Source organism: Eschrichtius robustus, chromosome 11, assembly GCF_028021215.1.
Source record: "Eschrichtius robustus isolate mEscRob2 chromosome 11, mEscRob2.pri, whole genome shotgun sequence".
NCBI classification, from domain to species: Eukaryota; Metazoa; Chordata; class Mammalia; order Artiodactyla; family Eschrichtiidae; genus Eschrichtius; species Eschrichtius robustus.
Genome location: NC_090834.1, coordinates 46,475,750 through 46,547,838, shown reverse-complemented (window position 1 = coordinate 46,547,838; position 72,089 = coordinate 46,475,750). Strand labels below are relative to the sequence as shown.

At 39.4% G+C, this 72,089-nt stretch overlaps 3 protein-coding genes, 1 long non-coding RNA gene and 1 pseudogene across 4 annotated transcripts; all 5 read left to right on the top strand.

The window, feature by feature from the left end:
* Positions 1 to 17,493: 17,493 nt before the first annotated feature.
* Positions 17,494 to 18,741, top strand: UBTFL1 (upstream binding transcription factor like 1). The gene has a single exon (XM_068556076.1). The coding sequence runs from the start codon at positions 17,506 to 17,508 to the stop codon at positions 18,739 to 18,741; it is 1,236 nt and encodes a 411-aa protein (XP_068412177.1). The 5' UTR covers positions 17,494 to 17,505.
* An 11,247-nt stretch (positions 18,742 to 29,988) lies between these two features.
* Positions 29,989 to 36,169, top strand: LOC137772192 (tripartite motif-containing protein 64-like). The gene is made up of 6 exons (XM_068556075.1): positions 29,989 to 30,402; positions 30,914 to 31,009; positions 31,718 to 31,948; positions 32,713 to 32,735; positions 34,547 to 34,644; positions 35,676 to 36,169. Exons 1-6 carry the CDS (start codon positions 29,989 to 29,991, stop codon positions 36,167 to 36,169), a joined length of 1,356 nt encoding a protein of 451 aa, XP_068412176.1.
* Positions 36,170 to 46,770: 10,601 nt separating this feature from the next.
* LOC137772191 (tripartite motif-containing protein 43-like) lies at positions 46,771 to 53,009 on the top strand. Its single transcript, XM_068556074.1, has 6 exons — positions 46,771 to 47,181; positions 48,401 to 48,496; positions 49,776 to 50,006; positions 50,737 to 50,759; positions 51,288 to 51,385; positions 52,510 to 53,009. The coding sequence occupies exons 1-6, from the start codon at positions 46,771 to 46,773 to the stop codon at positions 53,007 to 53,009; spliced, it is 1,359 nt and encodes a 452-aa protein (XP_068412175.1).
* A 3,387-nt stretch (positions 53,010 to 56,396) lies between these two features.
* LOC137772190 (tripartite motif-containing protein 43-like) lies at positions 56,397 to 71,641 on the top strand (annotated as a pseudogene).
* LOC137772628 (uncharacterized) lies at positions 68,970 to 70,448 on the top strand. The gene is made up of 2 exons (XR_011075506.1): positions 68,970 to 69,362; positions 69,515 to 70,448. It is a non-coding gene; the product is annotated as an uncharacterized lncRNA (long non-coding RNA).
* Positions 71,642 to 72,089: the final 448 nt, after the last annotated feature.

Genomic DNA, 72,089 nt, shown 5'->3' with positions numbered 1-72,089 from the left:
CCAGTAAACGCTAATTTTACACTATGGACTTTGGTGATGACGTGCAATGTAGTTTCATCAACGGTAACAAACATTGCTTGTGAGGGAGGCTGTGCATATGTGGGAGCGCAGGGCGTATATGGGGATCCCCTTGCTCTGCTCAATTTTGTGGTGAACTTACACTGCTCTAAAATATAACATCTATTTAAAAACAAAACAGAAGGTGGCCTTAAGGAATAAAGAGTGTCAATGGCCTCAAAATTCTGGCCCATTTACCGTAAAACATTCAAGATAATTATTTCTTCAAAGAGACAATGGGATTGTATATGGTCAGTAAAAAAATCACCTTATTTTTCCACATGTTTTTAAAAATGCATAACTACACATTTGTTTGTAAAAATATCACCCAGATTGAAGCCATGGATAACAACCACAATATTTTCCAGTCTCCCACTGGTGCATCTTAATTTAATATTTCCTTAAGAATGTATGCCCCAAATAAGCAATCTAAGATATTTTCATTCTCACTAGCAATCCAGAAACAGTTAACTTTTTAAATACTAAAACAATAGTACTAATAATAAAATTAGTAGAAAATCCATTTTCTTTTAATTAAAAAATTATTTTAATACTACTTACAAAAGGCAGATAAGGGGAGACTTCTACTTCTTAAGGTAGAGTAATAGAGACTGGGTTTTCCTTCCTGAATGATCCCAAAGCTGCAAGAATTCATGTCTTATAGATGTACACCCATGTTACAAAGGATATACACACGCACAAAAATGAGGAACACCAGAAATTGTAATTACATGGGTAAATATATAAGACTTTTTCTTGTTATTAGAAACTTTTAAAGTAATGGATTATTTAAACAAAATCATAACAATGTTATGAAGCTTTTATAATCTATGTAAATATAAAATGTATGACAAACATATTACAAAATTTGGGAGGAGAAAAATAAACATATGTTTATCTATTTATACATAAAATATGGTTATTATACTATGTGTGAAGCGGTAAAATATCACATACAAGTAGAGTATGGTAAGTTAAAGATATATATTATAAACCCTTTAGAAACACCTAAAATAACTTTAAATAGGAGGTTACAAATAATAAGCCAAAAAAGGTCACAAAATGGAATCATAAACAATATTTTTTAAAGACAGGAACAGAGAAAAAAGGGGGTAAAACAGTTGGGAAAAGAGTAAACAGGTAGCAGTATGATAGACTTACTGATAACCATATCAATAATCATATTTAATATCATTGGTGGAAACATCCCAATTAAAGGCAGATGTTTTCAGATGGTTAAGAAAGCAAGATACAACTATATGTTGCCTATACACTTGAAATATAGAGTCACAACTTGGCTAAAGTAAAGTGATTAAAAAGTTATACCATGCGAACACTATTCTAAGAAGAACAGGAGTGCCTATATTAATATTAGAAACAATAGATTTCAGAACGAAGAATATTATTACCACGGATATAAGAGGTCATTTCATAGTGATAAAGGGATCACATCTGAAAAGGACATAAGAATCCTAAATGTTTATGCACCTAATAACAGAGCTTCACATTACATGGGGCAAAAACTGACAGAACTGCCAGAGAAATGGAAATTATATTCAGAGATTTCAATATCTCTTTGAATATTGAAATCCATAGATTAACGGAGCCATAGATCAAATAGATCCATACATCAAATTGAAAATCATAAAGGACAGGACAACACTATAAGCCAGCTTGCCCTAATGGACATTTATAGAACCTGACTCCCGACATTATAGTCATGTAACATTGTAGCATTATATTACTACAAAGAGCAAAGTTGGAGTAACACTACCTAATGTCAAGACTTTCTTAAAGCCACAGTGATCACAACTGTGTGGTATTGGTGTTCAAATAGATAAGTAGGTAAATGGCACAAATTAGAGAGCTCAGAAGAGTCTGTCATACAGAGTGAAGTAAGTCAGAAAGAGAAAAACAAATACCATATGCTAACACATATATATGGAATCTAAGAAAAAAAAAAAAAAAGGTCATGAAGAACCTAAGGGTAAGACGGAAATAAAGACACAGACCTACTAGAGAATGGACTTGAGGATATGGGGAGGGGGAAGGGTAAGCTGTGACAAAGTGAGAGAGTGGCATGGACATATATACACTACCAAACGTGGAATAGATAGCTAGTGGGAAGCAGCCGCATAGCACAGGGAGATCAGCTCGGTGCTTTGTGACCAGCTAGAAGGGTAGGATAGGGAGGGTGGGAGGAAGGGAGACGCAAGAGGGAAGAGATATGGGAACATATGTATATGTATAACTGATTCACTTTGTTATAAAGCAGAAACTAACACACCATTGTAAAGCAATTATACTCCAATAAAGATGTTAAAAAAAAAAAAAGAAAGAAAGAAATAGACCTACATATATGTGGACAAAGGATTTTTCTAACAAAAGTGCAAAGGCAATTCCGTGGAGAAAGGATACTCTTTTCAACAAACTGTGCTGAAACACTAACTGCAAAAAAAAAAAAAAACTCCAGTATGTAACACAAATCATCCACAAAAGTCAGCTCAAATGGGTTATAGGCCTAAAGATAAAACCTAAGCCCATCAGACTTCTACTTGAAAATCTTTGTAATATTGCGTCCAGCAAAATCTTCATTTTTTTGGAGATACGTGGTTGTGAGGAGGAGAATAAAACAACAAAAGCATGACCAATTGATAAATTGGACTTTATCATTATTTTTAAAAATCTGCCCTCAAAAGACTCTTTTCAAAGAAAGGAAAGGCAGAAGAATACATTTGTGAATCATATATCAGATAGAGAACTTGTCCATAAGAACTGGCAAAACTCATGAATAATAAAACAATACAATAAAATATGGGTATGATATCTGAACAGATTATTCACCAGACAAGATATATAGATGGCAAATACATCGAATGATATTCAGCATCATTAATCATTAAAGAAATATAAATTAAAATCAAAATAATATACCACTTTTAAAATGTAAAAGACTGTACATACTAAGTATTGGCAAAACTATGAAGGAACAGGAATGCTCATATGCTGCTACTGGAAATATGAAATGGTGCAGCCACGTTGTCATTTATTAAAAAGTTAGACATATAAATCCCATATGATCTATTCATTTGAGTCCTACGTATTTACCTAAGAGAAATGAAAGCATATGTCTATGCAAATACTCATACATAAATGTTCATAGCATCTTTTATTTATTTATTTTTTTTGGTTGTATGCCAGAGGGGAGGATGTCTGAATTTTATTGAATTTCAACTCTCCCATGGAGGAGGGGCACTGGGAAACAGGCAGAAAGGGGAGTGACTTTCCCTAAATCCCAGAGGAGACCCAGGCCTGTTTCAGTTGTATTCTGTGCTATGCCAGCCCTTTACGTAATCCTTCCTTTGCTAAGTCTGCGCATGAGCTCCATGTGATACCAGGCCATGGGTTTTACAGGCACTCTGGGTGTTTAAAGGTGGTAACCTGACGGCTTCCGGAAGAAGTAGATGCCAAAGTGATGCCCGGTGGGCAGATGGGGGATTGGGGAAACCCTGAGAGGCACATAGCTTGTCCAGGGTCGCATCCCTGATGAGGAGGAGGAGCCAGGTCTGAACCCAGCTGTGTCCTCAGAGCTGGAACCCTGGCTGCCCCCAGGCTTCCCAGGGGCTGTGGGCTGGGAAGTGGGCTGTGTGGTGCCACTGTGCATGGACAAGGCATAGGGTGGGGGGTGAGAAGTCAGCAGCCCACAAATGCCTTTGGGGAGTTTTGTGTAAGGAGGAAACCCAGGTAAGCAGACCACAGAAAGTGACCTCACTTCCCTGGCGAGAGCGCCCAGAAGAACTTGGAACTTGGGTAACCAGGCACCCACTTCTAGAGAAGCCCCTTACCCAGCTCACTGGGTTGGAGAGGAGGAAGGGACTTATATTGCGTCACAATATTCCCAAAGCCATGGCATCAGGAAAGGTCACAGTGAGAATGCTTTCTGACACTGCAGACCCTGGGACAGATCTCATGCCAGACACCTTTGGCCATTTGACCAGAGGGACAGAAATGTAACACAGGGAAGTGCAGGGCAAGCCAGCTCAGGCCAGACCAGCACTCCGATCCCACCTGGGCAGCGCTCTGTTGCCTCCCTGTACATGTGCAGGTGGGGGCTTTATGTGGGGCGGGGCTGCCTCAAGCAAAAGCAGGCTGATGAGGGGTCAGAAGCCTGGTGGGCCGGTCACGTCCACACCCCAGGTCAAAGCTGGCTGGGTGGGATGTGGAAAGCCAGGACAGCACCCTTCTGCCCAATGTTTATCCCAAACCCTCTAGATGTACCTCTTTTCTCCTCGATGGATATCTGAGCAGACACAGGTCTGGGCATGATGTGGCAGCAGAAGCTCAAGTGGGCAGAAGAAGCAGCGATAAGATAATGGCCGCATGGTGCTCTGATACCTCTGGGCCAGGCCGACTGCTGGTGACTGTCATTGCAGAACCCCACCCTGGAGATTGGTGAGGAGCTGATCGATGGGGACACCCAATCCATCTCCCCGAGTGAGTGGCGGGGACACCACACTGCCAACGAGGGCCAACCTGGGCTCCTGGTGAGTGTGGCCACAGGGGGTTCTCCAGAACCAGGGCTCAGAGGTGAATGGGGCAGGCCTCCTGCCCAGACACCACCTGGGTCACTTCTCAGGATCCGATCCTGGGCTCATGTGCAACTCAGCACACCTGGCTCACACCTGGAACACCGTGTCAACATTCCCCTCAGTCAGCTGGAGGACCAGAGCCCACCAAGGCAGAGTCCAAAGGTGAGAAGGCCTGGGTGGGTACAAGTGATTATGTGTGTGGAGGGGTGAGTGCTGGGCCACACAGGCAGGAGACCCCAGAGGCTGGTGTGGGACCAGGAGCAAAGACAGACCTCAGACCACCCAGCTGGTAGACTGCCATGTGAGAAGACACTCTGTTGTGAATTCCTAGGCTGGGACTTCTCTGAAAAGCTCTGGGAAGATTTCTCTCCTTGGACACCCACGGAAAGGCAGACACGTGAGTCATTTTGTCTTCTCTCACAGCTCCTGCACTTACACAAGATTTCACGCTGACTCCATGTCTAACATCTATACATTTGGAGAATTTAGGTGCAGGTGGTATCTAAGTCCACAGGCAGACAGCTTCCGGCAGGGCTGTACCTGGAGCTCAATGGCATCAGCAGTAATCATCTTGTCCGACCTCTTGGCTCTGCTTACGGTGTCATCCTCACTCAGGTGGCTCTGCCTTTATGACAGCAAGATGGCCACCAACTGCCACAGGCTGACATCACGTCCCCTCCACTCCCAACAGAAATAGAGCTTCTCTTCTCCAGGATTCCAGCACGAGGTCCTTAGCAGCTTTATTTGAAACATCAGTAATGTATAGAAAGACAGCAATAAAAAGAGAAATAACCCAAATATCTACTAAACAGGTGAAAGAATACACTAATTGTGTTATAGCCATAAACTGAAACACTGCTTAGCAATACATGAAATGACCTATTAAAATACACTACAACAGGATGAATCTCAAAGTAATCATTCTGAGTAAGAGAAAGCCAGACCAAAAAAAAAGAGTACATAGGGTGTGATTCCGTTTATATAATACTCCAGAAAATGTGTCTAATCTATAACAACAGAATACAGATCAGTGATTGCCTGGGGATGGAAGTGAAGGGGCTGGGGGTGTGTTGTGTGGGAAAAGTTGGGCGAAAAAGATTATGAAAGGGCAGGAGAAACTTTTGGGGTGGTGGATATGTTCATTATCTTAATCATGGTGATGGTTCTATGGCTGTATACATATGGGAAAACTTTTGATAGTATGCACTCTAAATATGTGCAGTTTACTGTATGTCAATTATCTCTCAATAAAACTGTTTTCAAAAAATGAAAGGCAAAAACCAACCAAACAAAAAAGACAGGATCTAAAGTCTTGATGAATATGCTCCTAATTACATTGTTTATATCAGACATGCCTTGTCTGATATGCCGTGTCTCTGTCTCTGCCGGGAGGAAGCCCAACATCCTCCTCGCTACCTTGTGTGCAGGGAAACATCCCATTAAATGAACTTGACCACCAATATCGTTTTGAAGACACAGGTATTCCTTGCCAGATGGGCAGGAACCTATGACTTACCAAGCTCTGAAGAACAGATATGTGAGATACACATGAAAACAAAGACCTTCTTTTGTGAGGTCACCAAGGATGTGCTTTGTTTACCCTGCTGTAAGTCTGAGAAGCGTGGGGCTCACAGGCATTGTTCCACTTTGTGGATGGCTGAGGAATACCGGGTAAGCCGTGGCTGAGAGAAAAGCTTGAATCAAGGAAACTCTCTACCTGAGAGAGAATGAAAATTAGATGAAGATAATTATTCTTCATTCATGTCTAATATAACGCAGATACTAACTAGTATTATGTACCAGGTTCTAGGATAGACAATTGAAGAAAGGATGCTCTCAATCTTAAGCAGTTCAGTTTTTATATTTTAAAATCTTATGCAATAAAGATGTTAAAAAAAAAAAAAAATCTTATGACCTTAGTTGATGGTGATGATGAGGTTGATCATATTTGGAACTGTGATAAATCAATGTGAGACCAAGATGAACAACTATACTTCAATAACATTTTTTAAATAAATAAATAAATATTCCTGTCTAGTACCCTTCCCTGAGTGAAGCACAATGGCCCGTGATTGATTAAATAGGAAAAAATTTTCAGAATAAAATGCAAACACAGTCAAAATAAAGAAAACCTTAAGAGAAAGTTGCTCAAACTTAACAGACAATATATTTCTTTTTTTTTTTTAACATCTTTATTGGAGTATAATTGCTTTACAATGGTGTGTTACTTTCTGCTTTATAACAAAGTGAATCAGTTATACATATACATATGTTCCCATATCTCTTCCCTCTTGCATCTCCCTCCCTCCCACCCTCCCTATCCCACCCCTCTAGGTGGTCACAAAGCACAGAGCTGATCTCCCTGTGCTATGCGGTTGCTTCCCACTAGCTATCTATTTTACGTTTGGTAGTGTATATATGTCCATGCCACCCTCTCACTTTGTCACAGCTTACCCTTCCCCCTCCCCATATCCTCAAGTCCATTCTCTAGTAGGTCTGTGTCTTTATTCCCGTCTTGCCACTAGGTTCTTCGTGACCTTTTTTTTTTTTTTCCTTAGATTCCATATATATGTGTTAACATGCTGTATTTGTTTTTCTCTTTCTGACTTACTTCACTCTGTATGACAGACTCTAGGTCCATCCACCTCACTACAAATAACTCAATTTCGTTTCTTTTTATGGCTGAGTAATATTCCATTGTATATATGTGCCACATCTTCTTTATCCATTCATCCGATGATGGACACTTAGGTTGCTTCCATGTCCTGGCTATTGTAAATGGAGCTGCAATGAACATTTTGGTACATGACTCTTTTTTTTTTTTTTTTTTTAAACATCTTTATTGAAGTATAATTGCTTCACAATGGTGTGTTAGTTTCTGCTTTATAACAAAGTGAATCAGCTACAGATATACACACGTTCCCATCTCTCCTCCCTCCCGCATCTCCCTCCCTCCCACCCTCCCCATCCCACCCCCCCAGGTGGTCACAAAGCACCATGCTGAACTCCCTGTGCTATGCGGCTGCTTCCCACTAGCTATCTATTTTACATTTAGTAGTGTATATATGTCCATGACACTCTCTCATCCAGTCACATCTCACCCCTCCCCCTCCCCATATCCTCAAGTCCATTCTTTAGTAGGTCTGTGTCTTTATTCCCATCTTGCCACTAGGTTCTTCATGACCTTTTTTTTTTTTTTCCTTAGATTCCATATATATGTGTTAGCATACTGTATTTGTTTTTCTCTTTCTGACTTACTTCACTCTGTATGACAGACTCTAACTCCATCCACCTCATTACAAATACCTCCATTTCATTTCTTTTTATGGCTGAGTAATATTCCATTGTATATATGTGCCACATCTTCTTTATCCATTCATCCGATGATGGACACTTAGGTTGCTTCCATGTCCTGGCTATTGTAAATAGAGCTGCAATGAGCATTTTGGTACATGACTCTTTTTGAATTATGGTTTTCTCAGGGTATATGCCCAGTAGTGGGATTGCTATCAAATCTTAGAGGAAAACACAGGCAGAACACTCTATGACATAAATCACAGCAAGATCCTTTTTGACCCACCTCCTAGAGAAATGGAAATAAAAACAAAAATAAACAAATTGGACCTAATGAAACTTAAAACTTTTGCACAGCAAAGGAAACCATAAACAAGACCAAAAGACAACCCTCAGAATGGGAGAAAATATTTGCAAATGAAGCAACTGACACAGGATTAATCTCCAAGATTTACAAGCAGCTCATGCAGCTCAATAACAAAAAAACAAACAACCCAATCCAAAAATGGGCAGAAGACCTAAATAGACATTTCTACAAAGAAGATATACAGATTGCCAACAAACACATGAAAGAATGCTCAACATCATTAATCATTAGAGAAATGCAAATCAAAACTACAGTGAGATATCATCTCACACCGGTCAGAATGGCCATCATCAAAAAATCTGGAAACAATAAATGCTGGAGAGGGTGTGGAGAAAAGGGAACACTCTTGCACTGTTAGTGCGAATGTAAATTGATACAGCCACTATGGAGAACAGTATGGATGTTCCTTAAGAAACTAAAAATAGAACTACCATACGATCCAATATCATATTCCTTAAAGAAAATGTCTAAGATTCCTTTTAGTCAATCGTGTATATACAACTATGAGTTAATCACTAAATACACAACACAGCATAAATATTTCAATTGTGCATATATATTGAATATTAGAATGAGAGGATATGAAATAATATGCAAGGAATGAGAAAAAGGGACAGAGTCATAGAGAAAAATAACCAACAGCTATTTTGTGTGCAGTTATAGAGGGAAAGAAAAAAAACAACAGTGTGTTACCAAAAAGAAAAACAAAGCAAACAATCAAAAAAACCTTAGAAAGAAGAATTTCATGGAGATATCAATGAAAAGTATAAAATTTCAGAGAATTTTAGTTCAGATGAGGTTGACAAGATCCATCAAACAGTAGTGGGCTATCTCTGCCAGAGCAGTAAGTGGTATTACTACGGAGCTTGACTGCATTGGGATGAAAAATGGAATGTGAAAGACTCATCTTTCTGAAGAAATATCACGTATCACAGAAGTAATGCAGGCAGATTCAGACAGGCAATCAAATATAGTGGGTAGTAATGGGTCACTTCAATTAGGACTAAAATATAGTTCATTAAGTGGAGATATTGAAATTCATATTTGGGGAGATCATTTATTTTCCAAACAGCAACTTCTTGGATTACAAGTGTAAACTCAAGGTGTGACTTTTTTTTTTTTTGTTTTTCACCAGAGATTGGATTGTGGCAATTGGATTAAGTAGGTTTCAAAATGTTTGATGTTAACCATTGGTGTCAGTGTGTTTTCAACTCTGCAAAAATCTAATCATTGCGCCTATACATTTTCTAAGGTTTGATAACTTTATCACTTGGAGGAAATGGGCGTGGTCTTCGGAGAATATATAAAACATCCAGCAAAGAGCTCATTCTTCTCCAGAGCCCAGAGCTGTCCTGTTTGGACTCGGCTGGGCTGTGGAGAATTTTGAAAGTTACTGCCACCAGGAAGGGATCACCAATCACTGAACTGAATTTAACAGAGTTACTTACTGAACAAGAGTGGAACATTTCATTAACTGTACCCAAAGGTGAGTTCTGAACAAGGTACAATGAATTTCTACAATGTTCACTTAAAAATGAAACATTAATGGTAATCATGGACACTAAATCTACATTGTCATTTTTTCTATCAGTAATACCTATGTGTGAGTACTGCATGAAGCATTTATTCAATCTGTTATTCATAGACAAGTGACTTATTTTATCCACACTATGTCAGGTAACCTCATAAAATGGAGGCAAAAATAGAAAATTTGTTAATATTGTTGAAGAGTAAAATAGTTAATCCGTGTAAGAGGAGTTAATTGAATGCCTAGAAATAGTAAACACATTAACTTTTACTATTATCATTTTAATATTATCATTATCATTAATGTTATCAGTCTAGAAATGATTATATTCATAATGAATTCTTGGCCAGTTTCTAGCCCAGTCTACACAGGGCTTATCTATACTTTCTCCCCGTTCATCAAACTATCTCCTCATTTGAGGCAGGTTTGAGTCAATGGCTTTATGTTCTATACACTAAAAATTTTGTGGTCATTGATCAGAAGCCTATAACCCCCCTCTCAAGAATTTTTACTTATAAATAGATCTGTTCACCATCGCTTCACTGCTCATCATTTTTCAAAAGGCATCTTAAAGCTGACTTTACAGTTGTTCAGTTAAGCAATTGTTTACTTTATATCTCTGCCTCTTCACATGACCTTTTTTGCTACATCTAAAATATCCCTCTTCTTTCCCGTATCAGGACATCAGTCAGTAGATTTAGGACCCAATCTACGCAGGATGACCTCATCTTGACGTCTTCAACTTGATTCCATCTGCAAAGACTCTATTTCTAAAATAGGTCACATTCAGAGGTACTGGGTGTTGGGATTTGGACATAATTTGGGGGAGGTGTAAGTGGGCACATTTAATCCACTACTCCATCCAACAGAATGAAAGATTGTTGCCCTAAAATCTTGAGGTCTCAGATTTTGCTGGGGAAGTAAAAACTTCAAATTTTTTTTTTTGCTGTGTATGTAGATTATATATAGTAGGGAGAGAAATTGTTAAAGAAAGGTTTCAGATTTGCCAGGTTTTGTCCAATGAATTTCTTAGAATTTTTTTCTAGGACTAGAATCACTGGGTCAGAGGCAAACATTTTTTAAGAATTTTAATGCATATTATCAAAACATTCTCTATTAACTTCATACAAACATACCAATATGTGAGGGTATACATTTTTTTACTATCATTAATACTGGATATTATCCTTTTTAAATATTTGCCAACTTAATAGTTTAATAATGTTTAACAGTTCATAATAATAGTTTGTTAATTTATTTGCTTTCTAAAGGAACTGTATAACCTTCATTAATATATTAGAAGTTCTTTATTTTCAGTAATAGTGAATCTGCTAAAATTTAATCTGAATTTGGTATTATAAACATAAAAATGTAACATTTATTGATTCCCTTAATTAATTTTTATGGGTAATAAAATAGCATGCTAAAAGTAATTAGAACTAGAGACCTCTACAAACTATTTATGTGAGTTATGTGAAGGATATGTATGTGATAGTATATTCTAATAAAAATGGTCGTTCTTTTTCAGGAGCAGTTCATTCTCATTACCAAAAGATTATAAAATATATATAGAGAGATGAAACATTTATTTTTTAAAAATCCCAACAAGTTATTACCATGGAAATCTCCAAGAATTATAACATTCCCCCCCCATCCTATATATTTCTGTATATGATTTCAGCTTTGTCTGTGTATATCCATAAGTAAAAATATATATCAAAAATTAAGCCATATTGGGCTTCCCTGGTGGTGCAGTGGTTGAGAATCTGCCTGCTAATGCAGGGGACACGGGTTCGAGCCCTGGTCTGGGAAGATCCCACATGCCGCGGAGCAACTAGGCCCATGAGCCACAACTACTGAGCCTGCGCGTCTGGAGCCTGTGATCCACAACAAGAGAGGCCGCGATAGTGAGAGGCCCGCGCACCGCGATGAAGAGTGGCCCCCGCTTGCCACAACTAGAGGAAGCCCTCCCACAGAAACGAAGACCCAACACAGCCAAAATAAATAAATAATAATTAAAAAATAAATAAAAGAAAATAAAGGGCCATCTCCAACCTAGATAGAAAGACCCTTACCAGGTACACTTGACTAGCTCATACACAGTAAAACTAAAGGAAATTGACTTTAAAAAAAAAACAACATTAAGCCATATTTATTTAGTGTTTTTTTAAAGGTAGATATTTCACTGATTTAGTTTGTCCAATAATATCTTATTTTTAGATATAGTCACTTAATCACTTGTTGGAAAGTATATTTATATATACATTTTGAAATAGAGGAAGCCAATTTCAAAATAATTATGAAGTCTGATATTGTCAAACATTCTTTGGTCTAATAAGTAATCATTTCAAGCCAGGTATACTTTTGACCACATTGGGTTTAATCAAATTGCTTTTAACAAAAATATCGTGATTTTTAAAAATGTAATGCTCATGTTTAATCATCCTAACATCAGAATTAAATCAGCCATGGCTGCCAGAATTTGGAGCCTCTATTTCTCAAGTTCCCAAAATATCCACAATAATCATTCATATTTCGATTTATTCCATACAGTAGTAAAAACTGATCAGAACTGAAGGAATTTGAATGGGCATTCTAAACACGACATGTTATTAGATCCTAGATCATAGTGAAAAAAGGGCAGAAATTATCAAGACATGGAATGATGCATATTCAAATACCTTACTGAAGTGTAATCAAATATGGAGGGAACTGGAATAGAATTTGGGACCTTCTAAATCAAACATGAATGGGTGTTTATTATAAAACTCAAAGATGAGGATAAGCCAGCCCTAGGAGACTTTGGCAGTGGGTTGTTTATAGAGATTAGGAAGGGTGTTAATCCAGTCAGTGTTGATTGGGTGTATCTAAGGGAACTTCAGTAACCAATCAGGGAGGGACTTCAAGGATCCTGATAGTCAGGCATCTCAAAAGCAATGTTTCTTCTGTTCAGAGTCATTTGGAGTTGGCTGGACTGTGGAAAACTCTGAAAGCTACAGCTGCTGACCCACCCAGAGAACATAGAACCCCTGACCTGATTGGATGGAATTTCCTACCAGCATTGATGAGACCCATTCTACAATCTTCTGGTAAGTACAATGTCCTGAGTAGAGGAATTCATATTTCTTTCCCTTAAAAAAAAATTTTTAATTTAACAGTCAGCAGACTTAAGAATTTCTCAAGCAGATGAAATACTCCTAGTTAATAAAAACTATGTAATTATGTTCAGTTTACTCTGGAGCCATAGAATTATAATATCTACAAATGTTTGAAATTTATAAATGAATATGAATGTTTCTGCTAATTTATGATTTTTATGGTGTAAAAGTAAAATGTGAGTTTCTGGATGGGAAATCCTAGACAGGTAGTTTTTCCATTTGGCATGATTCCTAAAACCTGGTTGGGAACCTGCGTTGTAGAAGGTGAAGAGCAATGTTTCTTCAGGAAACGTTGCAGCTTCGGTCTTTAAAGTGCCCCATGACAATCCAGCAACTGGTGATGGCTGTGAAAATGTAACACTGGTGACACACAATACCAGAAGGCTGAGGAACTTCTGCACTCACTCTGATATAGAAGTGGGAATTTTGATTAATTTCTGTCATGTATTTGAAAGCACAATATATTAGATGGCTCTGGTTTTTATTTTAACTTGGAATTTTCATATTTCCAAATGTGAAAACACTTGTGATACGATAGTCAATCTGATATGATTGGGAATATATTGATCTGCTCGTCTAAGAAATGGATTCTCTTTACATTAAGGTCACTTAAATTCAAGGGTGCCAATGTCAACATGAAGAGAAAATTCAATTGTTTGAATTCTCAAAACTGAAGCTTGTAGTTAAACAGAGATTAATATATTGCTAATGAATTATTTTTATTAGGGATAGATGGGAGTGAGTTTTTAATAGAATAGAATACTGAACAATAATTCTGTTTAATGTAGGTATACTATGTGTGTAATGTCATTTTTTTTCTCAAGTTGCTCTATCAATGGGTGGTAAGAAGACTATTTTTGTGTATAAGTGCAGGAGACAAAATGCAAAGAAGTGTTTCCCCTGCCAGCTCCTAAAGTATCTGCACATTTCTCCATAATGGCAGTTTTCTATTGATATCTTATTTGTTCATATCCATGAGCTTCTGATGAGAGATGTTTTCTTCTTCTTTATATCTCTAACAAAATGAAGAGTCCCTGTCTTTATTGTATATTGTAGTTAATATACATTAATATAAATAATGTCTATTGACATTACCAGAAATGAAATATTTAGCCCTTCAACCCTTTGACCCTTACATACACGTTTACACTTCTCTCCCCTTCATCTTCCTATCTTACTTCCATTATATGATTGCTAGATGGATTATATCAATTATTATCTTTTGATTAAAAAAAAGACGTAGCTCAGCCAAGAGCTTTACTGTGAGTACACCTTTTTCTTATAACATCTTCATTCTGCAGTTTACAATATTCTCTTCTCTGGCTTTCTCTAAAACTATCACACACTCAATCTCACACTCTCTGAACCAAAAGCCTCTTCTCAAGATATACAAACACATTAATAATCCCTGAATGTCATCCAGAAGTTGTTTGCCCCCTTCAGGTTCAGTTTCCCACTATTGCAACACTTTGGGAACCTCAACTCCTTGTAGGTTCCATTCACCAGAGTGATAATACTGTTAGTATTACCTTCATTAAACTCTTGAGCCATCTGTGATAAACTGTTTCCTGCTTTCCCAACGAATGGCATCTATTTTAAAACATATAAAACTGTCATCCTACCTTTCACTTGATTTCCCTCATCTTCCATTGAGTTTTAATTTCTCCTATGTTACACCTAATAAAACATATTAATGTATCTTATAGTATATAATTTCTCTTTTGTTTTCTAAACAGTTCTTCTTAAAACCTTTTAGTATTGTTTTAATAATACTAAAATATTAGTAATAAATCTAAATCTCTGTAATTTAGGTAAGGAACATTAACTCTCTTAATGTTTTTAGTTTCTTCATCTAAGTTCTGAGGTAATAATAAGTGTAAGATATTTGGAAAAATGCCTGGCTCCTGAAAATGCCACACAACAAAAACAACAGCACAACAGTATTTCAGCCTTCACTGCTTTAAATATGCATCTTATCTTTTAGAATAATTGGAAAGGAAGCAATTCTTCCTCTCTAGCTTCAGATATCAAATACAGTAAGTCTCCTACATACGAACCTTCAAGTTTCAAACTTTCAAAGATGCGAGCATGCTTTCTCATTTCCAATCACGTAAGTTAGTTCACGTGGGCGAACATTGTCATGTGCGTGCATCCTTTACAAGTGGCTGTGCTTTTGTGTACTTTACTGTACAGTACTGTATAGAGTACAGTAGTACAGAACCTTTATTTCAAGCCCAGGATGTCCAGAAGCAGGCATAAAACATCGGTGATGTACCTGGTACTACTGTACTTTTCACGGTACTGTACTGTAAGATTTTAAATGTTTTCTTTATTTTCTGTTTGTTTTTTTATGTATTATTTGTGTGAAAAGTATTATAAACCTATTACAGTACAGTACTATATAGCCGATTGTGTTAGCTGTGTACCTAGGTTAACTTTGTTGGACTTTCGAACAAATTGGATTTACAAATGTGCTCTTGGAATGGGACTCGTTCGTACATAGGGGACTTACTGTATTCCACTTCTCATTTGTAAAGGCGATTTTATCTAATTTTCCACTTTCTTCTTAGTTAGCATATGTCTGAGTAGCCTTAGTCTTAGAATAGAGGAATATCCTAAGAGGCTGTTCAAGGGGCTATCATGAGTATTTGGGGCATGATCTAGATATTAAGTTAGAAAAGACTGCCTTTTCTATCCAACTTATTGGATAAATAGATATGAGGAAATTATATGCTGTTATCAGCTCTTACACTTGTTTAAGGTCTAGTAAATACCAGGTGTTTTGTGGGGAGTTTTCTGAAGGAGGTAATACTGTCACTGTGGCTTAAAGACTGGTAAAGTTAACCAAATAAGTACTCTAAATATTCTATAATTCTCATTAAATCCTTGCCATTTAAAGACAGAAAAATTATGGTTCAGTAGAATGCATTTAGTCTAATGGACAGAGTCCAGCAAAATCTATAAATCAGTCATTTACTTAAGGTTCAAGTGTTCATGACTAACCCATAAAGTGCTCACAGCTGGATGCAAGTCTAGACAAGCTCCTAGGCTTGTCTCATTTCTATTTCTAGCTCCTCAACTGCACATTCAGTCCATGGTCATCTGGACTCTTAGAAGGCAGCTATGCTCTGGAATACTGTGGAGAGTTACTGTTTTAGAGAAGATTAGATTCACAGTAAAATTTAATAGAACGTATAGAGAGTTCCCATATACCTCCTGCTTCCCCTGAGTAAACACACACACAGTATCCCCCATTATCACATACTGCATCAGAATGGTGTATTTATTACAATTGAAGAACTTACACTGACACTTCATTATGACCCAAAGTCTATGGTTTTACATTAGTGTTCACCTTGGTGTTGTATATTCTGTAAGTTTTGACTGATGTATAGTGACATGTATCCACCTTTATAATGTACAGAAGAGTTACACTGCCCTAAAAATCTTTTGTGACAACCTATTCATCAGTTCCCCCCCCCCCACCCTAGACTGCTGGAAACCAAGGATTATTTTTCTGTCTCCATAATTCTCTTTTTCTAGAATGTCTTACAGTTGGACTCATGCAGTTCGTATCCTTTTCAGATTAGCTTCTTTCCTTTAGTGATATGCATTCAAATATACTCCGTGTCTCTTGCTGGCTTGATCGCTCATTTCTTTTTAGCACTGAATACTATTACATTGTCAGGATGTACGAGAGTTTCTTTATCCATTCACCTACCTAAGGACATCTTGGTTGCTATCAAGTTTTGACAATTATGAACAAAGCTGCTATAAATTACCCTTTGTAGGTTTTTTTAATGGATACATGTTTTCAACTGATTTGGGCAAATTCAAAGGAGCATGGTTACTGAATTATATGGTAAGAGGATATTTAGTTTTGTAACAAACTGCCATATTGTCTTTCAGAATGCCTGTATCATTTTGTATTCCCATCAGCAATGAATCAAAGTTCCTGATTCTCCACATCCTCTCAGGGTTTGCTGATGTTCCCGTCTGTGATTTTTGACCATTCTTACACATGTGCTGTAGTATCACATTGCTATTTTAAAGCCCTTTCTTTTTCAGGCATTTCTCTTTCATTTTAATTATTTACTTTCTCATCTTTTTCTCATATCCTTTGCTTTTTGAGCTAGTAGCCAGTCAATTATTTTGTTCACTTGTAGATAAAAGAAGTGGTGAGATTGATTGGAAAACATGTTGGGATGGGGCCTGAGGATTTTTAACTGTGCAAAAGAAGCTGCTTAATGCTCAACATTAATCTCAACTCAGAAATTGGGCCAGTTTTCATTTACTTTCTTAAGGGGAAATTAAATGATAGAAGGGACATATCCGTAGTGGGGTGTGCTTCTCTCATGTATCTCATAGGAGAGTAACTTTCCTTTTCTTTCTCCTCAGGAACATAGAATCTCACAAACTACAGGATTCCAGAAATAACTCACCTTCTGAATCTTGAGAGTGAAGAAGTTGAAGATTTTGCTGGGATCATATAGGTGCCCCAAAGACCTAGAAATGGTGTTGCCTAAAGGTCAAGATGACTGGTCCAAAGAAGACATTGTGAAGTTATTGGAATGTATGGAGAATAACATTCCATCCAATGACAGGCACACGTTCAAAACAACCCAGTCGCTGATGGACTGGGAAAAAGTAGCTTTTAAAGATTTTTCTGGGGAAATGTGCAAACTCAAATGGTTAGAGGTTTCTTATAACTTGAGAAAATTTCGCACTTTGAAAGAATTAGTCCTGGAAGCAAAGGAAAATGTTAACAATCCTTACAAATGCAGAAAATGCAAGAAGCATCCTGATTTACCCAAGAAGCCCTTGACAGCTTACCTCCGCTTTTTCAAAGAGATGCGACCCCAGTACAGCCAAAAACACCCTAAGATGAGCAACCAGGAGCTGACCAAGGTTCTGTCTGAGGAATACAAGAAGCTTCCAGAGCAGCTGAAGCTGAAATATAGTCAAGATTTCCAGAAGGAGAAACTGGAGTTTGAGGAGAAAATGGCACTATTCAGAAAACAGCACCCTGATCTAGTCCAGAACTCCACGAAATCTGATGTCCCCAAAGGAAGCCAAATCAAAGCACCAAAGAAGTTTCAGGGAAATGTGCAAAAAGTGGAGTCTTCCCCAGAAAACAATTTATCCATGAAGAGAAAATTCCATGGAGAGCCCAAGAAGCCACCTATGAATGGATATCACAAGTTCCACCAGGATTTGTGGTCGAGTAGGGAGCTTCAAGTGGTTCCCCTGAGGGAGCGCATGGTGGAGATTAGTAGATGCTGGCAGCGTGTCCCACAGAACCAGAAGGAGCGTTATAAGAAGGAGGCTGAGGAACTGCAGAAACAGTACAAGGTTGACCTTGATCTCTGGCTCAAGAGTTTGTCTCCTGAAGAATATGCTGCTTACAGAGAGGCAACCTATACTAAGCGTAAGAACATGAGCATGACAAGGGGCCCAAACCCCAAGGTTAGAAGGATGGATCTGCAGTTCCCATCATCAGGGAATCTTCAAGGAGGGCCTGGACTGGAGCAGGGGCTTCAGTCTCCAGAGGTAGAATCATCAAACACTATTGGAGAACATTCTCCTGCCTCAGGGAGATCAGAAGAAAACGAGAAAGATGAGGAAGAGGAGGAAGGCAGCAACTCCTCAGACCACAGCAGTGGGAATGAAGATGAAAATTGTGAGTCTGAGGACAGTGGCTCCAGCTCATCTACCTCAGGGAACTCTTCTGACTCAGATTCCAACTGAGCTTTGTTCACCATCTGAGTGATGGGATAGAGAACTTCCTAGCAAATGGACATGGCATCTGCATCAAATTAAAGCATTCTTCTCCCTGTGCCCTTTCATTGCCTTCCTTCTTTCCTTCCCTCTTCAATATAAAGTAGGAGGGACCTGTTGGATAGAAGGCATCTTGTACAGTAATTTCTTTCTCCTCCCTGTAGCCCAAGTCCACCCCCAGAGACAGTCAATGCAATGAAGACTCTTGGAATAAACAATGAGCTGGTTGGGCTGCAGTGCACACTGGGCTAGACTGAGTTTCCTGAACAGAGAAATTTTGCTCTCCTCATCTTCTGCTGCCAGAGCTGTGAGGGACCCCCGAGGAGTCTGTGACGTCTCCCTTCTCTGTGGTCCTGTCTCTCAGGACTCTTGCACGGGAAGTGGGGAGGGGGAGATTTGACAGACTGGAGCTAGGAGAGTTGCCTTTAAGAAAATTGTCAAGCTCCTGATGTCTTTCATCCTGCTCTCTGAAGTGAGGAGTTGGCCCTTCCTTAATTTGTGAGTGGGCAGGGGTATGTCGGCAGCAGCATTTCTACATGTATATTTATCTCTTAGCTATCACTGAGATTTTTCTTACTGGTTTCAAAAATTAGAAATTAAATTCTTAGAACCACACCATTTCCATCTGAATGAAATGCTTCTCAAAATCAGTGCCCTTTGACTCTTGGCACTAATTTTCCAGGCCATGTCTAAATGTATTCTGGTTTCTGGTCCAGCTCCTTCCAAATGCTTCAGGTTGTAAGTGAACCACGTTTTTACCATACACTTAATTTATAGGTATTATGTTATGACTTTGTACCTGTTGTGTGTATAAGTATTTTAGTCCACAGACTAGTGTTTGGGAATTCATGTACCAGTTTGACACTGCTTTTATTGTGATTTACTGATATATTTGAAAATGTGTTTAAAGACCGTGCCATCTCATTAAACTTTTCTTTTCTAAACATTCCTGGCTATTTTCATTTTTTCATTCTCATGGACATTAGCATCACACAAGTAGTTGTGTTCTTATATATGAAAACTGTTGACTTTTGAGAGTTCATCTTACTCCTTGATGTCTTAGTGAAATATTTTATTCTTTATAAGTGTTTTTATAAGTATAAAATAACGATCTCAGAAAATGATGGCAATATTTACAATATTGCCTCTGGTTGTGAATCATGGTTTTAAATCATACATGTTCCAATTCAGATTCTACTGTTTTCTAAGCCTTGTCCCACTTACAGGGGATACAGTGATGAAAGTACCAAATGTCAATTTTCTCATAGGTAAATTCAAATCCATCTGGGGAGAGAGGTCAATTTTCTATGCCAAAAAAACCAGTCTGAAGTATTAACCTTCTCAGTATATATCTAAAAAAATACCGTTAACTTTATTCTGCAAGACCTAATTAATAATAATAAATTAGTATAGATTAACATCCTTTTTAACTGAATGATAATTTACGTACTCTCTGCAAATGCTCCTGACAGACATCAAAACTCCAGCCACAGTCTGTGCCAGCCTCCTAACAGATTTCAGTAAACTTCAGGTGCTCTGTCTGTCCTCAGGTTAGGGTGGTGGGACCCTTAGATAGCAGACAATTAGCAGATGATAATACTGAAAAGTCCAGCCACAAAATAGGTCACAAGAATTTTCTGTGGCTCCTTCGACCTCAGAAGCCAAGACCCTGAAGGTTCACTTACCACATGGTTCCATGCTTCTGCTGCAACCAGGACAGGAATCTAGAATCACATCCATAAGAGTGCTGTGTGTGTGTGCGTGTGTGTGTTTGGGGGGATCGGACACACTGGGGAAAACTGATTGGAATCACTGCCCTCTCTGCCATGCCCACCACACCCAAGGCTCTAGTTCCTTTGCTAAACCTGCTTCCAGTCTTCCCCACCACACTCTGGTTCCTATACTCCCTAATGTCTGGGTATGCCTCTTCCAGCGGGTTTGATGAACCTCCGGTCCTATAATTACATTCTCCATACCCACCCCCTGCAACCCTCATTCAAGGCATGGGTTAGGACACAGGATCAGAGAAGCCTGCGACCTCTCCTGCCAGAGCGGGACCATCTCACTCTGTAACTACACTATACTGTGTTTCCTATCAAAATCTTATATTCATAAAAATAAGCCACCAATAACATCTCATAATCTTTCACATAGACTTTCTCAACAAAATGATATACACAGAAAGATATATTTAGTAGCATTGTTTATAATAGCTAAATAAATGAAGAGGATGGTTGAAAATTCTACAACAGAGAATAATTGAATAAAAATACTAAATTCAATTCAGCACATTATAGAAATGAAAATATTTTAAAATAATGATTTAGTCTGTGATATCTCCTGTGTGTGTGTTAACTGACTCATGAATATTTTGAAACCAATGCAACTAATTGACAACAACAATTGCCACAAAACAAATCATACACTGAAGAATATAGAATTAAAGATTAAAAGGCACTGATTTCAGTCAAGCTCACATAAGGTGATTTCAGATCCCCAAATTTCAGTATTATCATTATAAGCATTACCATATTATTAGCACTGCAATAAGAAATGTTTACTAAAATGATGCATTTATTGAGAAACAGAGTGTATCTTCAGGTCATCCTCTGGTTAGGCAATTCTGTGTAGTAGGCCTAAAATGAGAGAATTTTAACGTTTTTTAGACTTTTTTATGCTAAATGAGATATGGCCTTGTAATGGATTTCTGGTGTGTCAACTTAGCTAGGCTGAACTACAGGGATTTAAGGGAGCGCACCATCCACTTTGTAGCACACTCACATCTCTTGCAGCTATTCAAGCAAATGCTAATCTAGGTGCTGCTGTGAAGAGGTTTTGAGGATGTAAAGTTCCTGATATTGACTCTAAACTAGGGACATTATCCAGGTGCACCAGATTTAATCAACAGGAGGCCTTTAAAGGAAAGTTTGAGACTCCCTGAATAAAATCCCAAACAGCAAGTGGATCTACATTACTCCCATTGCCCCTGACTGCCTGTGGAGAACAACTTTGTCCTGAACAAGTTCAGCTCCAGCCTGCTTGTGTTTTCCCTCCCCGAGTAACTCCCTTACTGTCCTCAGACTTGCTTAGCCAGTTTCCATAACCATCACATGAAGCAATTCCTTACAAATGACAATTCTCTCTCTCTCTTTCTCTCCTCCTCTCTCTCCTTCTCTCTCTCTTTCTTACTGGTTCTCCTTTTCTAGTTGAACACTGACTGATACAAATCTGATAAATTTACCATAACTATTAGGATAATTTGACTATAAATCTTATAATCCATTGGCTGACAACTCCTCTCCTGGAAATATTAAGATAGACACTCGTAAAATTTTCTTCTTCATTACGAATTTTCTTATAAAAACACAAACCTTTGTTATACAAAGAAAAATAAGGTTGATTTATATAGAAAATGTATATATTCAACATGAAATATATATGTATTCATATATACAAGAGGAATTTGTATGCAAATGACACTCAGGAGATTTGAAATCATGATAGATTCTCTACTTTTTTCCTCCAACAATCCCACTATCTCATTCAGTTTCCTGTCTGTCACATTCCTAACCCCGAACTGGGCAAATGGTCCAGAAAGTTATAGCTCTTTAATGGAAAGATTTAAGAGATATTTTTTCTTGATTCCCGAATTTTATTTCACTTAATATCTTTCCATTTTACCACAAACGCTTCAGAGTGAGAGCTTTGCAAGTTAATAGGATATATTGAGATTAAAAGCTTATTGCCTTGGAAGAGCTTAGGAAATTTTAGCACGTTTCTTAAAAACTGAGTTTCTAGTTGGAGTAAAGCTTGTAATGATAAACAAAAGCCTCAATTACATAGAGTTGGGAGACCAGGACAGGTGGGGTCTCTCATGTCCTGGGAACAGAGCAGAGCCCACCAAGAAGAAGAAAGACTACTTTCCTGGCAACAATTAAGCCAATGAAAAGCCAAAGAATCTTTGTTTACTATAGACTTCCCACTTTCCTTTACCCTTTGTAGAAGAGTTCTTCTTAAAAGACAGTAAAGTATTACTTATTTGCTTCAGTTAAAACCACAGCCTCAGATATGGAGTTCCCAGGCAATCAGTCAGGTTCCTGATTTATTTCTCATTATTTGTGTTCCGTATAAAAGAAAGGCCGGACAGGGACAACTCATGTGAGTATGAGGGAACACTTGACAACATTCAAAAAACTGACAGCACTACTTTCAGCATCAAGGAACACACCAGAAGCTTCTCTGTGTAAGGACAAAACATTGGAAATGTGGTCAAAAGACTGTGAGGAATATCCTCCTTCACACGTAAGAAATATGTCTTTGAATTCAATCAGTGTGCAATCTTTCTAATCCAGAAATCCTGACACACGCCTGGAGCTCAATGCCAGGAACCCTCTACATCCTGCACCCAGTAAACTTTCTATACAGGTGAAGCTCTTGGTTCCCCCTACATGAAAATAGTTAGATCTTTCAGAATTCAAAGATGCATTTTGATGATCATGTCAACATCTCCAACTTCTCACATTGTCTAACAGCCTGTGATTGTAGTTGGTTATTTTGTTATTTTAGGAACTTTACATTGTGGAAACAAAAGAAGAGTCCAGTAAAAATCAATTTTAAATTTCAAATTGTCTTTTACATAAGAGGGTCGAGCTAGAATCTTCCTGGGGAAAAAACAAAAAAACAGGCTAAGACTTCCTGGGCAGTTCTGGCTGGAAAAAAATTAGACTCAAGCACTACCAGCAAACCTGCAGAAGAAACAACATCTAACCACAATGGAAAGACATCCTGAAAACTCTGAGATCATAAAGGGGAGGGAGATCATGGCTACTTCTCTCTGGTTGCTTTTCATGGCACATGAAAATTTGTGACCTGTGCATTGCTGCAAGTCCATAGCAATATAACTTACCTCCACTGCTTCTTCTTGGGTCAAGGGAGAAGGGGACCATTTTTAGACCTAAATAATTGGTGATCACATTGCCAGGGTTATCATGTGATGCTAGTTGAGAAAATTTACACTTAAGAAGAAAATCTAAATGTACGTACGTTATTGGAGGAAATTTCCTACTAGTAATTTTCTGCCTTTTAATCCTGGTCACATAGGAGGTCTAGTTTTCCTCTGCCTGTTTGTTGCCCTTTAGGTTTGGGTCTATATACTGCTTCATCAACGACAAACTTGCATTATTTTATTGTTCATAAAAATTGATTTGCACACTTATTTTATTTTTATTCATGTATTTTTATGATTGTATCAAGTATAGTGTTCATTGTAATAAATTTAATTACTAAGAAGTTTTTAAGGAAAAATTTTAAAAAGTAAAGCACTCAATCATAATTACTAATTGCACTTAATTTGAAATTCGAATGTCCTGAATTAATTTGTAGTTTTCTGTGACTCATTGAGCAACTGACATTGTATCTACGAATGATTCTAGGTTTTGAGCAATGTTTTTTCCAAAAATTTTTTTTTCTCATTATAGAAAAATTGTACTATAGTTTTGAATCACATTATCATTTCACTAGCTTTTATGGAGATTTGTCCATATTACCATAGTAGAAATATGACTGTAAATGCCTATTCACAGGCTGCTCTCCTCTCCTAAACTGAAGATCAGTAAAGAGGGAAAGATAGTCAATGTGAACCATTATTGAAGGACATGCAAGTGTGGTTCCACCAAAGGGCTATACTCATCTCAGAAGTGGTTGAGCCTGTCCATCAGTCCAGTGATGGCTCCTGGACTCAGTTCTGGGTTCACAGGCTGGCATATGGACAGCAACACTGGCTCATTCCTGCAGCGAGATTCCTACAAGAGTTCCTCTTTTGGGTGCCACAGGCTCCAACACAGTGTTTACTGTGACATACACTTTCACCTGAACATGTTTCATCAAAACCTTTTTTTCGTATTGTAGTGTATGTGCACAAATGTCAATAGATTTGTATAATTCTTAGAAAATCTTCCTAACTTTTCTCTTTGCCTGTCTGCTTCCACCCTCCTGATCCCTATGGTTCTTACCCACCTACCCACCCACCCCAATGTCCTCAGCCTGCCTTTTGTCTGTATAAATTCAAAGAATAAATTTAATCAGAGAAGTGAGAAAATGCAGTAACAAAGGAAAAGCCATCAAACAGGACAAAATAATAATAGCTTAGTCATTAAACAAAATCAAGGATCTTGGGGCTTCCCTGGTGGCGCAGTGGTTGAGAGTCTACCTGCCAATGCAGGGGACACGGGTTCGAGCCCTGGTCTGGGAAGATCCCACATGCTGCGGAGCAACTAAGCCCATGAGCCACAACTACTGAGCCTGCGCGTCTGGAGCCTGTGCTCCTCAAGAAGAGAGGCCACGATGGTGAGAGGCCCGCGCACCGCGATGAAGAGTGGCCCCCGCTTGCCGCAACTAGAGAAAGCCCTCGCACAGAAACTAAGACCCAACACAGCCAAAAATAAAAATTAATTAATTAAAATTATTTTTAAAAAAATCAAGGATCTTTAGCTCCTCTTCAAGGGCTATAGGTGATATTCTGAGCCATATCTGTTGAGCTGGTTTGTAGATACTGAAACCCCTACCAGGTGGAAGAGTTTAACTACATGATGACCAGACTGTAGCCATGACATAAGCTGCCACAATTCCAAAAACTGGCCTCAAAGAAACGGGAACAAACCGACCTTGGAACTGAAGATTAACTATACTTAAAAGATGACGCTGATCAGACCACTGCATGACCAATTTCAACATGACTGTCAGAGCTGACTGTGCTGTTTCTACATGGATTCCCCTCCTTCCCCCTATACACACCTGAAACTCCCCATCTGAAAGTTCTTGCCCCCAGATTGTCAGGGGAGAATGGGCCTTTGGACATGTGGGCCCTCTCCCACAGTTGCTGGCCTCCAAGATAAAGCAAACTTTCCTTTCCACCAACCTTCCCTCTGGAGTGTTGGTGTTCAAACAGTGAGTGGCCAGACCTGCCTTTCGGTTAATGCTACCTGGTAGCTGTCATCTAGCAATTTACCCAGTGAATCCTTCAAAACTTACCTCTGCAACATAAGAGGAGGGAAAATAAGCTGGACAAACTTCTGATAAAGGGACCCAGAAAATCATATTCATTACAATGAACATTGGGGTACATGTATCTTTTCCAGTTAGTCTTTTTGTTTTCTTCAAATAAATACCCAGAAGTGGAATTGCTGGATCATGTGGTAGTTATGGATCATATGGTAGTAATGTACCACTACCTTGAGACTTTGAAGATTTGATTCACTTTAAAAACATTTTAAATGCATTTTTTTCTTGAGTATTTCATTTTACAGTCTATTAAGGTAAGTGTAATGTCAAGATTTCTGTGACTTTGGGTCTCTACATTAAAATTTCTAAAATTTCTGAGGTATGCAGTCTTATTTTCTCTATCAGTTTCATTCTGTTAAGATATGTATGCATTTATATTTAGTATGTTGTAATAGAGAATTTGTTGAGCCTATGAATTTTACAGGTAGCCTATTTCGCATTCTTGTTAAATAATAATAATCTCCATTTTCCATCTGATTTTGGTTACATTTAATAAGCTTTTAAACCGTGGTAGATCATGTTTTTATTTATGACCTTGTACCTCTATTGTACTTACACAAACAGGTATATTTCAAGCAGGTAGGTTTGTTCTACTTGTTTGGAATTTATCTGTACATATGGCAGACATAAAGCTTCTTCTAATAGGTGAACTAGATGGGAAGGCCTATATTAGGCTGTGAGTTTTACAAAGAAAATTATAAGATGTGCAGAGTCTATCCAACAAGATTCTCTCATTTAGTAAGGAAGCTTTAAGAATAAAACCATGAAAAAAGATTTTAAAAGTGAGACGATGAAGGAACATGATTAAGCAGATGCATATCAGAGAGAAGAGAATCCCAAGTCTGCCAGTGAGAAAAACCCTGTGCTCTTGCTTTAACTCATTAAGCTGGGTAAACGTGCCAGGTGTTCTTTGGCTTCCAACTACCTTAGAAATCAAGTGAATAGACAAGACATAGAATAACGATTGCACAGCATTCCAAGAGAGATTAGTTTTATTAAAAGAAAACAAAAACAAATTTATACAATTAAGATATCAAACCTTTTAAAAAATCAATCAATACATTTCATAAAGGAAGGTGAAGTTACAGAAAATCAAGTGGGCACTAAATGAACAATCTCAGTTATTGACATTCCTGACACCTGGGGTCAGATTTTTTGACCTGTCCCTGATCAGGGGTGTCCAGAGCAAAGAAAAGGTTTGAGAGGAGAGGAGAAGGAGCAGGAGAGGAAACTACAAATGAGGGTACTACTGGCCACGTTGACAAAGCTCAGGACACCACCATCGTAATCCAGGAACACCCACACGTGGCCCAGAGGCCTTCTGACATATTGAGGTGATAGTGGGGAGGAGGTAAAGAGACTGCACTGGTTGTTCCCTTTGATGCAAAGAAGTAGAAAAATTCCCTCCAAGACAAGTACCATGTCACTCTTCCTTGTTCAAGAATCATTACAAAATCCAATTGCCCAGCTGCAACAGCCCGCCACATCCACCTCCCACTGATGTTGACCGGAAGTGAATGACTCAGCTCCCCAGGCAAGAAAATATTCAGATCTCAGAACCTAGAAAATGGTACAGATGAACCGGTTTGCAGAGCAGAAATTGAGACACAGATGTAGAGAACAAACATATGGACACCAAGAGGGGAAAGTGGTGGGGGGTGGGGGTTGTAGTGTGATGAATTGGGCGATTGGGTTTGACATGTATACACTGATGTGTATAAAATGGATGACTAATAAGAAAATAAATAAATAAATAAATGAACATAAAAAAGAAAATTCTCTTCACAAGAAAAAGTATTTGTAACTATGCAGTGTGACGAATGTTAACTAGACTTATGGTGGTGATTATTTCATAATATATATGAATAACAAATCATTCAGCTTGTATATCTGAATCTTATATAATGTTATATGTCAATTATACCTCCCGAAAAACCAATTTTCTTTATTCATTTTATTAAAGATAATTATTCACATAAATATTGTATAAGTAGTTACTACATTATATTTATATTTTAATATGAATATATCGATTGATGTATATGTTATATAGATAATATATATAAAGTATTCTGATTAAAAGTATTTACAAATGTATGAGTCCAAACAATAGGTTTTATTTTGACATAAACCATTTATTACACAGTACTCATAAAATATTAAAGGTAAGAAAAAGCTTAGCACAGTTAATTTCACCAATTATTATATATACAATTATTTAAACCACATTTGAATGCCTAGTTGCCCTTTTTTATGAGAAATGTATATAGTGTAGGTGTGTCAATTATTCCAATTAATGTTTTATTTTCAAGCATAATCACATAAACAATGGCTGGAAACATCATTAGCTATTACAAATTTTAAAAGTAGAGTAAGAATATACATTTTAAAAATTATGAAGTCATTGCTCGAAGAATAAAAAATCATTTCATGAAATCATTTCTTCAGTTCAAATGTATTTTGAAACAACTTGTGTGGGGTCAACCTTCTTCCATTTACCCTAAAGGAAGTCTGTATTCTTTTAGGGTCTTACCCCTCAGGTGTTGCTTTCTATATGCTGCAAACCCAATCAGCTGTTTTCACACCTTCTTGTCTGAAGGTTGTATCCAATCTCAAGAAGTAGGTGTGGCCTCAGGTGAGTCTGATCCTTTAAAAATCACCTTTGTCCAGAGGTGACTGATTCTCCAAGGTAGACTGAGGGAATGTGCAGCTGCCAAGCTTTGGAGAGTTCTTGTTGACCCTGACCTCCACAGGCTACCAGGACGTCCAGACTTCCTGAGGTGAGACCACTCACAGTAGACTCTGGTAAGCAAGGAATTGATTGCAAATATCTTCATGCCTACTTTCCCTTATGCAAATACTTTTCATTTGCCTCTTGGCCTGCTTGGGTCTTGTCCAAGCAAACAAGTAGTTTTCTTCATTTTATTTCAATGACATCAATATTTAAAGTATCTGTAACTAGAGCAATTGCAATAAATTGATATTTGTAATATTGTTATTTAATAATTTTTATTTCATTACCTTATGTGGTATTAGATGTTTTTAGGTCTTAAATTTTCCCATTTATATGTATCTATGGAACACATAAAACACCTAAAATGCTGAATGTAATGTAGACATTACATGGTCTTTGTACAGATCAACATGAGTTAAATGTATTGAACTTATTATGATACATTTTTGTAAGGTCTTATTTGCTATCTGTTGAAAGTCTTCGGTTTGCGGTCTAGATTTGAAAAGTATTCAGACTAGATCCAATCACCTGGTAGGGACTCCCAAGAAGTGGCATTGATCATATGAGAAAATATCAGTAACACAGGTCTCTGGTCATGCTTCCATCAATTGCATCTCTGGATATCTTAGTGTAGAGAGGAAATTGCTGTGTAAATTATAATGTTTTTGGGGGGTGGTTGGTTTTAAAAATTGATTTTTACTGATTATCGTTGTAGCTTGAACATTCACCAGTTTGAAATGTGAAGGTGCTCTGATGGTCTGAAAAGACTGGGAAAAAATGCTTTCCTGAGCTAGAAATAGCATACTTTTTCCTTGAGAGGAAGAGTTTTGCTATTTAAGTTGGAAGCAAATACTCAACTGTTTATAGTTTTAGGACTCCACAATTTCAGTCAACATTGATTAAATTGAACAAGCTTAAATTATATGTAAACAATTTTGTCTTTGGAAAAGGGTATCTGTCACTTGGGAGATAGGAGGCATAGAGACCATTAGCATAGAGATGCAGTGTGTGCATGTATCGGTACCAGTCATGGAGAGAGAGAGAGAGAAAGAGATTGAGATTCTCTATGTGCTTCTGCACCAATCAGCTATTAAAAAGAACTCTGGCGTCATCCTGTCTCTTAGCCTTTGCTCTAATATTTAAGCTTTTCCATGTAATTTAGGTATGACTGAGACCATGGCTTATTTTAAACAATAAAGTTGCTAGGTAGTCTCTTCTCTAATTTCATCATTTGTGTTATAGCATGAACCCAATCTGTCTCTATTCACCACTTCTAGGTTTGTACTGTGGGTAAGCAAATAGGTAAATCAGATAGAGTTCAAGCAGACAAGCTTTGTCCAAAGGCTGTTTTTTGTTTTGTTTTGTTTTTCTAATCAGGGTAAAAGAATGATTACTCTTGCTTTTTCTCTTTAATTTCTAGAAACATGGATTCCGAAGGATTCATGCAAGCTTTCCAAAATGAACTAACCTGCTCCATCTGTATGAACTACTTCATAGACCCCGTCACCATAGACTGTGGGCACAGCTTTTGCCGTCCCTGCCTGTACCTCTGCTGGGAGGAAGACCAGACTCCAAAGAGCTGCCCTGAGTGCAGGGGACTATCAGAGAAGCCCGATTTCAAAACCAATATTGTACTCAAGAGGCTGGCTTCCCTCGCCAGACAGGACGCAGCTAAACAAACCAACAGCTCGGAGGCGCAGATCTGCGTGACACACAAAGAAGCCAAAGGACTCTTCTGTGAGGTTGACAAGACCCTGCTCTGTGGCCCCTGCTCTGCGTCCCCAGAGCATGCAGCTCACAACCACCGTCCAGTACAATGGGCTGCTGAGGAATACCGGGTAGGTGATACTTCTAAAGCAATTAGGAACCTATAGGCTCCTAAATCAGAGAGAAAGATGAAGATGATAATGAAGCTGATGGGGATGGAGATGGTGGAGGTGGGGATTTCTCAGTGTGGGTCCCAAGATAGAAATGTATCATTTCAATGTTGTTGCCCATTTGTCCAAACATGTGGAAATGCTGCATCCTGGGGCATTTGGCAGCACCAGGCATACTGGCTTCTGATGTGAGCTTGAGGCTTTCTCAGTCAGGTTATATAAACATATGAGTCTCAATTTCTTAGGAAATGGATTCCATCATCTGTAAAGTTCCTCCAATTTTCTAGGATACATCTCTGTCATTTCTGATATTCAAAATATTAGAATCAGACTAGATTAATGTGGAAAAATCTGATCACTTCATTTTAAATCACGATTACTGGTTTTTCAATGACTCCCTTTGCTCATAATTAAGGGGATGAAATTTACGGTATCATCATCTGTGTCACTAAAGCTTATGGGTATTTTGCAGGAGAAACTTGTAAAGAGAATGGGCTCTTTATGGAAAATGACACAAGAAATGCAAAACAATCTGAATCTGGAAACTCACAAAACTCAGTCATTAGAGGTAAGGATGAAAATGTTCCTTTTCATTTGTATGAATATTGACATAATTCTAGCTTAGACTTTTAGCCTAGTTTAAGTTCCCAGTTAAAGGACAGTGGTCTCTTCCCTGGAGAGGTAGTGGTTTCAAATGACGTAGCAGTGATCACAAATATACAGGCCAATACAAGGTATTTCAAATATTGCTAGTATATGGGAAAACCAGGGCATGAAAATTATTCATAGTCCAAATTTTGAAGATTTGGGTAAACTTTCTCAGATACGGATGATAAGGGAACATTGCACTCAGTGTGGCTCTAAAAGAGAGGAGAGGAATAGAGTAGTACCTAGAGGAAAAATAAAGAATATTTTTTAAACCGTATACTATGGGGTTTACATCATTAAAAAAAAATATTTAGGAAAGTCAGGCAAAGGAACAGAAAAAAAAGAAGATTCAGGTAAGAGACAAAATAAAAAATGGACAAAGAACCCTGAAGAAACCTCCTAGGGAGAGAGCCTGGGACCCCTCTGATGGCTTGATTTAAACAGGGAAAGAAACTAGGAATATAGAGAAAGGATGGGCTGGAAGGACCAGCAAATATTCCAGGCCTTTTGAAATGTGAGGCAGAAAGTTTGTGAAGAACTTTCCCGATGACAGTAAGGAAATAATAATATTTGACGTTTTCTGTTGAGAATGAGGACGAGTGATTCTTTGAATCCATTATCTCTGCAGAACTATGTGGCCGTAAGAAAGGCGATGATCAAAGTTCAGTATCAGAGGATCCACCTGTTTCTCCAGGAGGAGGAGCAACTCCATCTGGAGGCACTGGAGAAAGAAGCGAAAGAGACTTTCCAACAACTCAGGGAGAGTGAATTCAGAATGACTCAACAGAAAGAGAGTCTGAAAGAAATGTACAGAGAGCTGACTGAGGTGTGCCACAAGCCTGACATGGAGCTGCTCCAGGTGAGAAGGGAGGTTCCATCCTCAGAGACAGAAGTACTATTCTGGGCACCGTTGCCGTGACATTGAAATGGTACCTGCATATACTCTTATCTCAGCTAAGGGATGATGTTCCTTGACTCCCATTATCTTATTTGTCCAGTCCCTTATTTCTCACAGCCTGGTAATCTTTGGGAGGTTTTTTTTAAAATCCTTTTATTAGCTAACATAGGACAAAATTATTTCAGTGTGATCAGGGGGACTCTCCACACAGATTATCCAAAGCCAGCAAAATTCTGTAGCCAGGAAAAGTTAACTTTGTTGGAATAATTTTGAATATATGTTCCCCTAATCCCTTGTCACTCTGTTATCCCATACTTACTGAAGACATTGAGGTTTTGCCCATTGTCTAGAAAAATTTAGAACTGGTAATCAATTTCAATGTATTCGGTAATTCATTTTGTATGGTCCCCTGTTTTGCTTTAATTGTTACCATAAATGATGAGATCTCTCCTTGGGAATAGGACAGGGCAATGAGTGACATTGGAGACCTAGATGTTGTTGCATCATTACACAGACTCTTTCTGGCCTTCTTCCTTCCGTAATGCACCCTGACTAAGTCCATCATGTTTTAGTTTAGGTTCTGTTATTAAGATAACCTCTAATTGTTCCTTAGAGAAGAATCAGAGAATAAATACCTTAATGAAAGGAACAAACAAGAATACTAAAGAAGATGCAAAAGGGCAGAACTCTGATGATTAACATCATCTTTTTTTTTTCCCTCGCAGGACTTGGGCAATGTATTGGAAAGGTGAGTTTACACTAAAGATTTCTGATTTCTGAGAATGTTTCTGTCTTTTTGATGAAGTAAATGTACAGTCATCCCTTAGTACCATGAGGATTTGGTTCCAGACACTCCCTCATGCCTAAATCTGAGTATGTACAATCCCTTATGCAAAATGACATAGTATGTACAAATAACTTACAAACATTTTCTAGTACCCTTTAAATAATCTCTAGACTACTTCTAACACCTATTATAATGTAAATTAAATGCTATGTAAATAGTTGCCTGGTATGCAGCATTTTCAAGTTTTACTGTTTGAAATTTCCTGATTTTTTTTCTGAATATTTTCCCTTCAGATTTCACAGTTTCAAATCATGATTGAATCCACAGGTGTGGAATCCTAGGAAATGGCAGATGGACTGTACATTTTTTGAGCTATTAACATTGTTTTTGTGGCTGTTTTCTATTTTATTTCAAAAGAGTTCCGAAGACCTTCTACTCCTTGGTCTCAGAAGTTTCCTGCTCATTTGGTTGATTTCAAATATACCTAAAAGGCTTCTGACATTCTGGACTTTGTTCCACCTCTCTAGCCTTACCACAATAAAACGTCCTGAACGAAATTTTCTAAGCTGTAATACAGGAAGAACCTACCTGAGTGAGTTGGAAGGTGAATAATACTGGAAAGAGGTAGATTCCCTAAGAGTGGGAAGAGGGGCTGCGATTTTGTTCCTAGAAGTAGCAGTGACTCAACCTGTTCTGTCACTGAAAGCCCCCTTGTAGGCTGGACCTCAGAGGGAATGGCTTCCTGGTGCCCACTGGGAAGTTAGACTTTCGGGACAAGGGCAGCCAGGCTGGAATTGGATTCCCTTGCTGGGCTGACAAGAGCAAAGCTGTCTGGCTCCGTGTACTCTTCCTTTTGGTGACTACTTGCTGACTGAAGTACAAAAGCTTTGCCTGAATTTGTGCTCTCTGTAAAATTCCCAGGATCTTTGCATCACCTGAGATGGAATAGAGCAAGTAAACAAACCTCAAAATTTCTAGAAATAGGGGCTTCCCTGGTGGCGCAGTGGTTGAGAGTCTGCCTGCCAATGCAGGGGACACGGGTTCGAGCCCTGGTCTGGGAAGATCCCACATGCCACGGAGCAACTGGGCCCGTGAGCCACAATTACTGAGCCTGCGCGTCTGGAGCCTGTGCTCTGCAACAAGAGAGGCCGCGATAGTGAGAGGCCCGCGCATCGCGATGAAGAGTGGACCCTGCTTGCCGCAACTGGAGAGAGCCCTTGCGCAGAAACGAAGACCCAACACAGCCATAAATTAAAAAAAAAAAAAAAATTTTCTAGAAATAGAATAATGACTAAAATGAATGGGGCATTAGAAATTTGATAATTTATATTTTGCAAAAAAGTAAGGTAACATATTTTTTTATCCCAAGAGTGTAGAATATAATGAATATCCAATTAACCTTAATGGGAGAATTCTGATGAAATATCTTGGATTAAAAACGGCTTCTTTTGAAGATTAGGATTGGCATGTATATGCTACTATGTATAAAATAGATAGCTAATGAGAACCAACTGTATAGCACAGGGAACTCTACTCAGTGCTGTGTGGTGACCTAAATGGGAAGGAAATCCAAAAAAGAGGGTATATATATATATATATATATATACATATAGTGATTCACTTTGCTGTACAGCAGAAACTAACACAATATTGTAAAGCAACTCTACTCCAATAAAAAAATATAATAAACTAAATTTTAAAATGGTTTCTTTTGTAACGGTTGTGTGATTAACCTTCGGCCCTGAAGTGTAACTGATATCATTTTTTTACAGGACTGATTTGGTACAGATGCAAAAGCCTCAGCCAGTGAACCCAGAGCTCACTTCCTGGCCTGTCAGTGGAATCCTAGACATGCTGAACAACTTCAGAGGTAAGAGTCAGCGCTTTGGTATCAGGCTTCCATTTCTTTGGTGGTTCTTGGGAAGGAGCCTTCTTTGATTTTATTTTTTCTGACATGAAGTTAGTACATGACTTTCCAAAGTTGTTATATCTTTTCTGCCAATACAGTCATGCCACAAAGAACAAGGCTGAACTTTGCAACCTATACTTTACTGCAAATGCAAAGCAAGGTACATATTTTTAGTTACATCTGAAATAGGCAGAGCAAGAAGAGAGCAACTGGATTGATCAGCTAGTTATAAAGAAATAGAATATTTAGTTCTCAGAGTAGCAGTTAATGTTGTATGTTTATTCAGTTTATTTCACTCTTGAAAGGTTATATATGGCATTGCTGGTTTTAATTTGTTCTATATTACAATTGTGTTTATCATGCATTATACAAAGAATATTTCTTATTTCTATAATTACTAACTTTTGACAAAATAGACTACAATTGGCTTAGGCAGAATCATTGTAATGCTGTTACATCAATCTCAAAATAATTGAAAGGTGAGGGATATGTGAACATGGTTAGTCATAACATGCTTTTAGAAGCTTCCAAACTATTCATTGATGGATTTCTATCAACATTTTTGCTTTGAAAACTTGCTAGGTAGAGACTCTAGCCCAACAAATACCCACATAATATCAAAGTGCTCTCTATATATTAAACAGTGTTAAAAACAAAAGACACAGGAAAAGTTTTCTAAAGTAAAGAAAAAAATAAAATTTTATGTGTCCTGAAATAAACTATCAAGAATTTTACATTAAATCATACTTCACAGAGTTCATGATATGTCTGTATGTTTTTTTTCTTTTTCTATATGATTTGAGGTGTTTCTGTGTGCTGTAGAGATAGTTATAACTCTTGTTCTTCATAGAAGAGCCAGTCTGAACTCCCTTTTGTCTTCGTTTTGTATTTCCTTGGAGGAGGGAAAATGAAAAGACTCATTGGGTAGAGAGCCTCTGCCTCTCAGGCCATGGAAATCCCACTTGTTGACCACATTTTTGCTCTTTCTGCAGTGGATAACGTTCTGAGTCAGAAAACGACCATTCACAATGTGAGCCTTTCTGAGGATGATACAACTATGATATATGGAGATGACCATCATGGCGTGTCCAGAGAGCTCCAGGGTGCAGAGAGTTTTGTGGCCTGGGGAGCTGTGGCCTTCACCTCCGGAAGACATTACTGGGAGGTGGATGTGACACACTCCTCGAACTGGATTCTGGGAGTCTGTAAAGATATCTTGACAAGCAATACTGTTATCAGTATTGATTCTGAAGAAGCATTTTTGTTATTTTCTATGAAAGTGAACAATCATTATATTCTGTCCACAAACTCCCCACCCTTAATTCAGTATGTGCAAAGGCCTCTGGGTGGGATTGGAGTGTTTCTGGATTATGACAATGGAACTGTGAGCTTCTATGATGTTTGCAGAGGTTCCCTCATATATAGTTTCTTTCCTTCCTTCTTTTCCTCCCCTCTGAAGCCTTTCCTTTGTCTTAGGTCTCCATGAATAGTCAAGTTCTGTGACCATTTATTAGATGAACTTCTCGTCGGAGGAAGTTACTGTCCTGAAACCTCATGTGAGGCTACAGGATGATACTTGACTGTCTCTGAGCCTATTGTAATTTAATGGAATATAATGATGGTATGTTTATAAAATGGCATAACCATGTTGAATGTATAAATTTGTTAATTAAATGATCTATTAATAAAAACTATTTATTATGGAGCATTTCTAGAATATAATCAACAGATATTCTTTTTTTTAATAATATTTGTATTAAAATAAAAATTATATATCATAAGGTCCATTTACATTTTAAGCAATGTGTTTTTCTTCCATAGTTGAACCATATTGGGGTAGAAGAATGAAGTGGTATATATCTCAGCCTAGTAAACAAAAGGAATAGCTCAGTTTTTTTTTCAAGTTTGACCTAGTTGGTTGGATCCATGTCTTTGACAGGTTTGGTCAAACCCTTTCTCTTTGTCAAACATTTAGACTTTCTGTAAACCCTAGTCATTCAGCACATCACAGCTCATCCACAGCTTTTCCAGGAGGTTTTCCCTGACTCCACAGACCAGTATAGTTCCTCTTATAACACACCCTCTGAGCATATGTCATCTCATCCTAATATTCAACAAACTTTCCCCAAATTACTAGATACTTTTTACTACCAGACTGAAAATTCTGAGAGAGTAAGGATGGCCTTTGACTTATTTACTACTATATTCCCACTATCCAATGAAGCATTTAGAACATAACAAAAATAAATATAAGGCAAATGAATGAACAAATACATGAGTGAAAGAGCTAATACGCAGAAAAAGTATTCTATCATCATTAAAATTTCCTAAAATGTAGCTAACATAATACACATAAAATACTAATGAATAATGTCAACCAAAGACAGGAAATTGATTTGCGGATTCACAGCCTGTGAAAATTACATCCTAAAGTTTGAGATATCAAGAGCTATAGAATAATATTGTTTTATACAATCGATTTTGAGATTTCCCTACAGTGACCAATATAACCTAAAGGAGATTATTACTTGCTGAGGGGACCTTCAAGATTGCAGAGGAGTGAGACGTGGAGATCACCTTCCTCCTCACAAATACATCAAAAATACAACTACATGTGGAACAACTCCTACAGAACACCTACTGAATGCTGGCAGAAGACCTCAGACTTCCCAAAAGGCAAGAAACTGCCCATGTACCCAGGTAGGGCAAAAGAAAAAAGAAAAAACAGAGACAAAAGAATAGGGATGGGACCTGCACTTCTGGGAGGGAGCTGTGAAGGAGGAAAAGTTTCCATACACTAGGAAGCCCCTTCACTGGCAGAGACGGGGGATGGCAGGGGGGAAGCTTTGGAGTCACAGAAGAGAGTGCAGCAACAGGGGTGCAGAGGGCAAAGCAGAGAGATTCCGCACAGAGGATCAGTGCCAACCAGAACTCACCAACCTGAGAGGCTTGTCTGCTCACCCACCGGGGCGGGTGGGGGCTGGGAGCTGAGGCTCTGGCTTCGGAGGTCAGATCCCAGGGAGAGGACTGGGGTTGGCTGTGTGAACACAGCCTGAAGGGGGCTAGTGTGCCACAGCTAACCGGGAGGGAGTCCAGGAAAAAGTCTGGACCTGCCTAAGAGGCAAGAGACCATTGTTTCGGGGTGCGTGAGGAGAGGGGATTCAGAGCACCACCAAAATGAGCTCCAGAGACTGGCGCAAGCCGTGCCTATCAGAGCGGACACCAGAGATGGGCATGAAACACTGAGGCTGCTTCTGCAGCCACCAAGAAGCCTGTGTGCAAGCACAGGTCACTATCCACCCACCACCCACCCCGGGAGACTGTGCAGCCCACCACTGCCAGGGTCCCATGATCCAGGGGCAAATTCCCCGGGAGAACACATGGCAACCCTCAGGCTCTTGCAACATCACGCTGGCCTCTGCCACCACAAGCTTGCCCCGCATTCCATACCCCTCCCTCCTCCCGGCTTGAGTGAGTCAGGGCCCCCTAATCAGCTGCTACTTTAACCCCATCCTGTCTGGGCGGGAACAGATGCCCTCAGGCGACCTACACACAGGCCAAAATTTAAATTTAGGGTCAAAGGCAAAGCTGAACCCCAGGAGCTGTGCGAACAAAGAAGAGAAAGGGAAATTTCTCCTAACAGCCTCAAGAGCAGCGGATTAAATCTCCACAGTCAATCTCATGTACCCTGCATCTCTGGAATACCTGAATAGATAATGAATCATCCCAAAATTGAGGTGATGGACTTTGGGAGCAACTGTAGACCTGGGGTATGCTTTCTACATCTAATTTGTTTCTGGTTTTATGTTTATCTTAGTTTAGTATTTAGAGCTTACTAACATTGGTAAATTTGTTTATTGATTTGGTTGCTCTCTTCTTTTATTTTATATATAAATATATTTTTTCCCCTTTTTCTCTTTTTGTGAGTGTGTATGTGTATGCTTCGTTGTGTGATACTGTCAGTATACCTTTGCTTTTACCATTTGTCCTGGTTTCAGTCTGCCTATTTTTTTTTTTTTTTTTTGTATAGTATTTAGCATTTGTTATCACTGGTGGATTGGTTTTTTGGTTAGGTTGCTCTCTTCTTTCTTTCTCTCTTTTTTGTTTTTTCTTTTTTATATCACTTTTTTCTTTTTTTCTTTATAATAATAATTTTTAATTCTTTTTATTTTAATAACTTTATTTTCTTTTTTCCCTCTTTCTTTTTTTTTTTCTCCCTTTTCTTCTGAGCTATGTGGCTGACAGGGTCTTGGTGCTCCAGCCGGGTGTCAGGCCTGAGACTCTGAGGTGGGAGAGCTGAGCTCAGGACATGGGTCCACCAGAGACCTCTCAGCCCCACATAATATCAAACAGTGAAAGCTCTCCTAGAGATCTCCATCTCAATGTTAAGACCCAGCTCCACTCAACAACCAGCAAGCTACAGTGCTGGACACCCTATGCCAAACAACTAGCACAACAGGAACACAAACCCACCCATTAGCAGAAAGGCTGCCTAAAATCCTAATAAGTTCACAGACACCCCAAAACACACCACTGGAATTGGGCCTGCCCACCAAAAAGACAAGATCCATCCTCACCCACCAGAACACAGTCACCAGTCCCCTTCACCAGGAAGCCTACACAACCCACTGAACAAACCTTACCCACTGGGGGCAGACACCAAAAACAAGGGAACTATGAACCTGCAGCCTGCAAAAAAGGAGACCCCAAACACAGTAAGTTAAGCAAAATGAGAAGACAGAGAAATACACAGCAGATGAAGGAGTAAGGTAAAAACGCACCAGACCAAACAAATGAAGAGGAAATAGGCAGCCTACCAGAAAAACAATTCATAGAAATGATAGTAAAGATGATCCAAAATCATGGAAATAGAATGGAGAAAATCCAAGAAACGTTTAACAAGGACCTAGAAGAATTAAAGAGAAATCAAACAATGATGAACAACAAAATTAATGAAATTAAAAATTCTCTAGAAGGAATCAATAGCAGAATAACTGAGACATAAAAATAGATTAGTGACCTGGAAGATAAAATAGTAGAAATAACTACCTCAGAGCAGAAAAAAGAATGAAAAGAATTGAGGACAGTCTCAGAGAACTCTGGGACAATATTAAACACACCAACATTTGAATTATAGGGTCCCAGAAGAAGAACGGGAAAAAAAGGGACTGAGAAAATATTTGAAGAGATTATAGTAGAAAACTTCCCTAATATGGGAAAGGAAATAGTCAATCAATTCCAGGAAGCTCAGAGAGTCTCATACAGGATAAATCCAAGGAGAAACATGCCAAGACACATATTAATCACACTATCAAAAATTAAATACAAATAAAAAATATTAAAAGCAGGAAGGGAAAAGCAACAAATAAGATACAAGGGAGTCCCCATAAGGTTAACAGCTGATCTTTCAGCAGAAGCTCTACAAGCCAGAAGGGAGTGGCAGGAAATATTTAAAGTTATGAAAGGGAAAAACCTACAACCAAGATTACTCTAACCATCAAGGATCTCATTCAGGTTTGATGGAAAAATTAAAACCTTTACAGACTAGCAAAAGTTAAGAGAATTCAGCAGCACCAAACCAGCTTTACAACAAATGCTAAAGGAAATTCTCTAGGCAGGAAACACAAGAGAAGGAAAAGACCTACAATAACAAACCTAAAACAATTAAGAGAATGGTAATAGAAACATACATATCGATAATTACCTTAAATGTAAATAGATAAAATCTTCCAACCAAAAGACATAGAGTGGCTGAATGGATACAAAAACAAGACCCATATATATGCTGTCTACAAGAGACCCACTTCAGACCTAAGGACACATACAGACTGAAAGTGAGAGGATGGAAAAAGATATTCCATGCAAATGGAAATCAAAAGAAAGCTGGTGTAGCAATTCTCATGTAACACAAAATAGACTTTAAAATAAAGACTATTACAGGAAACAAAGAAGGACACTACATAATGATCAAGGGATCAATCCAAGAAGAAGGTATAACAATTGTATATATTTTGCACCCAACATAAGAGCACCTGAATACATAAGGCAAATGATAACAGCCATAAAAGGGGAAATTGACAGTAACACAGTCATAGTAGGGAACTTTAACACCCCACTTTCACCAATAGAGCGATCAACCAAAACGAAAATAAATAAGGAAACACAAGCTTTAAATGATACATTAAACAAGATGGACTTAATTGATATTTATAGGACATTCTATTCAAAAACAACAGAATACACTTTCTTCTCAAGTGCTCATGGAACATTCTCCGTGACTGATCATATCTTGGGTCACAAATGAAGCCTTGGTGAATTTAAGAAAACTGATATTGTATCAAGTGTCTTTTCCAACCACAATGTTATGAGAGTAGATATCAATTACAGGAAAAAATCTGTAAAAAGTATGAACACAGGGAGGCTACACAACAAACTACTAAATAACCAAGAGATCACTGAAGAAATCAAAGAGGAAATCAAAAAATACCTAGAAACAAATGACAATGAAAACACGATGACCCAAAACCTATGGGATGCAGCAAAAGCAGTTCTATGAGGGAAGTTTATAGTAATACAATCCTACATCAAGAAACAAGAAACACCTCAAATAAACAACCTAACCTTAAACCAAAAGCAATTAGAGAAAGAAGAACAAAAAAACCCCAAAGTTAGCAGAAGGAAAGAAATCATAAAGATCAGGTCAGATATAAATGGAAAAATAATGAAGGAAACGATAGCAAAGATCAATAAAACTAAAAGCTGGTTCCTTGAGAAGATAAACAAAATTGATAAACCATTAGCCAGACTCATCATGAAAAAAGGGAGAAGACTCAAATCAATAGAATTGGAAATGAAAAAGGAGAAGTAAGAACTGACATTGCAGAAATACGAAGGATCATGAGAGATTACTACAAGCAACTATATGCCAATAAAATGGATACCCTGGAAAAAATGGACAAATTCTTAGAAAAGCACAACCTTCCGAGACTGAATCAGAAATAGAAAATATAAACAGACCAATCACAAGCATTGGAATTGAAACTGTGATTAAAAATCTTCCAACAAACAAAAGCCCAGGACCAGATGGCTTCACAGGCGAATTCTATCAAACATTTAGAGAAGAGCTAACACCTATCCTTCTCAAACTCTTCCAAAATATAGCAGAGGGAGGAACACTCCCAAACTCATACTACAAGGCCCCCATCACCCTGATACCAAAATCAGACAAGATGTCACCAAAAAATGAAAACTACAGGCCAATATTGCTGATGAACATAGATGCAAAAATCCTCAACAAAATACTAGCAAACAGAATCCAACAGCACATTAAAGGGAACATACACCATCATCAAGTGCGGTTTATCCCAGGAATGCAAGGATTCTTCAATATATGCAAATCAATCAATGTGATACACCATATTAACAAACTGAAGGATAAAAACCATATGATCTTCTCAGTAGATGCAGAAAAATCTTTCAACAAAATTCAACAGCCATTTATGATAAAAACACTCCAGAAAGTACGCATAGAGGGAACTTACCTCAACATAATAAAGGCCATATATGACAAACCCACAGTTAGCATCCTTCTCAATGGTGAAAAACTGAAACCATTTCCACTAAGATCAGGAACAAGACTAGGTTCCCCACTCTCACCACTATTATTCAATGTAGTTTTGGAAGTTTTAGCCACAGCAATCAGAGAAGAAAAAGAAATAAAAGGAATCCAAATTGGAAAAGAAGAAGTAAAACTGTCACTGTTTGCAGATGACATGATACTATACTTAGAGAATCCTAAATATGCTACCAGAAAACTGCTAGAGCTAATCAATGAATCTGGTAAAGTAGCAGGATACAAAATTAATGCACAGAAGTCTCTTGCATTCCTATACACTAATGATGTAATATCTGAAAGAGAAATCAAGGAAACACTCCCATTTACCATTGCAACAAAAAGAATAAAATACCTAGGAATAAACCTACCTAAGGAGACAAAAGACCTGTATGCATAAAACTATAAGACACTGATGAAAGAAATTAAAGATGACACAAACAGATGGAGAGATATACCATGCTCTTGGATTGGAAGAATCAACATTGTGAAAATGACTATACTACCCAAAGCAATCTACAGATTCAGTGCAATGCCTATCAAACTACCAACAGCATTTTTCACAGAACTAGAACAAAAAAATTCACAATTTTTATGGAAACAAAAAGACCCCGAATAGCCAAAGCAATCTTGAGAAAGAAAAACGGAGATGGAGGAATCAGGCTCCCTGACTTCAGACTACACTACAAGGCTACAGGAATCAAGACAGTATGGTACTGGCACAAAAACAGAATTATAGATCAGTGGAACAGGATAGAAAGCCCAGAGATAAGCCCACGCACATATGGTCACCTTATCTTTGATTAAGGAGGCAAGAATATACAATGGAGAAAAGACAGTCTCTTCAATAAGTGGTGCTGGGAAAACTGGACAGGTACATGTAAAAGAATGAAATTAGAACACTCCCTAATACCATACACAAAAATAAAATCAAAATGGATTAAAGACCTAAATATAAGGCCAGACACTATAAACTTTTAGAGGAAAACATAGGCAGAACACTCTCTGACATAAATCATAGCAAGATCCTTTTTGACCCACCTCCTAGAGAAAGAGAAATAAAAACAAAAATAAACAAAGGGGACCTAATGAAACTTAAAAGCCTTTGCACAGCAAAGGAAACCATAAACAAGAGGAAAAGAGAGCCCTCAGAATGGGAGAAAATATTTGCAAATGAAGCAACTGACAAAGGATTAATCTCCAAAATATACAAGCAGCTCATGCAGCTCAATATCTAAAAACAAAAAACCCAGTCCAAAAACGGGCAGAAGACCTAAATAGACATTTCTCCAAAGAAGATATACAGATTGCCAACAGACACATGAAAGAATGCTCAACATCATTAATCATTAGAGAAATGCAAATCAAAACTACAATGAGGTATCACCTCACAACTGTCAGAATGGCCATCATCAAAAAATCTACAAACAATAAATGCTGGAGAGGGTGTGGAGAAAAGGGAGCCCTCTTGCACTGTTGGTGGGAATGTAAATTGATACAGCCACTATGGAGAACGGTATGAAAGTTCCTTAAAAAGCTAAAAATAGAACTACCATATGACCCAGCAATTCCACTACTGGGCATGCACCCTGAGAAAACCATAGTGCAAAAAGAGGCATGTACCACAATGTTCATTGCAGCTCTATTTACAATAGCCAGTACATGGAAGCAACCTAAATGTCCATCAACAGAGGAATAGCACATATATACAATGGAATATTACTCAGCCATATAAAGAAACAGAATTGAGTTATTTGTAGTGAGGTGGATGGACCTAGATACTGTCATACAGAGTGAAGTAAGTCAGAAAGAGAAAAAGAAATACCATATGCTAACACATATATATGGAATCTAAAAAAAAAAAAAAAGGTTCGGATGAACATAGGGGCAGGACAGGAATAAAGACACAGATGTAGAGAATGGACTTGAGGACACGGGGAGGGGGAAGGGTCAGGTGGGACGAAGTGAGAGAGTGGCATGGACATATATACACCACCAAATGTAAGATAGATAGCTAGTGGGAAGCAAGCGCATGGCACAGGGAGATCAGCTCGGTGCTTTGTGACCACCTAGAGGGGTGGGATAGGGTGGGTGGGAGGGAGACGCAAGAGGGAGGGGATATGGGGATAAATGTATATGTATAGCTGATTCACATTGTTGTAAAGCAGAAACTAACACAACATTGTAAAGTAATTATACTGCAATAAGGATGTTAAATATATATATATATATCAGTAAACCAAAATAAGAAAAGCAGTGTCATATTTGTACATTAATTCCAAAAAGCAACCTATAAATGACATTGTCCCAAAGGGGTCTGTGTGCTGGGGCCTTTCTCTACTGTCCCCCCTGAGCTGGGTGGGGGAGCACCAGGCAGAGAATCTCCTGTCCTGCTGTTGCTGGGAGACACTGGGGGCTTGATCTGGAGTGTGACGGTGAGGGGCAAGAGAAATTTCCATTCTGAAGTTGTCGCCACAGATGTTCTTACACTAAAGTCCTACTTTAAATTTTTAAAACCAATCAATCAACAAAATTAAGCACTTCCTCCATGACAGAACATATTTAAACAAACCTCAAGAAACAGATTTCCAAGTTTTCCAAGACATTTGCTAAACTCTCTGAATGATGAAATAATCTTTCCAACTTCTTTGGTAAGTTAAAAATAAAAATCCATGATATCTAGAAACACATATGAAGGCCCATTTGAGGGTGGATTTGTGGTACAATCAGTGGTTCTTGGTGAGATGTTTGCAGAGATGGGTTTATGAAGATTATCCAAGGTGTTAAAGCAATCTTGTCCTAGGTTTCAGGAAATCTCATCATCCATATTAACCCTATCAGAAGACTGGTGAAATGCAATCACTTGGAAAAAGCGGGTGTGGTCCAGAGCTCAATGTAAGGACACTAAAGGAGACAAACTCATTCTTCTCCAGAACTGAGAGCCAGTGTTTGGAGCTCACCTGGCTCTGGAGACTTCTGAGAGCTACCAATACCACCCTTGGAAGCCTTGATCCCCGAGCGGACATTGTCCTATTACTTCTCCAGTGAGGATTGTTTCTACAGCACTTTCAGTGAGTACATAATTTACCATAGAGCAGCTCATGGGACTCTCCTGAGGGGAAAAAAACACAATTTCCTAATTTTAACAGAAAATTGAGGTTGTTTCATTGAAATAATCTTGTGTGCCAACTTAGTGAAATGACTGTATTTCTGTATTGTCATCTTGTCTTGTCATACATGTTGGAATTAATATGGTGATTAATTTTAGTTATCTGATTTTGTTCATCTCTTAGTTATTCCTGTGCATTACAAGGACTCAGAAAGTGGTTGTCTGATATCTTATACGTTTGTGTTTGATGTAGAGCCTAAAAATAATTTTTAGGACTATTTGACTCCATGTGCAGTACCTATTACAGTCTACTTTAAAAATGGAGTGTGCCTGTATACACAGGAGACATAATATCCTACACAACAGAACTAGGTAATGCATGCAATAATTTGGGAGAAAATATTGTTTTAAAGTGAAGTAAACGTTGTCTCTTCAGAAATGTAAGTTATTCTGACTGAAATTTTAAAGAAACTAGGAAATGATTGGGCAAGAGAAAAGTGACACTTGTGTACATACAGAAACATAAGAAAGTTGAGGAACCTCTGTACTTAACTAGTACAGACACAAGGACCCAATTTTTTAGCAAAGTCAGTTTTAAAAAGCATGATTTGTTTTTCGGCGCTGATTATTACCATTACATGCAAACTGCATCTTACCACAGGATGAAAGGGGTGCTTGATAACAGTTTTAAAGACTGAGAAGATATAGCCATTCTCTTTCATTTTTGGTTAGATTGATAAGTGTGGTACAGATAAGACAAGAAGGCAAACTCAACCGATTAGTACATCCATGTAAGTTGCTTCTGGTTAGAATAGGATCCAATTTGACAATGTTTAGGTTCCTCTTCATTATCTCTGAATTATTCAGAAAGTGTTTTGCAAAGAAAAACAGTGTTTGTGGATGTAGATTCAGATTGAGATAAAAAAGGACATCCAAAGAAAAATGCCTGACAATTATAGGAAATAATAAAAATACAAGCTTAGTCAAGTATGCTGCACTAAATCAATGACTGGCATTGAACATCATGATTGATTGTTTAGGGCCATCAGGACCCACCACATAGAGCTATAAATTAGGTCAGACTCCTGAAGCTCATGCTATCTAGAGGAAAATAAGATCTCAACAAACCTGAGGTTCTCCTTTAGGTAGGGGAAAAGAGGGCAAGAAGTAGTGTTGGTTTGGCAGCTGAGAAAACTTTCTGCAGCTCTTGAGAGTTCTCTTTGTGTCTCAGTTTTCCATTTCTGTCAAATGAAAAATCTTTTGTAAAGCAGTGTATTATTCAGTGACAATCTGTGTCTGATATTCCTTGGGCCCTTTTTGTCTTTGGGGTAGAGGAATAAACTCCTGATTTCCTTCCCTCAGAAAAATGCATTCAGACATCCCAGAAGCCTTCCAGAAAGAGCTCACCTGCCTCGTGTGCCTGAATTACCTTCTAGACCCAGTCACCACGGGCTGTGGACACAGCTTCTGTAGGTCCTGTCTCTGTCTTTTCTGGGAGCAAGCTGAAGACCCTGCCAGTTGCCCAGTGTGCAGGCAACGATCAGAGCAGACAAACCTCAAAACCAATTTTCTTCTGAAGAATCTGGTGTCCATTGCCAGAAAAGCCAATCTCGGGCAATTCCTGAACTCTGAGGAACATAGGTGTGGGACCCATAAGGAGACAAAGAAGATCTTCTGTGAAGCCCACAAGAGCTTGCTCTGTTTGGTCTGCTCTCAAAGTCAGGAGCACAGGGCTCACAGGCACCGTTCCACTGAAGAGGCTGCCGAGGAATACTGGGTGAGTGACGTCTGTGAGAGCGCTTGGAGAGCTGGAGGACGGTGCAGCTAAGAGATTAAAAGGATGTTACAGTCAGGACTCCCCTGGTGGCACAGTGGTTAAGACTCCATGCTCGCAATGAAGGGGGCCCGGATTCGCTCCCTGGTCAGGGAACTAGATCCCACATTCAAGCTAAGAGTGTACATGCCAGAACTAAGGAGCCAGCAAGCCGCAACTAAGACCTGGCGCAATGAAATAAATAAATTAAATAAATAAATAAATATATATATATATATTTAAATCTACTTTATTCTTTTTTTTTTTTATTTTTATTTTTGGCTGTGTTAGATCTTCGTTTCCGTGCGAGGGCTTTCTCTAGTTGCAGCAGTGGGGGCCACTCTTCATCGCGGTGCACAGGCCTCTCACTATCGCGGCCTCTCTTGTTGCGGAGCACAGGCTCCAGACGCGCAGGCTCAGTAGTTGTGGCTCACGGGCCTAGTTGCTCCGTGGCATGTGGGATCTTCCCAGACCAGGGCTCGAACCCGTGTCCCCTGCATTGGCAGGTGGATTCCCAACCACTGCGCCACCAGGGAAGCCCAAAATAAATATTTTTTAAAAAAGGATATTATGATCATAATGATGATTAAACCCTCTCTTTACTGAGTGCCAGGTACAGACCTAGTTAGCAATGACAAAGCTATGAAGAAAATGCTGAAGCATACCTGCCTTTATGGAACTTGTATCCAATGGCTGGGTGATAAAGTTAATTGAAATTATTTGGATGATACGTTATTATGCTCAAGGCTCTATAAAGCCTTCATTTTGAGAAAGAGTCTTTGGCTCTAACATCTACAAGTGCAAAAGGCTTTTCCATTGGATACAGGTTTCCTAACTCTGGACAAAGAAGGAAGATACAGTACATTGGAATTAGTAGGCAGCAAGCAGCACTACATCGAAATTCTGATGCAAGATGCCCAACTACCTGAAAATTAGCCATGCTCAATAAAATCCTGTTCCTTTCCCTAGATATATGATTCCCTGATGGTGTGTGGTTCTGCAGTGTGGAATCTTCTAAAACTGATCAATAGTGAGGAAGAATAGGGAAATGTGGTGATTTGTTACGGTCCTTCTAGTCTTCCTCTAGGTCCTGTACCTGACATCCCTGGGTACACTCCATCGTTTGGGGTCTGAAACCTCAATCTATTTGCTTTTCTGGTGTTAAAATTCAATTATTTTACAGGAGAAGCTGGCAAACCAAATGAGATCTTTATGGGAAAAGATCCAAGAAATTGAAAGAAATCTCAAGAAAGATGGCAGAGGAACTGACCCTTGGATGGTAAGTATGAGAATGTATTTCTCTTTGAAACAAGTTGAGGCAGACATGCTAGAAACTTATCCCTTAATAATTTGAGGTGAAATCATCATGTGCCATGAAATTCTGAGAATGGGTTGAACACCATTTAAAAAATTTTTCTATGTACCATTTGAACCTACAAAACCCACCTCTTGGGTTTTTTAGAATCTAATGGATCAGTAACTACAACAAAAGATCCACTAGAAGAATGTGTCACAAGTGCTAAGGTGGAAGCACATGGAGTGATGTGGACGATTCCATGCCCATGATTCAGGATCCCAGAGAAAATTTATGAAAATTTCTCATGTTTAAGATCAATCCCAGGTCTGAAGATCAAGTGGGTGTTTAAGAATCCGTGGGTTATTTCAGGCACAGATTTCTGTAAGTCATACATTCCAGAAAGTAAAGGGTGTATCACTGGGAACCACAAGTACTTCAGTCTGATTAGTACATGAGCCCAGGTGATACAAAGGAGACATGAATTTAAGGGGTGTGCCTGTCATCGTGAAAAGCGACAGCTCACTAGCTAGAGAGTGATATTGGTTCAAGCAGGAGAAAATGTGACATGTTAAAGAAAAACCTCAGGGAGAGAAGGAACAAGGAGAAAGACAGAGATGGAGAGTGAGAGAGTGAATCCATCAATACTGGGAGGGAATATGCAATGGAATGAGGATGAATGACCTTCCAAACAATATGGGAAGGAGGCTGTGGCCTTAGAGGGAGGACAGAGCCTGTTCATAGAAAAAAGGAGGGCAGAAAGAAAGGGCTATGAGGATTGGCACCTGTTTGAGGGCAGTAGGTGATATTCTTAGGAAGATCTTTCCTGAGGATACCAACCCTGAGAGTCAAATGGAACATGGCTGCTCAGAGAGAAACTCAGGCTGTGGAGTTTGGGAGGATTGAGATGAGAAACGAATTTACTTATTAACATTGAGAAGAGGATATTGCATATGCTATATGAATCACCCATACATTTCAATTGCTTGCGTGGGGTCTTTCAGATTTGAAAGCAGGCATATGAAAGAAATGATCCATGAAAAGATTTTCTCCAGATGTTTCAGGAACTCATGAATTTGATGAAAGTGGTTTGAGGAAAGGGTGGGTTTGGCTCTTGATGTAGTTAAAAACAATGAAAAATAAGTGAAGGAAAGAGGAATAAATTTGATTTCTTAGAAGATACAAATTTGGGATGGATGTAGCTTCTTGGGAGAGAACATGAATCAGAGCAAACTAAATGCTGTTGAAATCCATCTCCCAACAGTTTTATGTGTATCGATATGGAGACATGATTAGGAAAACTTATCAGATGGTAACTCCATTTCTTCAGGAGGAAGAAAATTACTACTTAGGGAGTATTATAAAAGAAAGCCAAAAGATTTGCAAGCAAATCAGAAAAAGACAAGAGGAAATGAGTGGAAAGAAGACAGACCTCAAAGTAATATACAAAGAGCTCATGAAAATGTCCTATAAACCAGATGTGGAACTGCTCCAGGTAAGAACTGAGGACTGGAAATATTTTATCTGAAGCTCACACCTTCAATGACCATTAAATGGTACCAGGGTTATATTTATTCATCTCTTGCATCCTAAGGTGGGAGTCTCTCCTAGTTGGAAATATTATAGATGAAATGCAACTCATCCAAACCATGATTGAGCAAGTTTTACAGAATTGTTATTATGGAGACTCCCCAGGAATATTCCCTCCTCAAAATCTCCTTTTGTAGCTTGCTTCTGTCAAAACCAGAAAGGAACAACTTACGTATTGTCATTCAGTTTTTTGATCTCCAGCTGGGCAATGGGAGAAACTTGGCAAAAGCTCATATATTTCCACCTCCTGTTGGGATATCCTAGGTTTGAGTTGCCTTTTTGGAGGGGCATATTACCCTTTTGGACAAGTCCTAGGAAAAACGAATTTACAGAGAGCTGAGGGTTGCAGCAATGAACAATCACTACATTTGTCCTTTCTCTCTCTCTCTCTCTCTCTCTCTCTCGCTCACTTGCTCTTTCTCTTTCACCCTCAGGTTTGTTAATTTATGAAGAATTTAGATTCTTTCAACACATTGTGCCAGAGTTTTCTTTAGGGAGAAAAAGGAAAATGGATTTTCCTGACTGTTTACTCGTGGTGGTGATTAGATCTCTTCTGAAGTTTTCCCCATAGCAAATCCTGGTTGGCTATTTATGAAGAAGTCTAATCTTATATTTTTTTATCTTATTTTTGACAGGAATTGGGAGACAAACTGAAATGGTAAGTCTGATCTTGTGATGCTTACCAGGGCGCTGTGAAAAAGATCAAGCTGCATTTAACAAAGGCAACACATAACTTACTAGATAATACTACATTGCTTGTGTGTGCGTGTGTCTGTGCCTGTTTTGCTGAGTATGATTTCCTGTTCCGCTTGAATCAGAAGTTAGCATCAGAAGTTTGCTCCTGTGGCTTAGAGAGGTATGCGCTGTAGAGCTCAATGCGGAAGTTTCTAAAAGGCCAGTTTTTTTCTGATTTAAATTTCAAAATCATAAACACATTGAAGTGCAAGGACTAGTACTTCCCAGGCATTAGGTGAGAGAGGCAAGTATCTCTGAGAAATGGGGGGGAAATCAGGTCGTGAATTAAAGTGAGAAAAAATTTCCTAAGAATGGCACGATCCCATCCCATGACTGTGGAGAAAAGGATTTTGATAAGAGAGTTGAGCTGAAGGATGCCGACTTTTTCTTAAAGGCTGTGGTTGAGAAGTCCTGGGCAGCAGAAAGTTTAACCTCATCTTCCTCCTTATAGGAGCGAGTCAGCACAGCTGCACATGCCTCAGCCTCTGCTGCCAGAACTCCGTGCACGACCTATCACTGGGCTGATGGACTGGCTTAACCGCTTCCGAGGTGAGTGTCACCCCATCGTTGTGTCCACCCTGCAAGGTCCTTCAATAATGGTTTCTATAGGCAATCTTTCCCTCTTCATCTCTCACCTTGTACAGAATAGCCTGCAAATAGGCATGTATAGACATGTGTAGTCACAGAGTCATCAAAATCCTTACAAAATACATGCAGGCTGGTGCAGGGATAGATGTGATTCAGGCCTTATCAATTACTTATAAATTTGATAAATAATTTCTATAATGGAAAAAAAGACATGCTCCAAAAATGGCTCCTTGAGCCCTAGAAATATCATCACATACAATGTCAGTTGTTCACTGAATTCTAGAAAACGGGTTATTAATCCAGGATATTCCAATTTCAGAGTCTAAGTGCAGTTACTTAGAGTTCAAAAACATTTTTGCTTGAAAGTTTCTTGGCAGTTGAATGTATGATGTGTTTTTTTCCATTAATATAATCAGAAAAATATATATAAGCCACAAAAATTAAATGCAGAAACCAGGATTTGTGAACAACAAGAAAGCAAATTGGTGGTTGATGAGCCAAATAGAGCTTCATGATAAACCTAACCCTGGAGGGTAACTTAGCAGGAAGTGGAAGATTAGGCCTCACGTTGGAACCACATATCAAAGGCGGAAATTCCTACCAGGAAACCACTTTTAAGAAGCCATCCTTAGGTTTTGTTTCTGCAGTGTCCATTTGCTAACTTAAATGAGATGTTAGAATGATCACCAATTCTCTATTCTACAATGTATTTTTTTTTCCCTGAGCAGTGGTGGTGGAGGTGGAGGTGAGTTATACTGTCACGGTCTTGGAGGTGATCAGCGCCCGGCGTCCAGTCTTTTAGATGTCAGGAAAAGTACCCAGCCAGAAGTAGCCATGACCTCCCTATCCTGTATAATCTCTGAATTTTTAGGAAGTTTTTTCCATGGTAACTAGTTATCTGTTTCCTCAGCAGATATCCCGACAATCTTTGAATCCAATGTTTCCAGTTAGAACTGCACTTCTAATAACCTTAAGGTTTTTTTTTTTTTTCCTCCCAGTGAGACCCTAGGTGGACCCTCTTCTCTCATAGATAATTTGATTTTTAACATTGATTTTGACTGGAGTATTCTCTCATCTCTCCACAGTAAATATTGCATTCAATAATGAAGTAAGCAGCCAGCACTTCAGGCTGTTTGATGACGTGAGAAGTTTGAAGTATGAGCATGACAGCCTCTGTGTGTCTTTGGATGGCAGAACATCGAGGTATTTTGCTGCATGGGGATCCCGGGGCTTCACCTCTGGCAAACAGTACTGGGAGGTGGATGTGGACGGCTCTTGGGACTGGGCTGTAGGCGTCTGTAAGGATTCCTGGACAAGGAAGAATGACGGCATACTGAAGGAATCCAACAGGGACAGCTTTCTCCTTGTGTGTGTGAAGGAGGATCACCATTACCGTCTCTGGACCACCACCCCGACCACTCCTCTGTACATAGAGAAACCTCTGGGCAGGGTTGGCGTGTTCCTTGATTTTGACAGCGGGAGTATGAGTTTTGTGGATGTTGCCAAGCGCTCCCTCCTTTGGAGGTACGAGGATGGCCTGTTCACTTCCCCTGTCAGGCCTTTCATTTGCACTGGCCACACGTGAGGCGGGCTAAGTCAGGACCCTGACTGGATGCTCAGGACTCCTTCTCCGAGGCAACCCTTCTCAGGTGCAGCAAATCAAGGATACTTCATTGTCTTTAGGCTCTTTCTACTGTAATGGAACCTCCTTTTATTGCTATTTGTTATATAGTGTCAAATGCAAACTTTTGTTGGTGTCTTCCATCTTCTTGACAATAAAAGCTTGCCTTATAGACATTTGTCTGGAATATATGATGTGGTTATTCACCTGTGTTGTGAGCTTGCTGAACTCACCAAAGTATGGGCGTGTGCTTCCCACTTCCTGAGACCCAGTACAGGAACCCAGGGCTTACACAGCATGGACAGACCTGGCCACCAACCAGACCCAGGTCAGCCCCCAACTTTCTCCTCCTTCCTTATGATCTACTCTGTCCTACACATCAATTCACCCTCAGGGTGAAAACCGATTTGACAGAGAAATCTCCACTGACCCTGGAGACGGGGATAAGTCTTCTTTTCTTAGAGAACCCAGAATTTGCAGGTCCTTTTCTTTTACAATAATATAAGGGAAAAGACCTAAAGAAAGGAAGTGCCTCATGAGGGGCACTGAACAAATCTTTGCCTGAATAAATTAATAAATAGACAAAACAATTATCTTATTGGAAAGGAGCTTTGCAATAAAAGTTAGGGACTAGAATCTAAAAGTTTAAATTTTCAGGATTTGAAGGTGGATGTCAAAAACTGATTAGATTATACACATTGAGCTTGAGCCCAATTGATTTTTAATTATCTTTGGAAAAGTGCATCTGTGTGTTGGAGGCTGTTTTAGTGTAGACACTAGAAGTGTGAGGGTGATTGTGTGTATTGCAATCATGGTGGTCTTACATTATTGTTTTATATTATTTTAATTTAATTTAGGATCATCACCTAGGCCATGAAGGATGAGATGGTAGGGCAGGGAACATTGTCTGTTCCCATTTTACCATCATACAATAGAGCATTGGTTTTTGATTTAAATGTTGTTGTCCCACACTGAATTGCATATTCACCATTGTAATTCCACCACTAAATATACTTCCTGTATATATTATGATAAGTTTTTCAATACTGGTTAATTAAATTTACTATCTAGCTTATGTTATAAAACTTACTGCATCCTAGTAGCAAGAGCCTCTTGTATTATCTGCTATTTGAAATAAAAAGAATCATGTCTTTGGCACTCATTTTACAGATTTCATGTTGAGCAAGGAAGCAAGTGGTATAATTTGCAACATGGTTTTCCAAATACGTTCAACATTTCAGCCAAGGATCGAACCTGCGTCCCCTGCATTGGAAAGAGGATTCTTAACCACTGGACCACCAGGGAGGTCCCTATTATATTTTTTGATGGTTCCTGAAAGTTATTTTACTTTGAATTATACAGGAAAAGAAATCCACAAGCGAGAAGCTATGTTCTATGGCTATGTCTTTTAAACAATGTTTTGCATTTACAAAAAATTTTTTTTCTTGATTAAAAGCACCAGCTGAAGATACAGGCTGCTAAAAATATAAGACATCACAAACCCATTAAAAGACAGTATGCCAAACATACTTATTAAAAACCCTTTAAGGAAACAAAGACAACGCAACCAACATATTTACCCACTGTGCTCAGCGGCCCTTTCCAATTGCCCTGCCTGTGTTCCCAATAACTGGAACTGGGAGTGCTTACCCCAGTGGGAGGACCCTGGCCTCACCCATGGGCAACTGTGAGGATCCAACAGGGGAAGGCAGCTATGCGTCTGTGAGGGACCCTGGCACTTCCTGGATCAGCGCCCCCAGAACCATAGACCCTGAGGACCCCACTGCTGATAGGATGAAGTGGGAGGTGCACACGAGGGGTCTGACCAGCTTTCAACAATTTACCTGCCAACAGGAATCTTTCTGCTACTCCCTCGCACCCCTGTGTGCTTAAAGTTTGGACTTCTTATTTATCTGTTTTTTCTAAACACTTAGCTGTATGACACTAGCTGTAATGTCTCCCTGGGGCCTTCCTTGCTGGCTGTCTTAAATTCTTATGATTGAGAAACTGTGAGGCTCTGAATTTGGACTCACAGGAAGGTATTTACAACAGCTTTATGTAATCGAAATGCCCAAAGCCCGCACACACACATACGTGCACGTACACATGGGTTGGCTTTCATAAAGCTAGAGTGGAATATTAAATATCAAGTACTGAATGTTTAACTGTAAACTTAAGAACTTGTGCTTAATTTTACATATACAGAGATAACAGAGTGGTCATTAAAAGCACCTTAACATCAGGACAGATGTTAAGTTTTGAGGTTCTTATTTCAACTGCTCTAGGTACAAAATTCCCTAGAAGCGAAGAAAGGCTTCAATAAATACACAGAGACAAACATGATGTAAAGTGCGACTGGCTCCCTCATAGCGTCTCTGGAAGACGAAGAGCCTAAGCTGCCGCTAGCAGGCAGTGCGAGCTGACAGGGAAGCTGTGGTCTGGACTGATCCTCTCCGACACTCTGTACAGTACCTCTTGGTGTCCACCTCCTTCCCTTATATACACGCTCACCAGGTTGGTCACCATGAAGGCCCACAGCTCCTGGTGACTGGTGAGCCGCAAAGCTGTGGTGAGCTGGGCTTCAGCATTGTCCACGCAGTTGACAGAGACACAATACAAGCCCGGCCGTGTATGCTGAGTGGTTGGACCAGAGCCGGGGGGTTGCTGGCACAGCTGACAGACCTGGGAGATCTCCTGCAGTGCAGTGGCCTTATGTCCCGCCACGAGCCTGCACGCGATGGTGTGCTCAAGCACGATTACTTGGAAGGAGACAGAATGGGGCTGCAGTAGAGCACCTGGGGCTTCTCCAGCTACATGAGGGCCTTGTCTGTGGACTTCTGCACTTTCTCTAAGTGGCCAGCTTGCATGGAGTGCATCATGGTCACAAGCAAGCACATGTGGTCCTTGGGCAGCCAGTGGAAGAGGTTGGCGTGGTTGCTGGGCAGGATCTTGTCATGTGCAGTGTGGAGATGGTCTGGATGCACCGCTGCAGCTGCTTCGGGCACAGCTTCATGCTCTTTACCTGCCCGGCACCCAGGTAGTGGGTCACCTGGAGCACCAGGAAGAAGACACACAGAGACTCTTTCTGGATGGGGTTCCCTTGCCAGTTCTCAACTATCTGTCCACAGAGAGTCAGCAATGGGTGGACTTCCTGCAACTTACACTCCGTCAGCTGCAGCATCCCTTTGCTGAGCAGGACCAGTGGCCGTGTGTACTCAGATCCCACCACCCAGGGGGTTCTCGACCACCACACCCAGGAGGTCGCAGGCTGACACCAAGTCCTCTTGGTCCTTGGGCCTTTTTTGTCTTTGGGGTAGAGGAATAAACTCCTGATTTCCTTCCCTCAGAAAAATGCATTCAGACATCCCAGAAGCCTTCCAGAAAGAGCTCACCTGCCTCGTGTGCCTGAATTACCTTCTAGACCCAGTCACCACGGGCTGCGGACACAGCTTCTGTAGGTCCTGTCTCTGTCTTTTCTGGGAGCAAGCCGAAGACCCTGCCAGTTGCCCAGTGTGCAGGCAACGATCAGAGCAGACAAACCTCAAAACCAATTTTCTTCTGAAGAATCTGGTGTCCATTGCCAGAAAAGCCAATCTCGGGCAATTCCTGAACTCTGAGGAACATAGGTGTGGGACCCATAAGGAGACAAAGAAGATCTTCTGTGAAGCCCACAAGAGCTTGCTCTGTTTGGTCTGCTCTCAAAGTCAGGAGCACAGGGCTCACAGGCACCGTTCCACTGAAGAGGCTGCCGAGGAATACTGGGTGAGTGACGTCTGTGAGAGCACTTGGAGAGCTGGAGGACGGTGCAGCTAAGAGAGTAAAAGGACGTTACAGTCAGGACTCCCCTGGTGGCACAGTGGCTAAGACTCCATGCTCGCAATGAAGGGGGCCCAGGTTCGATCCCTGGTCAGGGAACTAGATCCCACATTCATGCTAAGAGTGTACATGCCAGAACTAAGGAGCCAGCGAGCCGCAACTAAGACCTGTCACAACGAAATAAGTAAATTAAATAAATATTTTTTAAAAAAGGATATTATGATCATAATGATGATTAAACCCTCTCTTTACTGAGTGCCAGGTACAGACCTAGTTAGCAATGACAAAGCTATGAAGAAAATGCTGCAGCATACCTGCCTTTATGGAACTTGTATCCAATGGCTGGGTGATAAAGTTAATTGAAATTATTTGGATGATACGTTATTATGCTCAAGGCTCTATAAAGCCTTCATTTTGAGAAAGAGTCTTTGGCTCTAAAATCTACAAGTGCAAAAAGTCTTTTCCATTGGATACAGGTTTCCTGACGCTGGACAAAGAAGGAAGATACAGTATATTGGAATTAGCAGGCAGCAAGCAGCACTACATCCAAATTCTGACGCAAGATGCCAAACTACCTGAAAATTAGCCATGCTCAATAAAATCTTGTTCCTTTCCCTAGTTATATGATTCTCTGATGGTGTGTGGTTCTGCAATGTGGAATCTTCTAAAACTGCTCGATAGTGAGGAAGAATAGGGAAATGTGGTGATCTGTTATGGTCCTCCTAGTCTTCCTCTAGGTCCTGTACCTGACCTCTTTTCCACCTCAGGATCTCCACCCACCCCACCCTATTTACCCTTCAAGTCTGTCTTCAAATGCCACTCTCTTACACTAGCTTAAGTTTATACTTCATTTTATATTCCTTTAATATACTCCCTTTTTTCCCCTTTCATACACTGACCCAAATTTTAACTACAATTCCTGTAGCATTTATTCAATTCCTTGCTCCCTGACTATAGCCTTCATAAGGGTAGAAATGATGTCTGTCTTGTTCATGGCTACTCCTCAGTACCTAAAACAAATGTTAATAAATAAGCAACAAAATAATCAAAGAATGTATTCAGATGTATTATTCACAGTATTGAAAATATGTTTACAGATTGAAAGGCAGAAAGTCTCAAATCACAGTGACAAAATTCCAAGTCAAAATATTGTTTGCTAGTAGATATGAATCTAATCATCTAGAGTGATTTCCGGGAATCCCATATAAATCTTAGACCGACAACATTTTATTTTCATTCTTAGCTTTCCATTTATTCCTGCCTGTTCTCTCCTGTTACTGGCTAATTAAAAGTCTTACTATTAATCTATATGAAGATTTTCTAGTTCAGGGCTTTTTCAACATCAGAACAATTGACAGTTGGGACTGGTTTTTTCTTTCTTGTAGGGCTGCCTTGTAGGATGTTTAGCAGAATTCATGGTCTTTACCCATGAAATATCAATGGTAACTTCCAATTGTGAAGTTAAATGTGAACCAAAAATTTTTCCACATATCAACAATTGCCCTCTGGAAGAAAAAATCATCCCCATTTGAAACCACTGCACTAGTTGATGGAAAAAAGTAGATGAGACATTGATAATGATGAAATAATATTTGTATTTTTAGATATGACAAGAAAATTTAAACATAAAATTCTCTTCCTGTGTTTGTTTGGGCCTCCTCTCTCCCTCCCTAATGTGCAGTGTGCATCTGCATTCCACACTAACTAGACCTCCTCAAAGATGGGGGTGCCCACTCGAGCATAAAGATCTCTTTTTTCCCTTTCTTCTAATGTTAGCAATGTAACTTCTTGAAGAAGAGCATTCTTTCTCAACTCTGTAAGGGATCATAACGACTTGCTGCTAACTTTGTATGTGTTTACCTGGACTGTATATCTTTGGTGAACTTTATATAAAATATCAATATGTCATTTTGATGTATGATCCCTTTGTCCTGAAAATGTATGTGACTGTTCCTTCCATTTCTGTGGTTTTTTTCTTTTCCATAGGTTCTCTTTATTTTTATTTATTTATTTGTTAACATCTTATTGGAGTATAATTGCTTTACAATGGTGTGTTAGTTTCCTTCCATTTCTAACAGGTGGAATAGTTCTCAGAGCTTCTGAGGGTCTGTCTCCTGAGTTATACTCCTCAGTTTGGCTTGAGTGAAATGCTCTTCTTTTTTCCTTATCTTGATTGTTAATTGAATTTTCATTGACAATAGGATCCATAAAATAGTTTATATAGATATGCTCACTGATTCCTAAAGTTGTATATAAAATCTAGAGCATGTAAGGCAGTAACACAGAAGATAGTGGAAAACTTGCTTATAAGAATATAAACATATAAGCAAATAAATAATAATATGGAAGAGAGATACAAAAAAAAAAAAAATAGTTATACAGTCCAGCCACACATTTCCTAAAAAGAGACACACTTTTTGATGTATACAGAATTACAGATTTGTGTTCAAGGATAGGATGTTGAGGGGAATAATAGACCCTATGGTATGTTTTTACCTGGTTGATGAAGAACAATGTTACTACAGAATTGTTGAGAAATGATGTCAGATTAGTCTGAACATTTACTGAGGCAATGGTTCCTTCACTCCATATAAGAAGCTTCCCTGTACTCGAACTCTCTAGAAACTGTGTTGATCTTGCAAGCACAAGGCTCTACAAATCAGAAAAATTTTTCTTCATCATCCTTTTTTGATTTTTACAGGCTGCTTCCTTTCAGTAAATGTGATTTCTCTACTTAAAAGGATTATGTTAATTCAGGTTAGTTGTGGATGTTTCCCAGGTATCTTGGAAATGAACCATCGGTGAGGGGAGGAACTCACATAGGAAGAATTCCTCCTGGCTGGAGATAAAGTAACACAGAGTGAATGATGCCTTTCCTAAAATGGGATTGAAGGAAACAATTGCTACTAATCTCCTTTCCACATAGCAACAAGTCTCTCTTCTTCCAGTTTTTTGTAGATTTTCTTCCTATCTTTTCCAAAAAAGGTATTTCCTTATGATTTTCTCTAGTAAGAAAACAATAAACTTAAGCCCTTCCCTTTAAAACAGTGGCATGCTTGTACAATTCAGAGTCCCCCAAAGTTTGAAAGTTTTCATGGTCTAAAAGACAAATGTTTTAGGTGAACAGAAATTAAATCCTATAAAAAGGATAGAAAATTAAGAGATAAAATGTTTAAAAAATATTCTATTAAAAATGTAATAAAATATCAAAGAGATATGAGGAAATTTGACCAAAATCACACATCAGGAGTTGAGCTGGGGACGAAAATCATATTTTCTGCATTTTTCATTATCTAATAACAGTAACTATATTTAACATAATCTTGAATCCTTAGTCACTAGCAAGGAATCAAAGGAAAGCTGACAGGAGGAGAACCTGGGCAGTCATCTCCACTAATTCTTAGTATCTTTAGCTATAGTGATAAAGGTCAACTATATGGTGCTGGTAAAATCAAGCTCACATGGTAAGCACTCAGTTTATGCTTTCAAAGCACCATTTATTTCCTTTATTTTGCCATTTTTATTTGCCATAATTCCTCTCATTTTCCTTAATGCTTCTTTAAAATTATAGCTTTCCCAGGAATTTATCATGGGCCATGTTCTCTTCTCACTTTATACATTCTCTGTTTTACACGTTTATCTCCTTTTTTAAACTACACATATGCTGAATTTTCTGTATCAGTTTTTTTATTTCCATCGATAATCTTCTCTGAAGAATCTTTTTTTTTTTTTTTTTGAAGAATCTTCTTTTGAAAAATCTCTGACACAAAAAAAGAAAAAAAAAAAGTGACCAGCTAAATAAATAAATAACCTCTTCTGGGGATGAGAAGACTCACATGATGGGTTTAACTGGCAATGTTCCCAGTGGTCTCACCTTGATTTCATTACTCAATTGTAAATATGACCCAGATGACATTAATTCTAATAAAGGTCATCAAAACTGAAAGATGTAGAAACGGCTTTAGAATAAGAAATTCTTGATATTATAGCTAAGAAAATGTATCCAGTACACATTTTCCTCACCTTCCAATCAAAGACAAGTCCAAAGGCCCATAGTAGCTAATTCTGCCAGTATGTACAACTAAATGCAAACTAAATAAGAAGAATATTAGCTATAAAACTTTCTTTGAAAAGGGGCAAAATTAAGCTTATGAAATTCAAGGTGTAATGATTGTTGCTCACTGAAATTTTAGTGTCAACAGAAAGCACTCAGGAATTTTAGGTGGAAATGGAAAGAAGTGATGAGTTGAAGGCAAATAAAGTAAAATTGTACAATCTGAGATCACCTGGAGAGATGCAGTTTGTCAAAAGAAGCTAATAAAGAAATTTGTTAGTTAATGAAGGGCTACATGAAACAGGGGAGAAGAGTAGGGAGAACGTGTTCTATGAAAGCTAGGTAATATAGATGGACAGAATAAGGGCACATTTCTGATAAGTATTTCCAAATTTGGAGAATCAATTCTGACTTAGTCTTCCATTTAAGAGATTCAAAGATAAGTAGATATTCCTTGTCCATGACCCTTAGGAGCCAGATGCTGAAAAGGTAAACACTCGACATCTTGACAATGGTGAAAAGCAGAGTTTACTCTTCTTGACTACTCATTCCTGGTTCTAACCCAGAACACTATGGCATCGTTCTTGTTGAAGATCAGTTTATTTTCATTGAACATAACCTCATGTATATGTCTTCTGCTGTTCCTGTCATTGAATTTTTTTCTTCTAAACCAAACCAAACCAACCAAACAAAAGCTTTTAATGTGCATCCAGCACTTCCAGATAAATCTTGAAGGTTGGTGTGTCATATGCCTAATCTTGACCCAATAGGGTGGAAACACAACTGCTTTGGAACACAGTACATTACTTCCTTACACTTAGATCCCCTTGCTCAGGTTATTTTCTCAGGATGGATAAGAGATGGCATCAAAAAACTCTTTTCTGCGCACTTAGAAAAAAGCCAGTTATTGAAGATATCAATCTTCCTCTTGATTATCTGCTATATATGAACGGACACGTGAAAGAAAAACACCCTCTGGGGACTTCCCTGGCGGTCCTCTTCCACTTCAGTGTTCTATCCTTGGTCAGGGAACTAAGATCCTGCATGCCACTCAGGGCAGCCCAAAAAAAAAAAAGAAAGAAAAACAGCCTCTGAGTCACAGTCTTTGTTAGAGCAAATCAGCCTGTCCCCTAACTCATTTGAGAGATTTTCACTTGCCCTGAGTATCTGAAAGAAGTGAACTCCCAGTTTCATGGAATTTAGCACATTACAGTTTATGCAATTTTTTCACATTTCAGTCTTCATTTATCCCATGACCATATACCAAGGTATTTTCTTTGTTTTTCTTTCTTGGTGTCTTGGTTTCTTTCTTTTCTTTGTTTCCTTCTTTATTCAGTTTCTTTTTCTTCTTTCTTACAGGGTATATGTATCATTCTATTTCTAGAAATGTGAATTCTCAATCATGTGTATTACTCTTTCATATGCAAATCTGTTTTGTTTTTGTCAGTGCATGATGTTTATATCACCTAATGCTAAGTGATTTTATATATATGCCTATTTAAATCCTGTCTCATGAAAGACAAATATCATATGATACCGCTTATATGTGGAATCTAAGAAAAGGGTACAAATGAACCTATCTACAAAACAGAAAGAGAGTTACAGATGTAGAAAACAAACTTATGGTTGCCAGGGGGTAAGTGTGGGGAAGGGATAAATTGGGAGATTGGGATTGACATATAAACACTACTATATATAACGGAGATAACTAATAAGGGCCTACTGTGCAGCACGGGAAATCTACTCAATACTCTGTAATGGCCTATATGGGAAAAGAATCTAAAAAAGAGTGGATATATGTATATGCATAACTGAGTCACTTTGCTGTACACCTGAAACTAACACAACATTGTAAATCAACTATACTCCTATAAAAATTTTAAAAATAAAAATAAATAAATAAAAATAAATCCTGACTGTCTCATACTAAGTCTTGTTTTCTGTTTCCCATCACTAGGAATATTTACCTTCCACTAATATATATTTGCCATCCTGAGGAAGTCTCAAAATCCAACTTATAGAATAAAATTACATTATAGTCATTTCAAATCACAAAATAATAGAATTTCCTTGGCCTATGAATCTGGAAATCAGTTTATTTCTTACATTTTGGTGACATTATGATTTATTATTTTCAGTCCTATTATGTTACCTGTATTTTGGAAAACTTTGTTAATGCCAGAAAAATATTGTCTATATTCACTCTTTCATTTATTTATCCATTCATTCACCACATTTTTATAGTATTCTATGTTTTAAGCATGTGTAAGATAGTGGGAATATAGTAATTAAAAAAATACTGTCCTTACCTTCTTAGTATTTTCAGTCTAGTAGTATCCAAGCATCTAAGCATCCACCAATTTGATGAGAGAAATGGAGAGAAGGATATGGCCTCCTTGTCAGATACTTGGCCTTCAATAGACAATGGAGGTCAACTAAATTACTTAATTCAGTAAGGGGACATAGCAGGAATGGGATGAAACCTAGAAGCAGTGGTCTTATATTCTGATAGAATTCTCATTCTTATTCAGCACATTTCAACATAAATACACTTTAAAAATTAAGGTTAAATTAGATATTTAGCAAAGTTTACAGTGACCAGTATCCTACTTTCAGACAGCAAAATCGGCTTCTCAGGTGGTAGGATTTAAGATTTAAGCACCAATGTTACCTAGCCCTCTCTCTGAGAGTCATGAAAATTATTGATTTTAATGAGTCAGGATCCCAGTACATGAAAGTTAGAAAGCTTTAATAGACACACTACTGTCAATGCCAATATGGCAACACAGGCAGGACGGGGCCACATTTTCAACTCAAAAAAGAATAATGCATATGTGTGCCAGGTGAAATTAAATGTATAATCAAAGAAAATATTGTGCCAGACCATGCCATATATATGTATATATGGAACGCTGTTTAATCAGTAACATATTATCTATCAATATATCAAGTTCTGAGTAATCTAATTTTAAAAACTGTGGAATGGTGAATGTACATATAGAAATGGAGGAACAGGGCTTCCCTGGTGGCGCAGTGATTGAGAATCTGCCTGCCAATGCAGGGGACACGGGTTCAAGCCCTGGTCTGGGAAGATCCCACATGCCGCGGAGCAACTAGGCCCGTGAGCCACAATTACTGAGCCTGCGCGTCTGGAGCCTGTGCTCCACATCAAGAGAGGCCACGATAGTGAGAGGCCCGCGCACCGCGATGAAGAGTGGCCCCCGCTTGCCGCAACTAGAGAAAGCTCTCGCACAGAAACGAAGACCCAACACAGCCATAAATAAATAAATAAATAAATAAATTTATAAAAAAAAAAAAAAAAAAGAAATGGAGGAACATTTCAGGTTTAAATCTGGACAATGGTTCTATAACTATAGCTAGCAAACTGCTAATAAATATTTTTATCCTCCCACTTTGGTAAATATTTAACTTCATAGAGACATGGAAGGCTGGTTGATATTTATAGTTGTTGGACCTTGTCATGGTACTGACATGGTTCACCTAGGGGAAAAGCAATCCAGGGAGAAAAAGCTCAGCAGCCCCCGGTTCAGGTGGGGAATTTGGGAGTTCCTGACAGGAGAAATTCCAGGAGGTAAAAAAATGTGCTGACTCCTCTACCTGTAAGATTGGATTAGGTATATCTGGAGAAGACCAGAGAAATGCTCTACTGCCCAGGACACAGGACGCTCTTCCACCCATCACTGCTTTTTTTTTCTGAATTTAAGAGGGGAGGACTTCCTTGGTGGTCCAGTGGCTAAGACTCCACACTCCCAATGCAGGGGCCCCAGGTTCGATCCCTGGTCAGGGAACTAGATCCCACATACTGCAACTAAGACCCGGCGCAGCCAAATAAATAAATAAATAAATAAATAAATAAACGTATTTTTAAAAAAAAAAGAGGAGAGAATGTTGTGTTCAGCGACCTTGACAGAAAAAGTGCTCTGCCCGCAACCTCACAACTACTAGGCTCTCACTTCCCTTCCTTCAGAATTCCCATAGTCCACACCTTCCCCATTTTACTGACTGCATGCAGTGATGTTGGAGGGTCAGGAGAACGGGGGGACTTGCAGCTTCCAAAAGGTTACAACCCATTTTGCCCACACTCTGCCCCATGAATAGTTACCTGCTCAGCTGGGTCTCCTCCTGCTGAGGCCGTGCCCTATGGCCCCAGAACCAAAAGGCACCTCCTGCCCTATCCCTTAATAGCTAAACCCAGGGAAACTCCCAGACCTCAGAGGAAGCAGAGGAATGGTGACCTCATAGGGGAAGCATGCCTATGCACAAAGTGGGACATCCTGGAAGATGGGGCTCCCTCCCTCCATCTCTCCTCCCAGCACTTCTTTCAGCTCCTCGGAGCCTTGCTCTGTCTCTCATCCAGCTCAGACTGTTGCTGGACCCAAGGGTTTCTGCATAGCCAAGGCAGTGCTCTAAGAACGCTGTGCCAAGCTCTGAGCTGATTCTTCAGAATCCACAGTTTGGTTTTCCGTGACTGCACGAAGAATATGTGGAACCAGTGGTAAGTAGGATGGAGGTTTGCTCAAGGTGGCAAATAACTCCCTCCATAGACAGAGAACTAATTGGACTGAGACATAAGTAGATATAAATTCCATACATGAGGACAACTCCTCTTCCCTTCCCTTGGCCCAGAGGGTCGCTGAACTGGGGCATGTCATCCTTTCTCTACTGTTCCCCCTTAGCTGGCATAAGGAGCGCCAGGCAGAGAATCTCCAGCTCTGCTCTTGCTGGGAGGCCTTGGGGGGCTTGATATGGAGTGTGAGGAGTAGGAGAAATCTCCATTCTGGTGGCCAAAAATGCTGTTACATTAAAGTCTTACACCGAAATACAAAAATCAATCAATCAATAGAGCGCATCCTCCAATACAGAATATAAACAAACCTCAGGTAAAATATTTCCCAGTTTTCAAACAGGTTTTCTAAAGTCACTAACTGATGAAATAATGTTTTCTAGCTTTTTTTTTAAAATTAATTAATTAATTATTTATTTATTTAGAACCGTGTTGGGTCTTCGTTTGTGCGAGGGCTTTCTCTAGTTGCGGCGAGCGGGGGCCACTCTTCATCGCGGTGCGCGGGCCTCTCACTATCGCGGCCTCTCTTGTTGCAGAGCACAGGCTCCAGACGCGCAGGCTCAGTAGTTGTGGCTCACGGGCCTAGCTGCTCCGCGGCATGTGGGATCTTCCCGGACCAGGGCTCGAACCTGTGTCCCCTGCATTGGCAGGCAGATTCTCAACCACTGCGTCACCAGGGAAGCCCTCTAGCCTTTTTTGTAAGTTGTAAAAGTCCTTAATGTCCAGAAATTTAGATATACAGGTGGCATTCATGGGTGGGTTTGTTGTAAAATCTGTGTCTCTTGATGAGATGATGTTTGTGGAGATGTGTTTATGAAGATTAGCCAGGGTGTTAAATAGATCTTGCCCTCTGATTTTAAGAGATCTAATTACCCATATTGGCACCCGTCCAAAGACCTCTGAAGTGCACTCACTTGAAAGAAGTGGGTGTGGTCTTCAAGGACTTAATATAAGGAGATTCAAGGAGCCAAATTCATTCTTCTTCAGAACAGAGATTGTGTTTGGAGCTCACCGACTATAGTGACTTCTGAAAGCTTCCATTACCAAACTTGGAAGCCTTGATCTTTAGCTGACTTCACATTATTACTTCCACGGCAGGCATTGATAAGACTACATATATATATTCCTTAGGTAAATACACAGTTTACATAAGAGGAGTCCATGCTACTTTCCCAAAACAAACAATAATATAATAATGTTAATTTATCAGCAAACTGAGGTAGTTTCTATGTAATGCTCTCATTTGTCGAATTTTAAAAATTACCACATTCATTCAACCATTTTTATGAATTAAATTATTTTACCATCTTGTCTTGCTGTATATTTTTGGAATAATTTGATGATTAATTTTAGGTCTATTATCTGTGAATTCCTTGGTTGTTTATATAGATTATAAGGACTCAGAAAGTAGTTTCCAGGTATCGTGTAATTGTTTACTTAGTGTAGATCCTAAAAATGGGTTAGGAGCATCTTGTTCTACTCATATAAATGTATTACAAGTGGTAACATGTGTGTATGTTAGAGAATATTTGCCAAAAGATAAGTAGATAATGCAGTAAATTATCTGAGAAAAAAATTGTTTTTGAGTGTTGGTAAATGACTCTTCAGAAGCCTCTGACTTAGAGCAAGCAATAATGAATGTGTCTACAGAAAAGTGAAATTTGTAACTGTGCATAAGTATCAGAAATTAGAGTGATCATTCATGTGGTATAGAAATTCAGATCAAATAAATGTTTTTTACAAAATAAAAGTTTAAAAGCATGATTTGTTTTCTGGTGTTGATTGTCATTACATGAGAGTTACATCATTTCACAATGGGAAGGAGTTCTTGATAATAGTTCCAAAGAACTTAGAATAATCCCTTCTTAACTTTTTGTTTTTAAATACAAGGATGTCAATAATAAAGATAGGAGGGCAAATTTAAAAACGTACTATACTCATATAAGAAGACTGAAATCTGACCCACTTTTACAAAGATTAATCCTATTAACTCATATATTCAGAAATTGATTTTTAATGGTGATTTCTGTTTGAGATAAAGGATATCAAAGGAGACTAGTTTGTGACTGTCTTGTATACGCACATTTTCATGCATTTTAATCAGTGAGTCACAATAAAGGCATTTTCTAGATCATGGGTGAGAGACAGATGAAGGGGCATTGTGTACATTTCTTCATTTTTACTACCGTGTTTTTTTTTTAATTTTTTATTATCTCTTATAAGGATGTTGTTTTATTAACCATTACAACCCCAAGCTGATAGATTGTTCCTTGAGCTGTAAATTTACCAGAAAATGCTTGTTGACTCAATTAACATAGCTGCTTAGAGAACATGTTGCTTGCATTTTGTCTCATCTTGGAGACTTATGACTTGTGGATTTTAATTTGGTCAAAAGTGTGATTTCTGGCTCCCACACTTACCAGCGGGGTAATTTTGAACAAGAAATCCTGATAGGATGGTTGTGACACTTAAATGAAATAATGAAAGTAGAAAAGCTTAATTAACTACCCTTTGTTAAGTCAATCACTGGCTGGTACTATTACTGATTGATTTTTCAGACCAATTAGGACACACCGCCTGAAGCTATAAATTGAATGAAACTCCAGATGTCCAAGGTACTTGGAAGAAACTAACAACACAACAAAACTGAGTTTCTTATATACAAAAGGAAAACTGTTGGAGTGGTGGATGACTCTTGGTTAGGAAACCTTTATAGGAATTTAAAAACTGATTTTGACTGGAATAATCTTTTTTCCCACAAAGACGATTTCCTTCAGTAAAGAAATAAGCATTCACAATATCTAGCTGTTCGACAATGTGAGAAGTTTGACGTGTAGACATGACCATCAAGATGTATCTTTGAATTTTGAAGGATCTAAATTTTTTTTGGTATGGTCCACTGTATTGTGAAAGAATTATTTTTTCTTTTTTTAATTGAAGTATAGGTGATTTACAATGTCAGTGTTTGTTAGTTTCAGGTGTACAGCAAAGTGATTCAGCCATATATATATAATATATATATAATTTTTCATATTCTTTTCCCTTATAGGTTATTACAAAATATTCGGTATGGTTCCGCGTGCTATAAGGACCTAAATATTTTAATGTATGTGAAACATCATAAAACATCACTGATGTGCTCCCCGAGGAGCGGCGGGGCGGCACACAGGCGCAGGAGGAGAAAGAGGCGGGGAAGAGGAGGGGAGTCGCCGCTTCCCAAACACTCTCCGGGGGGCTGTGCGCGACGCCCGCCGCCGGGAGTCCGGACCCGGCTGCCCGCGGCCCCTTCCCTCCCGCGCCCGCAGCCCGGGAACAAAGTTGCCGAGAGCCAGCGGGCCGAGGGCGCAGCGGGGCGGCGCTCTGGCCGCTCTGCGCGCGCCGCTTGGGGGCGGCGGCGACGCGGCCCGAGGGGAGGCAGCAGCAGTTGGAGGGCTTGGCCGAGCGCAGTAGACGTAGCCTCGGCGCGGCGGGAACGGCGGCCTAGGCGACCCGACTTCGCGGCGCCCGGACCTGAGCCGGTCCTCAGACGGCGGCAGCGGCGCCCGAGTGCTTCCCGGGGACCCGGGGCGGCGGCGCGAGCCCCGGAGAGGAGGGGGCGGTCCTGCGCGCGGAGGAGCGGGAGGCTCTTGCCCCCCCCCCACCCCCCAGCCTACATCCTCACCGAACTCTCTAAAAATAACTCCGGCCCGCTGGGGCCGGGAGGAGCCGCAGCCGCAGTGCCGGAGAGCAGCCGGGGAGGCGTGTAGAGCCAGGGTCCGGAGGGAACCTTCCGGTCGCGCGGCGCGAAGTTGGCGGAGGAAGCAGGAGCTCCCGGCCGCCGGGCGCCGCGCGACCCTCGCTCCGCCGACCCGCCGCCGCCGAGGTTTGGCTGATTGGGCCGAGGCAGGCGGGAGGCAGGCGGGGGGCAGGCGGGGGGCGGGCGGGCGGAGCGCGCAGGGCGGAGGCGGCGGCCGAGGGCGCAGAGACACCCTGGCCCGGGCCGCTGGGGCAGATGGTGTCCTATGTGGATAACAGCTTCCGCCAGGCGGTGATGAAGAACCCGGCCGAGAGAACCCCCCAGTTGCTGACTGGATAATGACGCATGCTCGTAAGCGTTGGGATGGTGACTACAGGGGATCCTGCTGCCAACCGTCTTAAGACAAATAAGCCCTCCTGATCCTTGGGACCATCGGACACTTAGAATCTAACGCTTGAAAGAGTTGCTTCGCTTGTTAGGTATTAGATGCCGTTTGTTCAAATGCAAATGATCTCCTTCTCTGTCGCTGTTATTATTTAATGAGGGGAGAAGAGAATAAAATAGACTCTTCCACTGGCTGCCCTTGGACAAGGCCCAGGAATGGCACCTGGTACCGTTTTTGATTTTTTATTTTTTTCTGATGGAGCCGTCACATCTGGGGATCGTAGATAGATTGCACATATTCACCAAACGTGTGGAAGATGGATGATAATTTTACAAGGAAAATTCATTTCACAGTGTCTCCAGAAAGTTCTTATTCTAAAGGATTGCTTTATCAAAAACAAGGAATATCCTGCTTTGGTCGTGTTGCACTGCCTCTCATGTGCCTTCTGCATCTGTTTGTTTTACAGTTGTCAATCAGTCAGTCTTCTGCATCTGAAAATGCACATTCCAGGGCTTCCCTGGTGGTGCAGTGGTTGGGAATCCGCCTACCAGTGCAGGGGACACTGGTTCGATCCCTGGTCCGGGAAGATCCCACATGCCACAGAGCAACTAAGCCCGTGAGCCACAACTACTGAGCCCACGTGCCACAACTACTGAAGCCCTCGCACCTAGAGCCTGTGCTCTGCAACGAGAAGCCACCACAGTGAGAAGCCCGCGCTCGCCGCAACTAGAGGAAGACTGTGCCCAGCAGCGAAGACCCAACGCAGCCAAAAATAAATAATAAATTAAATAAATAAATAAATAAATAAAAGAAAATGCAGGTTCCCAGTCACAGTGTGATGGAAAAGCAAATTTCAGTGAAATGTTTCAATGCCTTTCAGTGTTTGAAGTTCCTAGTGAAATCACACATGCTGAGAATCTTAGAACCTAGCAAGGTGGGTCAGAAATTATGTCAAAGGCCTTTAGTGGAAATTAGAGAGTGGGGAAATGGTGTCTTTGGTTGGTTGATTAGAATAGTAATGACTCGAATGGGGCGGGGTGGGGGGGGTCACCAAACAAGACTTGAAGAGACAAAACCTCCACTGTGACAGCATGTGGATTGTCCCAAAGAAATGAACTGTTAAACTTGCCTGTTTCCGTGCCGGTTGTGGAGAACAGAGTGAAAACCGACCAGCACAGAACTTGGCCTGAGTCAGAAGTGGGCCAGTTACTACTGACAGGGCAACGTGAAAGCTTCCCTGATGGTCTGAAAGCAGCACATTTCCTCCCACCACACCTTCACAGAGCAAGTCACCTTAGAGAAACCTACCAAACATTTTGAATATTCGTAAGTGTCTACCCTACTAACTTTGATGCTCATTTGGTTATTACTAATGCAAACTCATGTTTATTTATTATTGTTTTAAAGAGAAAGTACTTGGAAATGTGAATGTTTTCCATCTTTACCTGGCTTTTCAAAAATAATCTTCTAAAAGTTTGAAATTTACTCAAAAGTAAAAAAAAAAAAAAAAAAAGCATCACTGATGTAGTGGGGATTACTTGACCTCTGGCAACCATTACTGGGAGCCGGATGTGGGTGACTCTTGGGACTCTAGGCTTCTGTAAGGGTTTCTGGGTAAGAAAGAATGGTACACTGAATCTGAGGACATATTTCTTCTTTTATGTGAGAAGGAAGATAATCATGACTGTCTCTTGACCACTTCCCCAGTGTTGGCAGTATATAGAGAAACCTATATACTGGGTTGGGTTTGTGTGTTCCTTGATAATCACAGTGGAAAGGTGAGGTTTTTTAATACTGCTAAAATTTCCTTCATATGGAGGTGCCCAGCTTGATCCTTCAGTTTTCCTGTCAGCCCTTTGTTAAACACTGGCCACATATAATGAGGGATAAATCAGGAACCTGACTATACCCAGCAACTCCCTATCTGAGAAGTCCTTCCCAGTCGAAGTAAATCAATAATACTTTATTGTCGTTTAAGCTTTTTCTACTTTAACCTCCTTTTATTGCTATTTAATATGAAGATACTGTGAGATAAATTTTGTTGGTTCCATCTTTTTAAAAGTAAAGTCATCTCTCATGGCCCATTATCTAGAATATACGCTGTGGTTGCTCACCTGTTTTGTGAGCTTGATGTAGTTACAAAAATATATGTGTGGTGTGTATGATTCCAACTTAATGGTCTTTTTTTTAAACTCTCAGCTTTATTACCAAAGACACACTCTCAGACACTTCATTCAGTCCTCAATTCTTTTTTTTTCTTAATATAAATTTATTTATTTATTTATTTTTGGCTGCGTTGGGTCTTCGTTGCTGGGCGCGGGCTTTTCTCTAGTTGCAGGGAGCGGGGGCTACTCTTCATCGCGGTGCGCAGGGTTCTCATTGCCGTGGCTTCTCTTGTTGTGGAGCACGGGCTCTAGGCGCGCGGGCTTCAGTAGTTGTGGCTCACGGGCTCTAGAGCACAGGCTCAG

Bases quoted from the DNA above. Each gene is read 5' to 3' on its own strand.
- UBTFL1 (XM_068556076.1), top strand. From the start codon at position 17,506: ATGGTGTTGCCTAAAGGTCAAGATGACTGGTCCAAAGAAGACATTGTG.
- LOC137772192 (XM_068556075.1), top strand. From the start codon at position 29,989: ATGGATTCCGAAGGATTCATGCAAGCTTTCCAAAATGAACTAACCTGC. The intron at 30,403-30,913 runs GTAGGTGATACT...GGTATTTTGCAG, and splicing joins GGGCTGCTGAGGAATACCGG to GAGAAACTTGTAAAGAGAAT. The intron at 32,736-34,546 runs GTGAGTTTACAC...ATTTTTTTACAG, and splicing joins TTGGGCAATGTATTGGAAAG to GACTGATTTGGTACAGATGC.
- LOC137772191 (XM_068556074.1), top strand. From the start codon at position 46,771: ATGCATTCAGACATCCCAGAAGCCTTCCAGAAAGAGCTCACCTGCCTC. The intron at 50,760-51,287 runs GTAAGTCTGATC...TCCTCCTTATAG, and splicing joins TTGGGAGACAAACTGAAATG to GAGCGAGTCAGCACAGCTGC. The intron at 51,386-52,509 runs GTGAGTGTCACC...ATCTCTCCACAG, and splicing joins CTGGCTTAACCGCTTCCGAG to TAAATATTGCATTCAATAAT.